The 69,646-nt window shown below is 58.1% G+C and overlaps 1 protein-coding gene across 2 annotated transcripts; it reads right to left on the bottom strand.

Annotated features, from left to right (window-relative positions):
* Positions 1-9,464: 9,464 nt before the first annotated feature.
* Positions 9,465-68,663, bottom strand: FOXP4 (forkhead box P4). 2 transcript variants are annotated; one of them, XM_040085779.2, is made up of 17 exons: positions 68,606-68,663; positions 48,591-48,807; positions 40,493-40,582; positions 33,278-33,400; positions 31,549-31,635; positions 26,156-26,303; positions 24,775-24,979; positions 24,408-24,512; positions 22,004-22,091; positions 20,243-20,332; positions 19,110-19,311; positions 18,941-19,017; positions 18,692-18,793; positions 14,169-14,290; positions 13,995-14,061; positions 13,488-13,654; positions 9,465-12,012 (listed from the first exon to the last, which is right to left on the bottom strand). In XM_040085779.2, exons 2-17 carry the CDS (start codon positions 48,789-48,791, stop codon positions 11,868-11,870), a joined length of 2,019 nt encoding a protein of 672 aa, XP_039941713.1. In that variant the 5' UTR covers positions 48,792-48,807; positions 68,606-68,663; the 3' UTR covers positions 9,465-11,867. The 2 variants fall into 2 exon arrangements, with proteins under 2 accessions (XP_039941713.1, XP_039941714.1); XM_040085780.2 differs by having other exon boundaries at positions 20,249-20,332.
* Between the last annotated feature and the right edge of the window lie 983 nt (positions 68,664-69,646).

Raw genomic sequence — 69,646 nt, 5'->3', positions numbered from 1 at the left:
CAGGGTGACAGTGGGACAGTGAGACACTGTGATACTGTGACAGTGTGACACTGTGACACTGCTACACCGTCGCACTGTCCCACTGTCACTGTCCTACTGTCTCACTGTCACTCTGTCACTCTGTCCCGCTGTCACAAGTCACACAGCCACACTGTCACAGTCACTCTGTCCCACTGTCCCACTGTCCCACTGCCCCACTGTCACAGTCCCACTGTCCCACTGTCCCACTGTCACAGTCCCACTGCCCCACAGTCCCACTGTCCCACTGTCCCACTGTCACTCTGTCCCACTGTCCCACTGTCCCACTGTCCCACTGTCCCACTGTCCCACTGTCCCACTGTCCCACTGTCGCGTTGTCCCCGTGCCCTCCCTGCCCGGGTCACCGCCAGCCCGCCCTGCCCTCGGCCACCGCCCCGCAGCCCCTGGGGGCCTGGGCAGCCGCTGGATTTGGCAATCCAGAGTTTCGGCTCCGTTGGAGAGAGCCCTGGTGGCTCCTCACGCCCCCGGCGGTGCCACAGCCCTGCTGCCACCGCTGTCACCGAGGCTGTGCTGTCACCAGCGGGGTGAGGGACCAGGGGCACGTGGGGAGGGGGAACGAGGTGTCCTGGGGCACGAAGCGCGACTGGAGCGATCCCAGTGCTCGGGATGTTTCTGGCAGCTCCATCCTGAAGGCAGAGTTGTCACTGAAGGTGACACTGAACCTCCTGTCCTTGGGAAATCCGCCCCGGTTGTCTCCACTCAGCCCGGCCACGGAGTTTTGGAGATTTTGGGAGCTGATCCCGGCCTGGATTTGGCCCCGTTTGTGTCTGGCCTGACCGACACAGCGCTGTGTCCCTGCAGCCTCCTGCTCTGGTGGATTTGAGTCTCTCCGTGGGGTTTTTAATGCGGTTTTTGCACCTGAAGCTTCACAGGGACAGCACCAGCGGGGCTCTGTGGGGCTCAGCTCTGCTCTATGGCACAAGCGAGGATTCCCCAAACTTTTCCATGCACTTCTCCACATCCTGATCCCTGTGAGGCACCCGGAGCAACGCCCAGCCCCTCCAGCAGGACTCTGGAGCTCTCCACGGCGTTTCTCAGGGCACGGAGCTGCGGTGGCAACCGGGGCTGCGGGTGAGGGTTTGGGGTTGGGGTTGGGTTTGGAGTTTGGGTTTGGGTTGGGGTTTGGGTTGGGGTTTGGGTTGGGGTCAGGGTTTGGGTTTGGGTTTGGGTTTGGGTTTGGGTTAGGGTTTGGGTTTGGGTTTGGGTTTGGGCTGGGGTTAGGGTTGGGGTCAGGGTGGTGCTGGCAGTGCTGAGGCAGCTCCTGACTCACCGGCCCTGCCAGCCCCGAGCGCTGCTGCCGCACATTCCTCCCCGCTTACCTGCCCGCACACCCGCGGGCCCGGCCCTGCCGGGGCAGGCACACCCTCGGCCGGCCCAGGGGATGCTCCCAAATGGATTCCAGGAGCGTTGGGATTGTCTGGAGCTGGTGGGAAATGGAGCACGGCTTCCCTGGGCTCTGCCCCTGGCAGAGCGGTGCCAGGCACGCCGGTGGGCGTGCTTGGGTCAGGCATGGGTGGAGATGAGCATCCCTCTTCCCCTGACCCGACAGCATGGCCTAATTACCTAAAAAATAATTAAAGAGTGATGGGGAAGCTTTATGACAATTTTGGGGGTCCTGGATCTGTTCAGGTTTTGGGGGGAACAGCTCCCAGCACGGTGGGAGCAAGGTGGGAGCTGTGCCATGGAAGTGTTTTACAGGGATTTTAGGGCCGGAGAGCAGCAGGGCTGTACTCCCAGCAGCTGTGGTGCCACCTGTGCCACGGGCATTGGGACAGCCTGGAAAAATCCGTGCTGCTGCTTGGCACCAGCAGTGATGGAGCATCAACCCCTGCCCGCCCTCGCTGGGAGCTGCTGGGCCCTGGGCAGGGGGGTCTGGGAGGAAATCCGGCCCCATCCTGGCACTGGAAAACTCCAGGGATGGAGGAGAGCAGGAAAACACTGGCTGTGTCCAGGGGGTCACAGCTTGCTCAGCACACTGAAAAGAGTGTGGCCTACGAAAACAAGGATTTTTTTTCCCCTCAAAATATCGTCTGCTGTGAAGGAAGGGCGAGAGAAAAGAGCAGCCTGAGCAGGGCTGGGGCGGGTGGGAGCCCGCAGTGAATCACGCCCAGCCTCAGCGAGGAAGGCTGTGGGATCTGGCCGGATTTGGGAAAACAAGGCCATTGCTGTAGGTGTGTGACTGCACTGACCCACATTCACAAACTCTGGCACCCAGCGCCGCTCCCGGCTCCGCCGCCGCCGCCAAAGTAAACCCAGCCCGGCTGTCACAGCTCCCGGCTGCTCCTCGGGGGGAGCAGGGGCTGCGCTCCACCTCCCCTGGATAGGCACCCTAAAACCATCGGATCTGCCCCCCAAAACCGCCAGATCTGCACCTTAAACCCCCTGGATCTACACCCGAAAACTCCCAGATCTACACTCCATAACTGCTGGATCTGCACCCCAAAACCATCGGATCTGCACCCCAAAACCTCCAGATCTGCACCTTAAACCCCCTGGATCTACACCACAAAACTCTCCAAATCTGCACCTGAAAACTCCCAGATCTGCACCCTAAACCCTGGATCTACACCCAAAAGCTCCCAGATCTGCACTCCATAACCACCAGATCTGCACACCAAAACCATCGGATCTACACCGCAAAGCCCCCAGATCTGCACCCCCAAATCCCCAGATCTTGGGCCCCAAACCTCTCAGATTTGAACTCCATAAGCCTCAGATCTGCACCTCAAAACTCTTAGATTTGAACCCCATAGCCCCTGGAACTGCACCCCAAAATTCCCAGATCTGCACCATAAACCCCCCGGATCTACACCCCAAACCCCCTGGGATCTTCACCCCAAAACCCCCAGATCTGCACCCCAAACCCTCCAGATCTGCACCCTAAACCCCTCGGATCTATGCCCCAAAAACCCCAGATCTGCACCCCAAAACTCCCAGATCTACACCCCAAACCCTGTGGGTTCCCCACATCTCCCCGTCCCTCTGACTGGAAGCGCTGGAGATTTAAACCTCCTTGACCTTCCCGTCTCCGGTGAGGATTTAGCACTAAAGCCTCGACTTTTCGGTTCAAAGAGGGTTTTGCAACATTCCCGGCATCTATCCCTTTGCCGAGGCTTTGAAAATAAAACGAATAAATAAGAGAAAACGCGTGTGATCCTGGAAAAGAAGGAATGAAACGGCCCAGGAGCCGCGGAGTGCGGTGGGACGGGGCTGGGCCCCGGGACAGAGCTGTTTTTTTGGGGTCTGAGCCATCACCCCCTGATCCGAGGAGCAGAATTCCCCCGTCCCTGCGCACACACCAAGTCTCTAAACGAAATAACCTCCTCAAACCCTTCTGGCGAGGGGAGGAGGCTCAGCCTGCCTGGCCGGGTCCGCAGTGAATGACCCCACTGTTTTACGTGTGCTGCTGAAGGGTTTCGATGAGTCACGAGCTATTTCTGTAAATAATTAAAGAAAAAAAAGAAAAAGGCAAAAAAAAAAAAAAAAAAGGCAAAAGAAGGAAATGGACATTTAATATTTAAAAAAATATATATAATAAAAATAGGGACCCTGTGAACATTCATCTTTGGAAGACGGAAAAATTAAAGACTTCACCAAAACTTCCTGGTTTCCTGCTCCCACCGTTCCTGAGCTTCTCCTTCCCACAATTATTCTTCTCCCATGTTTTTTGAGCCCCCAGAGCAGGGGGTTCACAGCAACCCCTCTGGTGGCCCAGGAATGAGTGCCCTGAGTGTTTTGGGGTCTCTCTTCAGCCCTGATCCCAGCCACAGAGAGCCCCCAGGAACCGGAGACTCAGGGGAGGCCCAGATCTCGGAGCAAGAACCCTTCGGCCACTTCCCTTCCTGACCCTGATATTCCACTCTCTTAATGCTCATTTAAGAAAAAAACAAACCCAAACAACCCAAAGATTTCCCTTCCTTTTTTTTTTTTTTTTTTTTTTTTTCTCTCTTTTCAGTTATTTGGAAGTTCTGCTGGCTCTGGGTTATCCAAGGAAGTGGCTTCCTCCAGTTGTGCTTCCGTGAGCAAAAATCCCACGGATTTGGAGAAAAGCATTGGGGTGAGCAAAAATCCCAATGGATTTGGGACAAAGCATCAGGGTGAGCAAAAATTCCATGGATTTGGGACGAAGCATCAGGGTGAGCAAAAATTCCATGGATTTGGGGCAAAGCATTGGCCCAGCTGAGGAGAAGGGAGGGATCCATGTGGACACAGCCCTGGAGGGAAGAGCAGGAGAGGGGTGGGTGCGTCCTGCCAGCGTTTTTGGGGTGCAGGGAGTTGTTGTGTCACCAGGCAGGGGTGACCCCAGTGTCCCCTGCGATCCACGGACTGGTTTTGCAATCAGACTGGGAGAGCTTCCACGGCCGTGCCAAGAAAAATAAAACAACGACGATGACAACAACAACAACAACAACAACAAAAAGGGATAAAAAACTTTCTGGTTTAAAAGCTAAAATCTCCAAGTGTTAAATCCATCAGAAACAGGGATGATCCCAGGCACGACCTCAGGGGGCTGCGGGACTGGGGAAGGATGGGGACACTGGGAGGGGACACTGGGAAGGGATGGGACACTCGGATGGGATGGGATGGGATGGGATGGGATGGGATGGGGTGGGATGGGATGGGATGGGATGGGATGGGATGGGATCCATGGGATGGGATGGGATCCATGGGATGGGATGGGATGGGATGGGGACACTGGGAGGGGACAGGGACACTGGGAGGTGATGGGGACAGTGGGGGAGGATGGGGGCAGTGGGAAGGGATGGGGACACTGGGAGGACAGGGGGACACTAAGGAATGGGGACACTGGGAGGGGAATGGGGACACTGGGAGGGGACAGGGATCCGCCTCCCCATGCCGGGGCACCCACAAGTGCGGGCTCATCCCCCCAGATGGGTGACAAGGACCTGCAGGGTGACACCCAGCGCACCCCAGGAAGCCGGCACGACGCAGAGCCCTGGAAAAGGCCGCTGGAATAAGGATGGAGTTTGGCCAGGGCGGAGCAGCAGAGGGAGAGGGCATGTGAGAGTCTGTTAATTAACTAATGATAATTAATGCTGCCCGGGGTTGCACAAGGGGAGGAGCAGCCCTTTTGGGGTCCTGGCATCTGGAATCTCCTCCCCGTTCCCTTTGCTGCTGCGGTTCCAGCCGGGGTTTGGAGTGAGGATATTCAGGAAAAGGACAAGGACACAGCCCAAAGCTCCCGATGGTGAAGCCTTGATAGCCTGGGAAGTTGATTCCCTGAGGGAAATGCCAAAACCTCCCTTTTTTGTTGTTTTTAAGGGACAGGTACTGAGGCTGCAAACCCAGTCCTGCCTTCGGAGCCCCAAGGAGCAGCAAATTCCAAATAATCCTTGGAATTCCAGCGTGGGGGGAACCTGCTGCTGCTGTTGGGTTAAGAGGCCCCTGAAGAACACGGATATGGACGCGTTAAACACATCAATAACAATCAAAAATGGTTGTTTTTCATTTTCACAGGCTGACATTCCTGCTGCAGGAGCTCCCACTACTCACCTTCGCTCCAGCCTTTAGGAGAACGATTTCCATCTCCAGAGGATCCAAGAGGGGCTGTGGTGAGGAAGAGGAGGGGAGCTCCCGGCTGAGCTGCTGCTGTGATTTTCCAGGGGCTGCTGGTGCCCCATCCCATCCCATGGATCCCATCCCATGGACCCCATCCCATCCCATGGATCCCATCCCATCCCATCCCATCCCATCCCATCCCATCCCATCCCATCCCATCCCATCCCATCCCATCCCATCCCATCCCATCCCATCCCATCCTATCCCATGGATCCCATCCCATCCCATGGATCCCATCCCATCCCATGGATCCTATCTCATCCCATCCCATGGACCCCATCCCATCCCATCCCATGGACCCCATCCCATCCCATCCCATGGACCCCATCCCATGGACCCCATCCCATCCCATCCCATGGACCCCATCCCATCCCATCCCATCCCATGGATCCCATCCCATCCCATGGACCCCATCCCATGGACCCCATCCCATCCCATCCCATGGATCCCATCCCATCCCATGGACCCCATCCCATCCCATCCCATCCCATCCCATCCCATCCCATCCCATCCCATGGACCCCATCCCATCCCATCCCATCCCATCCCATCCCATCCCATCCCATCCCATCCCATCCCATCCCAGCTGTGGGAGGCCACCAGAGAAATGGGAATTCCCACCAGTCCTCCCAGTAAACATTTGGGGGCTGGAAGGAGCGGGGGCGGGAAATGGGGACCCAAACCCCAGAGCTGCTGCAGCCCCCGGCTCATCCCAGCACCGACCGGGCAGATGGAGCCCCTTCTCCTTCCCGGGCTGGCCATTGCTCCTGGGGGGATTTTTCTGGGAGAATTTCCTCCCTGAAAAGAGGGTGAGGAATTGGGAAGGAGCTGCTCAGGGAGGTGGTGGAGTTCCCATCCCTGGAGGTTTTCAAGTTGGGCATCGCGGACAGATCTCGGAGCTCAATAATTCCGTGAATTCTGTAAAAACTCTGAGGTTCGTGGGGATTTTGGTGGGGGGTTTTGTTTGTTTGTTTGGGGTGGTTCTGTTTTGTTTTGTTGGGTTTTTTGTTTGTTTGATTGATTTTTGATTTTTTGGGGGGGTGGGGGGTTTTTTTGGGGTTTTTGTTTGTTGGTCTGGTGGGTTTTTTTTGTTTGGTTTTTTGGTTTGTTTGTTTGTGGGGTTTTTGTTTTTTGTTTTTGTGGTGTTTTTTTTGTTTTGTTTTGGGGTTTTTTGGGTTTTTTTTTCCTTTCCCCAATCACCTCAAGCAAACCAGGCCAGCAGCACGATAGGTAATTTCTTTTATTGCATTTTATAATGCCGTTGTCCATACAGATTACATGCAGCTAGACCTACTGTACAAGGGTTTACCGTCTGCCCACGCAGACACACGGAGCTCGGAGTACAAATACACAGCCAGGCAATTTCCTTGACACAGCACGGGCAGGGAGGGAGGGAGGGAGGGAAGGGGTCACTTTTTACACACCCGCCCTCCCCTCCGCCCCCTCGGACCTCACCCCACCTCCCCAGCATCTCCTTCCCACCCAGCGCCGCGGAGGATGGGAATAAAAGAGGAAAAAAACCCCACAAAATAAAAACAAACAAACAAACAAAAAAACCAGGGAAAGGTCGTGGCAGGGCTGGCGCTTCCCGGCGGGGGGGATGTCCCCAAATTGTCGCGGCTCCATCCCCACCCCTCCCAGCCCCTGGCTCTGGGCTGTCCCGACCTTCCCCAACGCTTCCAGGACAAAAACCGAGATCCAGGGAGATGCTGCGGGGCGTGAGGTCGGTCCGGGGTGTAAACAAAGCAAAGAAACCCTTTGGTTTAACGCAGGTTCAGCTGCTGCTCTCCCGTCCCCCTCCCTCCCAGCGCTGGGTTCTGACCCCCTTTCCCCAGGTTTGGGGGGGGAAAGAAATCATGGAGGAATTCAAAAAGAACAAAAACCAACCAAACGAACATGGGAAAAGTGAGTAATTCCTTCAGTGGGAGATACCAGAAAAATGCCTTTAGGTCCAGGGAGGTGCCCAGAGCTCCCTCGCACAGAAGCGCGCCAAGGGTGGGGAGAAAACAGGAAATAAACCACAAAAATACAGAATAACGCCCCCCCCCCAAAAAAAAAAAAAAAGAACAAATTGTGTCGGGAGGTCGAAAGCCAGAATATCTCTATCTCAATATATACAGACACACGATTCTGCCACGTGTTTGGTCCTTGATCTCCCCCCGCCCCGCCCGCAGCGTTTGAGGTAAAACTCGCAGAATTCCGGAAAATTCCAACCAAAAAAAACCCCCATGAAGGGGAGGGGTGGGAAGGGAGGAGGTGGCGAGGCAGGAGGGGACACGCAGTACCTGGGCTCGGCTGGGACCCTGCGGAGGTGGCCAGGCTGGGCGGGGGTAAGAGAAGGAATTAAATTTACCCCTGAGTATCAAAGCGGGCACGTTTCCCTTTTGGAAATCGTGGAATTCCCGGGGTGGGGAAAAGCATCACCTGGAGCTTGCCGGGCTTTTTTCAAACCTGTGCATTGTGTTTTAAGGGAAAAAAAAAAATTTTAAAAAAACCCCCCTCTCCTTTATATTTATATATTTATTTTTATATATATAATATATAGGGAGCGCTCCTGGGAGCCGGGATGGGGGCCGAGGACCGTCGGGAATTCTCGGAGCAGAGGGGAAGGAGCTGGGTTTTCCGGGTGATGGTGGTGTAGGGGGATTTTGGCTGAATCCGTGGGGATCTGGAGGCTTTGGGATGCATTTTGGGGGTGTTTGTACCTCTGGAAAAGCTTAAAAAGAAAAAATAAATCACACCCTGAGGTGAGAAAAACAAAGGGAGAGGAGGAAGGTGACGGAAAAGGGCCAGGAATGGGAAAAAAGGGGAGCAGCTACTGAAACCCCCAAAAATCAGTGAGGGGGCTGAACAGCAGGGGCTGGCAAAGAGGGACAGCAATTCCCAAAATCCCAAAAGCCTGGATGGAGGCAGAGATTCCCTGTGGAGGCCGAGCATCCCAAAATCCTGCTCCTTCCCGGGAATAAAGCAGCAATAGGTGATAAAACCTCCAGGGCAGCTGTAAACTTGTTCCAACAATGATTTAAATTAAAGAGTGGAGGAACAAAGGGGAAAAAGGGGGGGGGGGGGGGGGGAGGCAATTAAAAGGAAAAAAAAATTGGGGGAAAAAAAAGGAAAATGCGAGGAAAGAGGAAAGGAAAAAATGAAAAAGGCAAGGAAGAGGGGACAAAGTGGGAATGAAGAAAATGGAGGGGAAAAGGTGAAGACGGGGAAAAGGAAAACCTCGGGGGAAAAAAGAAAAAACAAAAAAAGATTAAAAAAGGAAAAAGAAAAAAGAGTAAGGAAAAAAGAAAAAAGGAAAAATGGGAAAAGGGGAATAAAGAAAGACGAGGGCATAAAGAAAAACAGGAAAATAAGGGGAAAAAAGAAAAAATAAAGGAAGAGAGGAAAAAGGGAAAAAAAGGAGAAGAAGAAAAGGGAAAAACGGGAAAAGAGAGAGAAAAAGAATAAAAAGGGAAAAAATGAAGAAAAAAGGAAAAAAAGGGGGAAAAAAGAAAGAAAAAGAAGAAAAAATGAAGCAGATGGGGAAAATGCACAGTGTCTCACAGCTCCTTGGGCAGGACCGGGGGGGCTCGGTCGGTGCCCCCCACGCTGGGCAGGGTCTTTGGTGCCCGGCAGAGCCCGGGAATGTGCCGGGAACGCTCCGGGAATGTGCCGGGAACGCTCCGGGAATGTGCCAGGAACGCTCCGGGAACGCTCCGGGAACACTCTGGGAATGCTCCGGGAACGCTCCGGGAATGCTCCGGGAATGCACCGGGAACGCTCCGGGAACGCTCCGGGAACGCTCCGGGAACGCTCCGGGAATGTGCCGGGAACGCTCCGGGAATGTGCCAGGAACGCTCCAGGAACGCTCCGTCCCGGCGCTCGGCACCGCCAGCCGCGGGCACGGGTGACACCTAGAGGGGTGTCGGGGGGAGCAGGGAAAATCCCGGGATTCGGGCACGGGAGAGCCCCGGGCACAGCCCCACCCGGCCGGGGCACCCCCGGGGGCACAGGGGAGCACAGGGGGGACACAGGGGACACAGGGGGGACACAGGGGGACACAGGGGGACACAGGGACCCCCGGTCCCTGCAGCCACCTGGGCAAGGAAAAGGAGGAGCAGAGTCCAGGCTCACCCTGGGGACACCCTGGGGACACGCCAGGAGCCCCTCGGGGGTCACAGAGGTGACACGTGGGGACAGTAACACCTCCTCCTGACACACTGCTCCGTGCCCGGCACGTCTGCAGCCCAAAACCACGGCTCCGGTGATGCCAGCAGTGACACAGCCCCCCGGGAATGTCACACCGGGATAACGGGGACAGAGAGGGACGGGGGACACCTCGGGGTCACTCTGGAGAGCCCAGAGCTGCCCCAAAAACCAGAGCAGCTCCAGGACCATGACAGCAAATCCCTCACGACCCCACTGGGTGCCAGGACAGCCAGAGCCAGCCCGGCTGTGCCAGGGAAAGGGGTGATTCCCAGGGAAGGGGGTGATTCCCAGGGAAAGGGGTGATTCCCAAGGAAGGGGGTGATTCCCAGGGAAAGGGGTGATTCCAGGGAAGGTGATGCTCCCCAAAGCCACCACGGGACACTGGGAATGCCACGCTGCCTCCCGGGAGGAGCCTGGCACAGGGTACCCACATCACTACCCCAGAAAGAAAGAGCAGGGAGAAGAGGGGTGTTTGGTTGTGTTGTTCTCGTTATTATTAATTTCTTTTTTTGTGTGGGTTTGCGTTGTTTTTTTTTTTTGGCATGAATACCATCTGTTCACCTGAACTACGGACCTTCTGTCTCTAGAAATCTTTTGGTATCTTCCCATCTGGATGCAAACAAAAGGATGAGGAAAAGAAAAGACGAAAAGCGGAATTCCCTACCCCCCCTCCACCAGCAGCAGGCTCGGGGGCCACGGCCAGATTTGGCCACCACGGGGATCCTCCAGCGCCAGCTTTGGTGACGCCCAGGTGCCCTGCAGGTGCTCAGCCGTGGGGATGTTGCCCCTTTGCTCCACCAAGGCCCTGCCCCAGCTTTGGGGGTGGCACAGGGAGGATTTCCCTGGAACGGGAGCAGCGGCCATCCCTGCTGGCTGGGAGGCGGCACCGCTGCGGCCGGCGTCCCGCACGGTGGAGGAAGCGGTGTCCTCCTGCCAGCACGGCTGGGGTGGTCAGTGCTGACGGCCAGAACTGATGGTCAGTGTTGATGGTCAGCGCTGATGGCCAGCATTAATGGTCAGCACTGACAGGTATGGTCAGCACTGATGGCCAGCATTAATGGTCAGCACTGACAGGTATGGTCAGCACTGATGGTCAGTGCTGATGGTCAGCATTAATGGTCAGCACTGACAGGTATGGTCAGCACTGATGGCCAGCATTAATGGTCAGCACTGACAGGTATGGTCAGCACTGATGGTCAGTGCTGATGGTCAGCATTAATGGTCAGCACTGACAGGTATGGTCAGCAATGATGGTCAGTGCTGATGGCCAGCATTAATGGCCAGCACTAACGGGGATGGTCAGCATTAATGGCCAGCACTGATGGCCAGCACTGATGGTCAGCACTGATGGTCAGCGCTGCCATCAGTGACCAGGGGATGGTCAGCACTGCTGGGGCTCAGGGAGGGCGGCCAAGCTGCGAGGTCACTCTGCTCGCCAGGCAGAGGTGACAAGGGGACCCCGTCCCAGCACGGCGCTGGCTCCCGTCCATCCCAGCTCCGTGACAAACCAGAGGATTCGGCCCCGTTCCCGCCGTTTCTTCCCCCAAAGCTGGGCGGGGGCAGCTCGTGGGCGGGGTCCACGACCCCTCCGTAGTGCAAAACCCACCGGGGGACGCAGAGGTGACAGCGGGGTCCTGCCACCGCTCCCCGGGGCTCGGGCACCGCGGGCGGAGAGGGGACAGAGGCGGCTTCCCCGCAGGAAGGAAGGAGGGACCATTTCGGACAGCGACAACCGACCTACCATCCTCGTCCACCAGTCACTAACCAAGGGAGGAGGGCAGGAAAAGTCCAGCTCTTGGGGTTTTGCCTCTCGTGTCGTGGCGGGGCCAGTCCGTGCCCGGGCAGTGGCGGCGCGAGGGACGCGCCAGCAGCAACAGGTTGGCGTCGTTGTCATTGTCATTGTCGTCGTCCCAAGGAAAACCTTTTGCTTTGTGGAAGTGCCTTGAAAGAACCAGGAGAACGCCGAGGTCACCTCGGGGAGGCGAGGGCGTCGCTTGGTCTCCGTGTCCGGGAGGGTGGGAAGGGTTTGCCCCTCGGTGGGGGAGGAGGAAGGAGTCCTTAGGACAAGTCTTCCACCGGCAGCTCCTCCTCCAGGTCCCTGTCGTCGGGGATCGTCACATTCTGGTTGGTGGTGGCCATCAGTGACACGGGTCTGCTGTCGTCCTCTGCCTCGGCTGGCTCCTCCTTCACGTGCACGGGGTGGCTGCGGGGAGGGGGAGCCTTCAGCCTCGTGGAGAGGGTCCCACCACCCAAAACCCCTCACCCTGGGGATGGGAGCCAAAACCCTCCTAGATCTGAGAATAGGAGCCAAACCCATCACCCCCGTGACAGGAGCCCACGAGCAGCTCCTGGTGGCCGTGGGGAGGGGGAGCCTTCAGCCCCAGGGAGTGGGTACCACCACCCAAAACTCCCTAAAATTCTAGAGTCAGAACCCCTCTCACCCTGGGGATGAGAGCTCCCAAGCAGCTCCTGGTGGCTGTGGGGAGGGAGACCCTTCAGGCTAGGGGAGCTGATCCCGTCACCCAAAACTCCCCAATTATTTGGTCCAGAGCCCCCTCGCCTTGGGGACAGGAGCCAAACCCCCCCCTTGCCCTGAGAGTGGGAGCCCACGAGCAGCTCTTGCTGGCCTTGGGGAAGGGGAGCCTTCAGCCTCAGGGAATGGCTCCTACCAGCCAAAACTCCCCAAATTTTTTGCTCCAGAACATCCCTCACCCTGGGAACAGGAGCCAAAACTCCCGTTGCTCTGAGAGCTGCCCACGAGCAGCTCCTGGTGGCCATGGGGAGAGGGAGCCTTCATCCTCAGGGAGTGGCTCCCACCACCCAAAACTCCCTAAAATTCTTGGTCCAGTACCCCCCCTCATCCAAGGAATGAGAGCTCACGAGCAGCTCCTGGTGGCCATGGGGAGAGGGAGCCTTCATTCTCAGGGAGTGGCTCCCACCACCCAAAACTCCCTGAAATTCTTGGTCCAGAACATCCCTCACCCTGGGGACAGGAGCCCAAACTCCCCTTACCCCGGTGACAGGAGCCCAAATCCCCTGACCTCGGTGACAGGAGCCCAAATCCCCCTGACCCCGGTGACAGGAGCCCAAATCCCCCTCACCCCAGTGACAGGAGCCCAAATCCCCTCACCCCTGTGACAGGAGCCCCAATCCCCCTCACCCCTGTGACAGGAGCCCCAATCCCCTCACCCCGGTGACAGGAGCCCAAATCCCCTGACCCCAGTGACAGGAGCCCAAATCCCCCTCACCCCTGTGACAGGAGCCCCAATCCCCCTCACCCCTGTGACAGGAGCCCCAATCCCCTCACCCCGGTGACAGGAGCCCAAATCCCCCTTACCCCTGTGACAGGAGCCCAAATCCCCTGACCCTGGTGACAGAAGCCCAAATCCCCTGACCCTGGTGACAGGAGCCCAAATCCCCTCACCCCGGTGACAGGAGCCCAAATCCCCCTGACCCCAGTGACAGGAGCCCAAACTCCCCTTACCCCAGTGACAGGAGCCCAAATCCCCTGACCCCGGTGACAGGAGCCCAAATCCCCTCACCCCGGTGACAGGAGCCCAAATCCCCTCACCCCGGTGACAGGAGCCCACCCAGCTGCCAGTGCCACTGTGCCAGCCTCCCCCAGCACGCTGGTGGCCCTGCCAGCGCTGTCCCTCGGCCTGCCCCGGCCAGGCTGACCTGTACTGCTGCGGGGACAGGCGGGGGCTGTTGCTGCCGTTGCTGTTGACCTGCTCCACGGTGCTGCTGACGTCGTCGTGGCCCACGTGCAGCATGGCACTGGCCGAGCTGGTGTTGATCATGGTGGGGCTGTTGAGCAGGGGGAAGCTGCTCTCGGCCAGCGCAGCCTGCGACAGGGAGCACCGAGGGGAACGGGATTTGGGTTGGAAGGTCCCTAAATCCCATCTCGTCCCACGCCCTCCCGTGAGCAGGGACACATCCCGCTATCCCAGGTCGTTCCAAGCCCTGTCCAGCCTGGCCTTGGACAGGGATGGAGCAGCCACAGCTTCTCTGGGAGTCTGTGCCACCCTCTCTTCCATACAGCAAACCTGAATTTCCCCTCTTTCAACTTGAACGCATCCCCCGTGTCCCTCATTTCCTGATGAGATGCAAGGCCCCGATGGAGAGCAGGACTGTGGCTGGTTTAGTGTCCCTGTGTCCCTGCCAGGGCCAGGGCTGGGTCCTTACCTGGTAACTTGCATTAAGTGCTCCGTAACCGAGTCCTGAAATCATATTTTTGACTAAGGTGGGACTCCTGCAGGAAGACAGAAAGCAGAGGGATGCAGGGCTGAGCGTTCCCGGCCTGGGGACCGGGGTGGTGGCAGCTCCAGGCTGTGCCACGCGGGGGGAAGGAGCACCCACCCTGTCATCTTTGGTGGCCTTCGCTTTTGGTACTCGTGCTCGTCCACGGTCCACACGGCGCCCTTGACGTTCTCCACGCGCACGAAGCACTTGTGCAGGCTCAGGTTGTGGCGGACGGCGTTCTGCGGGCACACGGCGCACGGGCTCGGGGCCATCCCCACCCTCCTCTTCCTCGCCACCCTCCTCCCTGCCCAGCCCCACAGCTCCAGGGGGTGTCCTGCCGCCCCAAACGCTCCCCAAAGCCCCCGGGGTGCTCCCTCACCCCATTGGCACTGAGTGCTCACGACCTCGCTTGGAGGAGCCCGTCCCGATGCTGAGGAAGGTGGGGACAGGGTGGGACAAGGGACACGGGCTCCACTGCAGCTCTGGTGACGCCCAGCAAAGCCAGCTCCTCTTTTCCCTTTCTTTTTCTTTCTCCCCACCCCTCCCCTCCGGTTTGGGTCCTTTCCCTCCCTTTCTTCTTTACATCGACCATCTTTACATTTCTAAATGTAAAATAAAGAGACACACACGTAGGCAGACAGCGCAGCCCCGAGAGATACCAGCTCCCTTTTCCCCTTCCAACTCCCTGCCATTTGCTACTGCCCCTATTTCATTACCAATTTTAATTTGCCTCTAATTAAATCCTGTGTATTTTTCCGACTCACTTGCTAATCCATGAGGGAGGCAGGAGGCTGGAGTGGAATCTCTCCGAGCTATAATTACAAAGGGCCTAATCACGCCGGGGCTCTGCCTTTGAATAAATTTCCTTGCATTAAGGTTCTCAGATTCTCTGCCTTGCAAATGAGAATGACCCCAATTTCAGGAAGTTGGCCTCGGAGGGTTTTTTTTTTTCTCTCCTTTTTTTTTTTTTATTTCTAGTCCTGATTCGTGATGAGAGACTAATTCGTTACGCTAAAACATTAACAGCAATTTAAAAGGTCGAACGGGGGCTGTATAAACAAAGGAGCCTGGCCAGCACAACAAGGCAAAAGGAGACACAAGGACTGAGCCCCTCCCGGCCACCAAGTGCCAGAGTGCCCAGAACTCGGCAAATGGCACCAGCAACCCCCTTCGGCTGGGAATTTGAGGAGAAAAACCAACAAAGCTGGGCTCTTCCCTTGTTATCTATCCATCCATCATCCATCCTTCCATCTGTTCTTCCATCCCTCCAACCATCCATCCATCCATCCATGGATCCATCCCTCCATGGATCCTCTATCCCTCCGTGGATCCATCCATCCATGGATCCATGGATCCATGGATCCATCCCTCCATGGATCCTCTATACATCCATGGATCCATCCATCCATGGATCCATCCCTCCATGGATCCTCTATCCATCCATGATCCATCCATCCATGGATCCATCTATCCATGGATCCTCTATCCCTCCATGGATCCATCCCTCCATGGATCCATCCCTCCATCCCTTCATCCATGGATCCATCCATCCGTCCATCCATCCCTCCATGGATCCATCCCTCCATGGATCTATCCATCCCTCCATCCACCCCTGCACGCCATGGTGCCATGGTGACACAGTGCCACGATGCCATGGTGACACAGTGCCAGGCAGCAGGGCCAGGCTCCTCTCACCCTTTGGCAGTCAGCTCCTCTGTAGGGAGCTCCCAGGGGAGGGAGATCCAGGCCCAGTCGGTGCTGCTGGATGGGATTTTGGGGAGAACCCCTGGGTCACAGCAGGACCCTGCCTCAGCTGACCCAGCCCCTCGGGGGACACTCGGTGTGGCTGAAGCCAGGCCCGGTGCCACCCTGGTGCCACTGTCACACAAAGGGACACGCTCCATTTGGGCCACGCCCTGGCACAGGGCCCCTGGCACGCCTCGGCCCCAAACTCCGCACTGGCATCACCCAGACAGGGGGTCGGGATGCAGAGACACGTCCCAGGGAATTCCAAGAGGGACCCAGGGAGCAGGACGAGGCCTTGTTCCCCCCTCTGTCCTGTGACCCCGACCCCCTGTCCCCTGTGAGCGCACACAGGGGTCCCTCCCTCGCCAGGTCACATCCTGCCCACACCCCCTCCTCCCTTTTGTCCAAACAAAGCTCTGGCTGCGGCCAGGAGCGTGGCAAAGCCAGAACCCTCCCTGCCCACAGTGTCCCCTCCTTGCCCTGGTGACACAAGGTCACAAGTAGGGATGGGCATGGAAAGGCTCAGGCGGGGATAAAATAAATCCTGGCAGCGAGCAGGATGGGATCCTGCATCCCTGGAGCCTGGGATGCCCCATCCCTGTGGGATGCCCCATCCCTGCGCTGTTCCCAGGTGACAGAGGAGGTCCCCCTGATTTGGGACCCCCCCCACGGCAGAGGGGACACGTCCCCTGCCTCAGCCCGAGGTGGCTTTTGTGTTCCCAGGCAGTGTTTGCTCAGAGCCAGGCCCAGCTGCTCTGTTTGCTTCTCATCTCTCTCCTCTAATGATGTTTGCTCTGCACCCTCCACACACTCCCTGGGCCCTGCCGGGGTCTCCCCGTGGCTTCCCCACCTTGGTCCCCAGCACTCCTGCCCCATCCCAGGAAAGGAGGGAAAATCCCCACAAAAGTGGTTTTCAAGGAGAGGAAACGTTATTTTTTTTTCCTGTGTATCCCCCTCCTTCAGAAGAAGCCTGGCCTTGGACACTGCAAGCTGTGAAGGGAATTATTCCCCCCGCATCTCCAGCTCTTTTTAATCCCCTGCCATCCCTTTTTGGTGGAAGAACAGGAGAAAAAATAAAGAACAAAAAAAGGGAAGCAGAAAACTGAGGGATGTCCTTCTCCAACTCTGCCCTTGCTAACACGAGACACGTGGAAACTGCAAAAAAAAAACCCCTCAAAATATTCATTCCTTTCAGCAATAAAAAGGCAGGGAAAAGGCATTTTCACCTGCCATTGTCTCATTGCAGAGGGAGAAACTGAGGCCCTGGGATGGCCACAGAGGGCTCTGCCCCATTGCTGCCACCCTGTCCCCATTCCAGGGCTTTGCCAAAACGCCTGATATCCACCCAAAAATCTCCCATGGCAGCAACGCCTGGATCTGCAGCAGCGACACACGGGGGCCCTGAGCTCCTGGAGAATGGATTCCTCCTCCTCAAGCCTCTCCGAAAGCTCCATCTCACTCGTACCTTGCTGATTTTAATTATTTTTTATTTAAACTAGCAGGTTTCCCTCTGCCACTTCACTCCTTGTTGCCCCGAGCAGGAGGGAGCTGAGCTGCCTCTCTGTAAATACGTGCAGCAGGAAACAAGAAATAAATAAATCTTCCCTGGCCGAGGCAAGAGGTGAATCACAGAATCACAGAAACACAGGATCACAGGATCAGAGAACTGCTCCTTCCACACCCCCCTGCTCCCCTGAGATGGCTTTTCCCAGCTCTGATTTCTGAAAAAACAAAGGGGGTGCAGCCCCAGCACTCCTGTGCTGCCCTAAAATTCACTCCACCAGCCCAGGCAGGTGACAAAACCTCCTCAGTGACAAAAACTTTTGCCTGTGAGAGGTGGGGGGGACCTGATGGGCACAGGCAGCTGCCTGGGGGGTGGCAGAGGGGTTCCCCTGCTGATTGTCCCCCTGCCACCCCCTCTCACCCCTCCCTGCGGATCAGGACCTGCATTCCCAGCCACCACCAGTGTCACCTGCCCCCAGGTTATCATTAACCTTAGCTGCTGTTCCCAGTCTCTCACTCCTGCCTCTGCCCTTCTTCTCCACAGAAAATCCCTGGATTTTACCACACGGCGCTTTGCTGTATCCCACTGCGGGGATGATGCGTCCCTGCGGCCCAAGCGAGGCGTTTTTGGGGGGCAAAAAAGTGGGATTTGGTCCTAAAATCACCGTTTTAGAACTGGGCTTTACCACAGGAGCATCTCCTGCAGCAGCCAGGCCTGGCTGGGATGGGGTGAGGCCAGGGGGGAATGGCGTGAGGCCAGGATGGGATGGGGTGAGTCTGGATGGGATGGGGTGAGCCAGGATGGGATGGGGTGAGCCTGGGGTGAGTCTGGATGGGATGGGATGAGTCTGGATGGGATGGGGTGAGCCAGGATGGGATGGGGTGAGTCTGGATGGGATGGGGTGAGCCAGGATGGGATGGGGTGAGCCAGGATGGGATGGGGTGAGTCTGGATGGGATGGGGTGAGTCTGGATGGGATGGGGTGAGTCTGGATGGGATGGGGTGAGCCTGGGGTGAGTCTGGATGGGATGGGGTGAGCCAGGATGGGATGGGGTGAGCCTGGATGGGATGGGGTGAGCCAGGATGGGATGGGGTGAGCCTGGGGTGAGTCTGGATGGGATGGGGTGAGCCAGGATGGGATGGGGTGAGCCAGGATGGGATGGGGTGAGTCTGGGGTGAGTCTGGATGGGATGGGGTGAGCCAGGATGGGATGGGGTGAACCAGGATGGGATGGGGTGAGCCAGGATGGGATGGGGTGACCTCAGGGTGGGCTGGAGTGAGCCCAAGGTGGGATGGGGTGAGCCTGGATGGGTTGAGGTGAGCCTGAAGGGAATAGGCTGAGCCCAAGTGCGCTGGGGTGAGCCCAGGGTGCCAGGCAGGGCTGCTCTCACCTTCCAGGTGGCCGTGTTCCTCCGGAAGTAGGCGAACATCCGCGTGAACCAGTTATAGATTTCATTCAACGTTAGCTGCCTGTCGGGGGTCTCCAGGATGGCCTGGGCAGCCAGAGAGGGGACAAGGCCGTCACTCGTGGGGTTTGACACCCGCCCCGAGGGGCAGGGATGGGGTTCAGCAGCTGGGGGGGTGCTCAGGGAGCGTTTTGGGGCGCAGAGCTGGACCCCGTGGCCCAGGGAGCCGCTCACCTGCCGGATGAGCGAGGCGTACGTGAAGGGCGGCCGGACGTCGGCGTTTTTGTAAAACTCGTGATTCTGTGCAAGCTCTGCGGGGGGACGAGAAATGGAGGGGGGAGTCTGGAGTGAAGGGACCCGCTCTGCCCCTCAGCAGGGCGCTGAGCCCCAGCCCGGAGCTCACCTGAAGAGATTGGGGTGCAGAACTTCTCCGAGTTCCTCCTGCGGATGGGCCCCACGTTGTGTAAAGTGGAAGAGCTGATGACGGAGGGGCCCTGCCGCAGGGGGGTGATGGGCGCCGTGGCCGAGGTGGGGGGATGAGGTAAACCGTCGGGAAACGTGTCGGAAGTGCTCTTGGAGAGGGTGGCACTGGAGACCAGGTTCAGCTGCACGGACAGGCAGGGAGGGATGGGGTTGGGAAGGCTGGGAGAGCCCCGGAATGCCGGAGGGGACGGGGTGGAACGGGGGCTCTTGCTGGGCTTGGAAAGGGTGGGATGCAGGCAGGGGGTGGGGAGGCCACCGTGGGATGGGGATGAACCCATGGAAAGGGGATGGAGCCAAGGGATGGGGATGAAGCCATGGGATGGAGCCAAGGGATGGGGATGAACCCATGGGATGGGGATGGAGCCATGGGATGAACCCAGGGGATGAACCCATGGGATGAACCCAAGGGATGGGGATGAACCCATGGGATGAACCCAGGGGATGGAACCAGGGGATGAACCCATGGGATGAACCCAGGGGATGGAGATGAACCTGTGGGATGGGGATGAAGCCATGGGATGAAGCCACGGGATGGGAATTAACCCATGGAATGAACCCACAGTACGAGGATGAACCCATGGGAAAGGAGTGCACCCATGGGATGGGGATGAACCCATGGGATGGGGATCAATCTGTGGGATGGGAATTAACCCATGGAATGAACCCAATGGATGAGGATGAACCCCTGGGATAGGAGTGCACCCATGGGAGGGGGATGAACCCATAGGATGGGGATCAATCTGTGGGATGGGAATTAACCCATGGAATGAACCCAATGGATGAGGATGAACCCCTGGGATAGGAGTGCACCTATGGGAGGGGGATGAACCCATGGGATGGGAATTATCCCGTGGGATGAGGCTGCACGCACTCCATGTCAGAGCGGGTGGAGCAGCGGCATTTCCCTGCTGCTCGTGGCACAAGGCACCAGGCAGTGCCAGAGGGTGGCCAGGGCACAGCCACCCCACGGAGCCCCCGCAGGTGACGGTGCACAGGGCAGGGAGGGGACAGCGGCCGCCGGCGTGGGGACGTAGAGGGCAGGAAGGGACTCACGCTTACAGGCTGGCTGAAAGGCTTTGGCTCTGAAGGTCTCATGTGAAGATGGGCCATCATTGCTTGGAGACGCTCGCTCTCCTTGGCCAGCTGGGGAGGCAGGAAGCACGAGGGGGACGGTCAGACGGTGCCAAAGTCACCACGGAGGTGCCCACGGCCTGGAGGAGCTGCCACCAGCCCCAAACCTGCTCTGGCCTGGCAGCAACCCCCAGGGTGTCCCCCCAGGTGCCACCTCCTGCCCGATGCTGGCTGCCAAGAGCCCCAGTGGGGCTGTGGCCTTGTGGGGGCCGCTGCACCCACCATGGGGGGCTCAGGGGCTGCTCCAGCAGGGGAAAAATCCACAGCGCCATTCCCAGAGCGCCCAGGCTGCCACCCACCAGCAGGGCCACCCACCACAGCCCTGGGTGCTCCTGTCCCCGCGGCCAGTGCCTGCTGCCACTGTCCCTGTCCCCTCTGCCCTCCCCAGCAGCTCCCTGTCCATCTGTCCATCCATCCCCCCGGCATTCCCACATCGCTGTAATTGCTCCCCGCAGCGAGCACCGGGGTGAAATATTCACTGTGGCACCAGGAGAGATTTTGAGCCCGGCGGAGCCGATGGGATCTGACACCCCGCTCCCTTCCCGTCACCTTCCCTTTCCACCGGGACCCCTCAAGCTCGGGGGGGGCTCCCCGTGCTCCAGCCAAGCCCCCTGGCAGGGAGAGGCGAGGAAGGGGTTAAAAGCAGGAGGCAGAGCGGAGTTTGCCGCAAGTTTGGAGCAGCTCTGCTGCTTTCGTGCTGCCGGTGCTCATTAGAGCTGACAGCTCGCCCCTCGTGATGCCGCCGGCACAGCGGGAGCTCCGCGCTCCAAACTTTCTAATTGGTGGCTGCGTGGCAGGTTCCTCTGTGCACACGCAGCTCTGCTCTCGCCCTTCAGATTCTCTTTTTTTTTTTTTTTTTAAATTATTATTTTTATTATTATTTTTTCCCTCCTCCCCTTTTCCTTTCCCTCCCCTCTTTAATTGCTTTCGACCTCTGGGCTTTGGCGGGCGGAATGGATGGAGGGGACGCAGCCTCCACACCCACCCAGGTCTGGCTGTGCCCCCCGTCCCACAGCCCCTCTAAGGCCCCCAGTTCTGGGTGGGGAGGGTCCCAAGGGTGCTGCACATCTCCTCCCGCCGTGCCCTGGGCCGGTGTCCCCTGTGGTGTCACACACAGCACCCTGAGCCCCTGCCGGCCCCAGGCACTGTCACACCCTGTCACACTCCCTGCCCCATCCCATTTTCCAACCCCCTCCCCATTTCCTCCCCCTCCTCCCTTCTCCATTAACCGAATTGTGCAGAGCCCGCCGGGGGCTTGGAGAGGCTGGGAAAAGCACTATTTAAAGAACTGCCTTGCCAAAAATAGAGCCCTGAAGTTGGGCTCCCAAGACCACGCTCAGCCACCAAAATAAGTGGCCTGGTTTCCAAGCAGCCCCGCGGCTCCCAGGGAAGTGGCACAGCCCACGTGGGGACAGACCCTCCCGGCAGCACCTGCCTTCCACATCTGTGGCACCTCCTTTGACCCACAGGGACACTTTGGGATGAGAGGGGAACTAGTCTGAGGGCTTGATTTCCACCTGGATGCAGGATTCCAGCTTGGGAAGGGCGTTTAAAACGAGTCCCTGGGTGGGTGGTTACAGTCCCCAACCCTGTCACCCTCCCCTGGGGGGAGCAGCCGAAGCACAGGGTGACAGAGGTGGCTTTTTGTCCCCGTGTCCACGGGGGCTGGGGTGAAACACCCACCTGTATCTCCAGCTGCTGTACCACTTGCATCTGGACTCGACACTGGGCCGTGCTTCGGTCATCAAGTGCATGTTCTGTGTTGAGGTGTCTGGGGAGGAGAACACGCAGGCTTGGTTAGGCCTGGGCACGCCCAAAACTCAGCCCCACCGCTGGGGCCGCACCTGGGATCAGCCCTGACCTGCAAATCGCTCAGGGATGCTCCGGCGCCGCTGCCCAAAGCGGGGTGAGCACGAGGGAAACCGAGGCATGGAGGTGACAGCAAACCAGGCTGTGCCAACTCCTCAAATCTGGGCTGGAGGGTGGCTGAGACACTCAGCCCCTCTGCTGGGATCACACCTGGGATCAGCCCTGACCTGTAAATTGCTCAGGGATGCTCTGGCACTGCTGCCCAAAGCGGGATGGGCACGAGGGAAACTGAGGCACAGAGGTGACCGAGCAAACCAAGCTGTGGCACCACCCCAAACCCAGGCTGGAGGACACCCAGCCCAACCCGAGGCAGCCCCGGGGTGTTTAGGAGCAGCCTCCGGCAGAGGGGAAGCCCACGGATTTTCCTGGAGGAGGCAGCTGGCAGGTGGTGCCAGGAGGACCTGAGGAGCAGGTTCCCAGGACAAAGGCAGCGTCATGGGAGGTTGCCTTACACGCTCCAAGGAAAGCCCTGAGGGCAGAAGGTGGCATTTCCAGGCTGCTCCCTATCCTGCCACCTTCCTGGAGAAGGGCTCCTGGCTGCAGAGCCAGAGACGTCCTGGCATCACCTCACCCCCGAAGCCAGCAAAGCACCAGCCTGGGGACACAGCCAGCCCCGAGGGCGTCACAAGGCCAGGCCGCCCTTGCTGGGGTGGGCACAAACCCGGGCAGCCTCACTGGAGGAGGTTTGGAGGGGGATTCTGGGCAGACCCCACCCTTGGAACACACCAAAAGGCGATGCTGGGGCGCCCCAGGGGCCGTGTGCCAGATGTTCCCCAGGACTAAGGCTGAGATATCCCAGGAGAAGGCGACTCAGGAGCTCTCTCCGGGCTGGCTTCGGATGCCGAGGACGGCAGGAGTCTCACCCGGCCGCCTGCGAGAGCCTTCCAGCCCCAGCGTGCACAGACACGTCAGGGAGCCAGGCGCTGCTGCCAAACCCAGCCGTGAGCAAAGCCCCCAGAGCCTCAGCCCCGCTCCTGTCCCTGCACGGCACAGCCAGGGCACGGCTGCTTCTCCGGGAACAGAGCAATTCCCACTGACCCTCACCCTCATCAAGCGCGGCTCCAAGGCCACGCTGCCCCCTCCCACAGCACAGAGCAGCTCCAAGCTGCTGCTCAGACTCAAGGCAGGTTCCAGGCTCCAGCTGGGCTGGGCCTTTGGGAGCTGCTGTCTGTCTGTCCCACGTGTGCTCCCATCAGCAGTGCTGTTGGGAGGCTGCCCTTGTGCCCAGGGGTGCGGGGAGGTGGCACACAGCGATCCTGGCTGCCTCTGCCAGCCCCGTGAGCCAGCCCTGGGCATTCCCTGCCAACCCCAGCTCCAGCTCCCATCTGCCCCGTGCCACTCCAACATGCCCTGCCAGGCAGGAGGAGATGCCTTATCTGGGTTCACCCCGCGACTCAGAGGCAGAGGAAGGACACAGGAGGCTGAATCATCCTCTCGCTCATCCCCGGGCTGCCTTCGCACCTCCTCATCCTCCCGGGCAAGGCCTCTGCTCAGCTCCTTCCTCGGGAAAGAGTGGCTTGGCCCAGTCTGAGGGATGTTCCCACCAGCCCTGAGAGCGTGGCAGAGGACAGAGGATGAGTTTGGAAAACCCCGAAACCCGCCCGCCGCCGAGCGCGGTGCTCGCCCGGCAGACAGCGGGGGAGGCGGGGGAGAAGGAGCCCGCCAGCCCGTCAGCTCCTTCTGATGTCTTTGCTAAAAATCCCGGCTACAAAGAGATCTAATTGCAAATGAACTAATTAAGTAAACCTCTGACGAAGCGTGAAAACAATTTGTTTGACCCTGACGCTAGCAGAGGGCTCTCCGACAGCAGAGTTAATCAGTCAGCGCCGGAGCCCACAAGCGGTGTCAGCGGTGCCATCTGCCATCTGCTGCCTCCCCCCGCGCCCCCCAGCAGGGCTGCCAGCCCCCCTCGCCTGCTGCCGCCGCCTGCCCGGGCTCTGGCCTCCTCCACATCCTTCACTCATCCCATGGCTTGGCTTGGAAGCGCTCACAAAGCTCGTCCCATTCCACCTTTGCACCATTCACCTTCCGCTCCAAGCCAGCCCGGCCTCAGGCACTCCAAGGATGGGACAACACCAGCAGCAATCCCTCCCTGCTGTGTTTTGTCCTCCTCCAGCTCTGGGTACACACTTTGGGATGTCTGACCCAACTCCCTTCACCAGCCCCACGCTGTCCCAGCCTGAGACGCGAAAACCTCCCCCAGAAAGGCGACACTTACTTGACAAACTGCCCCAAGTCCTCACAGAGGGTTTCGCAGCCAGGCCACTTGCACTCTCCGTGGCCGTAGAGCGGGTGGGAGCCGGGGGTCTCTTCGTGGGAAGAGCTGCACAAGAGGGAAAGGGGGCCCTCAGATGGGGCAGACGGGGTGCTTCAGCATTCCCAGGTATGGGAACAGCCCTGGGGCACCCATGGGAGACCCCACAGTGACAGCTGTCCTCCGTGGGTGCAGCAGAACAGTGCCAGGCCCCTTTTATGGGGAGGGCAGAAACTTCCCACCCCTCCCAGCTCTGGAGGTGATGGATCCCGGCCCCTTCCACCCCTCCAGGAATAAAAACTCCAAGTGCCAGGGCCCGACCCGGCTCTACCTGTCCCTTCTCGGCGTGTGCATGGTGCTCTGTCCATTGGGCAGAGGGTGATGGGAAATGGGAGGCGAGACCTTGGCGGCCGAAAACGAGGTAGAGTTGGAGGTGTTGGTGGTGAGGTCAAGACCTTCCTGCTTAATGCTGTCCTCGACGGGCTGGGCGGCCGTGACCTCCTTCCAGAGCTGCTGGAGGTCTGAGGGGCAAACAGCTGTGGCACAGGAGAGAGTGACCAATGTCAGCAGGGACACGAGGCAGCACCTCAGGGCTTCCTCCCTGCTCCCTGACCCCCCAAATCTCACCCAGCACTGCGAGAGCATCACCTGGAGCTGGGCACAGCAAGGGGAGGCTGCACAGCCCCACTGGGAAACACAGACCAAGGCACCTGCAGCTCCCACAGAGCTGCTCCCAGAAGAGAGGAGAGGGGGGCTTCCCAAATCCTGGTACCCACCCCCCCCGCCAGAGGAAGAGGTGCCCCAAATCCTGACACTGCCAGAGGAAGAGGTACCCCAAATCCTGACACACCTCTGCCAGAGGAAGAGGTACCCCAAATCCTGACACACCTCTGCCAGAGGAAGAGGTGCCCCAAATCCTGACACTGCCAGAGGAAGAGGTGCCCCAAATCCTGACACTGCCAGAGGAAGAGGTACCCCAAATCCTGACACACCTCTGCCAGAGGAAGAGGTACCCCAAATCCTGACACACCTCTGCCAGAGGAAGAGGTGCCCCAAATCCTGACACTGCCAGAGGAAGAGGTACCCCAAATCCTGACACACCTCTGCCAGAGGAAGAGGTGCCCTAAATCCTGACACTGCCAGAGGAAGAGGTGCCCCAAATCATGCACCCCCCTGCCAGAGAAAGAGGTGCCTCAAATCCTGACAGTGACAGAGGAAGAGGTGCCCCAAATCCTGCACCCCCCTGCCAGAGGAAGAGGTGCCTCAAATCCTGGCACACATCTGCCAGAGGAAGAGGTGCCCGAAAACCCAACACTGCCAGAGGAAGAGGTGCCCCAAATCCTGACACTGCCAGAGGAAGAGGTGCCCCAAATCCTGACACTGCCAGAGGAAGAGGTACCCCAAATCCTGACACTGCCAGAGGAAGAGGTACCCCAAATCCTGACACTGCCAGAGGAAGAGGTGCCCCAAATCCTGACACTGCCAGAGGAAGAGGTGCCCCAAATCCTGACACTGCCAGAGGAAGAGGTGCCCCAACCCTGCACCCTCTGCCACAGGTGCCACAGGAACCCGGAGCCCAACCCCACACGGCTCCATCACCCCCCAAACTTCGGAGGCATCACAAAACCCAACACCGCGGCCCTTCCGCAGCTCCCCTCACCCAGAGCTGGGCAAGCTCCAGCCCGGGAACCCCCGCGGGCCGTGGCCCTTACCTTGGGGCAGGGTCTGCAGGGGCACCGTGCCCTGTCCCGGCGGGAGGCTCACCAGGCCCTGGCGCTGCAGGTTTAACAGGTGCTGCTGCTGGAGCTGCTGCATCTGCAGGAGCTGCTGCTGGAAGGCCAGCTGCTTGTTCCCCAACGGCTGCCGAGACAAAAGGAGAGACAAATCCAGGCTTTATTCCCGGCCTGGCAGGGCAGGAGGAGGTCGGAGGCCGCGGCGAGGGGCGCTGGCAGCGAGGGGCGGCAGCGGTGGGGACGCGGAGCTCGGCCGTGCCTCCATCCTGCTGCGGGGCCTGCTCAGCTCCCGGCTCCGCCGGACGGAGGCTTTGATCTATCGGAAGAGGAGGGGAAGGAAAGGGAAAAGGGGAAGGGAAAAAATAAAGCGCTGGAAAGAAAGGGAGAGAGAGAGAGAGAGAGAGAGAGAGAGAGAGAGGAGCTGGGGGTTTTGTTCGGAGCTGCGCCGGGAGGAACCCGCAAAGCTCGGCTTGGGGGGGGTCCCACGGGGGGAGGCTCAGCTGTGGGGTTGGTGTAAAAAAAAGGGGGGGTTCCAGCAGGCGACGGGCACAGAACCAGCCTGTAAGGCAGAAAATGATCCCTTCATTGTGAGCTCCTTCTTAACGAGGGGCTGAAACTGGTGCAGGGCAGGGGGTGCCCAGTGTCCCCCCCCCAGGACCCCCAGGTAGGTGACTGTCCCCCCAACCCCCCAGAGCTGGCCAGGCTCTGACCGGCATGGCTGGCCCTAAACTAGTTAGGCAGGATGGGTCCCTGGGGAGGCGCCGAGAAATCCATGAGAATTAAATGAAGGGGAGAGAATTCAATTAGGGCTGGGGACAGGCAGCTGCTAATCCGAGCCGGCCGGGAGAGGGGAGCTGCCCCAGGGCTGCCCGGCCTCATTAGTGGGGCAGGCGGCTCCGTGACCCCGTGAACCCCCCCAAACCCCCCTGTTTGGGCAGACGGTGCCAGCAGGGAGCGAGGAGGAGCTGGGGCACATCCCCCCCTCGCTGCTCCCTGTGGCCCCCCAAAGGAGTATTTCCGTGTTCGTGCTCCCACTGAGGAGAACAAGAGCTCTGCAGTCAGGATGTCCTTGTTCCGTGAGCATCGTGGGGATTCCGGCCCCCCCTGGCACTGGGAATTCCTGGGAACTGGTGATGCCTGAGGCTGCATCAACAGGGGACAGCAGACAGACTCTCTGTGGCAATCCCAGTCCATAACTGAGTTTGGGGCCATCCCAGTCCATGACCCAGTTTGGTGTCAGCACCCAGGGTCTCACTGGATGCTGCTGGATCCCTGTGTGTGCTGCTGATGCTCAGCCTGGGTTTTGTGAATCAGAGGGTGAGGACGGGCTCCAAACCCCTCTCTGCAACATCAGGCACGACCACGAGTCCTGTCTAGGGTACAGATGGAGTTTAATTCCAGTTTCTCAGCTTCAGAGAGATGTGTGGACCCTCCCTGTCCTGTCCACCTCTTGGCCACAGTGGAATTGCCTCCCCAGAGTCAGCTCCGGATCCTCCCTGGCTCTGCCTCAGCCCTGCACCTCTGAGGCTTAAAGATCAAGGCACAAATCAAAGCAATTCCTGCTCAGTGAAGAGAAATCCCTGAGCCACGAGGGCTCCAGGCCATGGGATCAGCAGGATGGAGGGAAAAGGGCAGGGGCAGGCTGCAGCCCAAGGGCTTTAACAGGGCGAGGGGCAGCTCTGCCACCGTGTGGGACGGACACACTGTCCTGGCCTTGCTTAGAAACAGCAGCTGGGATGGGAAGGGACGGGGTGGGGCAGGATGGGATTCTCCTCCTCTTCCCGGCTCCACCACCGCCCTCCCCGAGGGCCCCGGGGCAAGCCCGAGCTCTGCTCCAACACAGCCACGTCACTTCCAGGCTGTGGTGCCGGGAGTGGATGAGGTCAGGAGGATCCCTGGGCACGGTGCCTGCATCCCACAGCCCAGCCAGGCTCTCGTGACCTGGCCTGGCTGGATTCAGACCCCCTGAGCCCCCCGGGCAGCCCGGACCCACACGTGGCTCTGGCAGGGACGCTGTTGAACCTGGTGATGTGAAGGCTGAACCTGCACCTTCACGTGCCTCAAATCCATGTCCCTCCAGCTTCCACAGGCCAGGAACAGGAGGAGCAGCCCCAGGAACACAAATCCAAGCCAAACCAAGGCCTGATCCTATGGGGAAGCCGATCTGCCACCCCTAGGGAACAACTGTGGCACCACAGACCTCTAGACCCTGAGTGATGGGTGAAGGGACGCAGAGCCATCCACCAGCTCCCACAGGCTCCAAGCCAGGCTTTCCCTGGAGAAACCAGGCTGGGGAGAGCCTGGATGACAGTCTCAGCTTTCCCAAAAAATCTCACACCCCGGCGATCCTCCCCTCCTGTTGGACAAGCCACTCCCAGAGGAGCTGGCTCTGTGTGTTATGGCCGAATCCTTGCTGGGCTCCCCCACCTCCTTCCCAGCTCCTTCCCAGCCCATTCCCGGCTGGGGCTGGGGGTCTGCAGCATCGCCGTGCATTAGACGCAGCTGAGTGGGTGCAGCTACCGGGGCAAGAGGCGCCGTCACTTTGATTTATGAGCACATCAGGAGGAGTTTGCGCCGTGACACGCGGGACTGACAGCAGCACTTCATTAAGCTGACACCGGGGTTAGGCGCCAGCAGCCCCCCCCTGGCCTGCCTCAGGAGAGGGACAACCCCTGCCCTCGGCAGCTCTGGGGACACACAGAGACCCTCCCGGGGGGTTTGGGGTCTCTGCACCCCGTTGCTGCTTGGAAGAGCCAAGCATCCTGGGAAGAGCAGGATGGGTGAGTGAGAGGCTGCACCACAGCTCCTCGTTTCCTCCACCCTCAGGATGCTGCTGGAGGCTGGGGCTGGCCCTCACACCCCAACACAGGAAAACGCTCCAGGATGGGTCGGGATGTGCCACAGCTCAGCCCCGTCCTGGCGGGATGAATGGATTCCCGGATCAGCTGCTCGGCTCTGCCCCTTCCTCATGCACCCAGTGTGGACACGGAGCATCCCCGCATCCTTAGGGACAGGATGGTGCTGACAGGCTCTTCCCACACATTTCCATCCTCTTGTCCGTCCTCCCCAGCTGTGCTACTCCTGGAGATTCTGCCCCTGCTCCCGGGGAGATCAGAGCTGCTCCTCCTGGAGATTCTGCCCCTGCTCCCAGGGAGATCAGAGCTGCTCCTCCCGGAGATTCTGCTCCCGAGGAGATCAGAGCTGCTCCTCCCGGAGATTCTGCCCCTGCTCCCGGGGAGATCAGAGCTGCTCCTCCCAGAGATTCTGCCCCTGCTCCCAGGGAGATCAGAGCTGCTCCTCACGGAGATTCTGCCCCTGCTCCCAGGGAGATCAGAGCTGCTCCTCCCAGAGATTCTGCCCCTGCTCCCGGGGAGATCAGAGCTGCTCCTCACGGAGATTCTGCCCCTGCTCCCAAGGGAGATCAGAGCTGCTCCTCTCGGAGATTCTGCTCCCGAGGAGATCAGAGCTGCTCCTCCCGGAGATTCTGCCCCTGCTCTGGCTCCTTCCCAGTGCTGTTCCCACCTGCGGATCCCGCTCTGAGCTGCTGACTCACATCAGCACCAAGAGGAGCCCTTGGAATCAGGCAGAGGGGAAGCAGAAGGCGCTGGGTTTACAAATCCTGCAGCCGAGCTGGAATTAAATCTGGCTGTGGGTTTCCATGAAAGATCCAAGGGCGGCTCTGTGGAGGCATCCCAGACACTCCAGCTCTTCCCTGAGTTTCAGGGAAGCCATAGCATCACAGCAGACAAACATGAACACAATAAGAACACCAGCTACCCAAATTTTGGGGGTGAACCAAAGCTTATCCAAGGATTTTGAGGAAGGGAAACTCTGACATCCCCTTGCTGGTCCCCCCTCAGTGCTTCTCCCAGCTGGAAAACTGGACACACACCCTTCCAGCAGCATCCAACACCCCCTCCCCCCCTGCTACACCCTCTCTTGCTGGATAAATTTCCCGTCTCCTCTGTACCATTTAATTAAAAGTTAACACGCGCTTTTTAAAGTGGAGCCCGCTAAGCAAGCGCTTTGTTAGAGCTTAATTATATCCCTGCTCGGTGCTGCAAGAGAACATCGCCAGGGCCAGCAGGAAAGTCCTTGAGGAAGCTCACATTTACGCCTCCCCCGTTTCCCGGAGCGCCAGCAGCTCCTGGAGATGGCTCCGATAACCCTGACGCTGTAAATTCACCAACATCCCACACTGAGAGCCTGGCTGAGGCTGGAGCAGGTGACCCTGAGCCTCTGCAGCCACCCTGGTCCCCTGATGCCAACGTGGCTTTGGCAGTGAGTCCCACCTGTGCCACCCCAACACAAAGTCTGGGCTTAAAATCTTCCCGCCCTGCCAGAACACTGAGTTTGGAGTGCTGGGTGTCCATCAGGGTGCTGGATTTTGGGAGGAGTGATGGCCACAAACAGCCCCAGCACCCCTGCTTGCACCAGGGATGTGAAGGCAGTGGCTCAGGAACCTGTCCCCTGTCACTGGGAGCCCATGGAAGGACACTCAGTGGAGGGGCAGCGATGCCAGACGTGAATTCTGCAAAAATGCACTGCAAAAAACCCCATGTGAAGCGTTTTGGGGAGACAGAGGGGCAAAAATACCCACAGAAAAGGAAGGAGTTGTGCTGTCAGCTGGCTGGGCTCTGTCCCCAGGCTCTGTGTCCCCAAAACACAGCCAGAACCCCTTGGGGGGCATCACTGTGCCCTTGGGGGCAAAACCTGCTGTGTACAGGGGGTTACACAAGATTGCTGCAATCACGGGGGCACAAACCGAGCCTGCACCAGGCACCCACCTGCCCAGAGCTGCCAACGTGGTCCCAGGGGGCTGAGAGCCCTGCCCACCTCAGAGCCTCCTGCTGGAAAAGCCCTTTGCTGGGATCACTGCTGTTTCCCACATTCCCTGGCCCTTGGAGAGCCGCCCTTCCTGGCAGGAAAAGCCCAGCTTTGGTTGCCACCTGACCAGCTCTGCCCACTCCCCAGGGCACTGCCGTGCCAGCTCAGCCAGGACTGGGCTGCCCAAGCTGAGCCTGGCTGGGCTGAGCCTGCTCTGATCCCACCACGGGGGGATTTGGGGAGCCCTCGCTCTGTGCTGGGGGGCTGGGACCTGTCCCTGTCACCAGGGAGGGTCCAGGCGCCCCTCCAGTGCTGGTGCCCCACACCCCACATCTTGTGGAGGCACCAGATCGCAGAGAGGGAGGAAGAACAACGATTCCCAGTGACTGGACTGGTCACCCTGGCACCTCCAGAGCAGGATGCCCCCATGTCCCACCCCTGTGGGCTCCCTGGGCTGCTGGGGTTGCCCCACACTTTGTTTCGTGCTGGTCCCCCTTGAATGCGCTGCCAGCTCAGGCGGCCCGGTGCCCACCAGGTGAGCTCACCTCTTTGGGTTGCTGCTTTCCGGCTTGCTGCTGGGTCAACAGCTGCAGGTGAAGCTGCTCCTGCTGCTTCTTGTAGTATTCCTGCAGCTGGGAAGGGGAGAGAGCAACGGGATCAGCAGCAGAACCCCCCCGTGCCCACCTCACCAGCCCGTGCCCAGCGCCGAGGCTTTGCCACAGCCACGCCAGCTCCTGGCACTGTCACCAGGGCCGGCTCCCTGTGCCACCTGGTGCAGGGTGCGAGGGAAAGGACCCGCCAGGGGAGTCAGGGCAGCAGAGGAACCCTGGGCACGCACTGCCAAGGGCTCTGGATCCCCCAAACACCACCAATGCCCACCCTGCTGTTTATTTTAATGCCAACCCGCTGCCCCTTGAGAGGAAAGCAGGCTGGGGTGCTCTGGCACATCACAGAGCACTTCATGGTAGGGAACCCCCAATTTTGGTATGGTAGGACTCCAAAACACTCCTGACAAGTGCTGTGAGAGACAGTGGGGTCAGACCAGGAGCAGCCACAACCCCCGGCCCGTGAGAGCTGGGGGTTCAGCCCTGCAGCCAAAACAGCCCCTCAAATCAAAGCAGAGGCGTGTGCTGGGCCATTAAAACAGGGACAAACCCCCCAGATCCACAGGGAGCCACCAGAGAGGGTCCCAGTGTCCACAGGGAGCACCGGGACCTGCCAGCGTCGCCACCAGCTCTCGCCCTGGCCCCTGAATAAACCGTGGGTGATGGATTTGCTGCGTGCAGAGAGGGGGAGAAAGGCACGGGGAGGTCAGCGAGACCCCCCAGCCCCCTCGCAGGGGCTCAGGAATGTCCCTGGGGATGCCGGGAAGCTTTTATCAGCCCGGGGCTGCCGGCAGCCAGCGGCTGTTTGTGTCGGAGAACAGGTTTGGAGGGGCTGGGTGTTTACCCCCGAGCCAGCCCGAGCCAGGGCGCTGCGGAGTGGCCGGGCTGGGAGCAGGAACATTGGGTCAGGGGTGAGAGGTGTGATGTTTGGTTTGCTGCCGGTGGAGAATGTGAGCTATTCCGGCCTGGGTTGTTTAATTTGCAGTCAAACGTGTTTCTTTATCCGGCTCCAAAGAGGCTTGTGGAAGGACCCACCCAGGGTAGTGTTTACCCTTTGTTCTTTCCCTGGGGCCAACCTTGAATCCTTATCAGCCTGTTTGGAGTAAACAGGTACTGGAGGCAGGAGGAAGGGTGTGGAGGATGCTTGTGGGGTTTCTCCCTCTCTCCCTCCTTCCCGCCGGCGGGAGCTGTTTACCCAAGCAGACCTATTTTGTTTCAGAGTGGAAATCTGCCTTTTTTTTTTTTTTTTCCTTCTCCTTTTTTCTTCCCTCCCCATCTGACTGAAATCTCTGGAAAAGCCGAGCAGGGCCATGAGAAACAAACCTCAGCTCTGGAGCTGCACACGGGCACCTGCCCAAAGCCCGGCAGTGGCCACAGTGGCCAAACCGAGAGCATCCACCCCAACCCCAGCTCTTCCCAGGAGCAGGGCAGCCCCAAATCAGCCCTTGAGCAGGAATTTTGTAGGTTTAGAGACCCTGGCTCAGGGTGGCAGCACCAGCACTGTCAGCCCCTGCAGCTCTTTTCACCCCTGGACGTGCTGGGAATCCCAAAGGAAATATGTGGAAAGCAGGAGGAGGAAAGGACCCATTTTTCTGCCTCCAGCGAATTCCAGCATTCCCAGACCCCGGTGGGAAGTGCCTGGCTGCATTCAGCCCCGGTGCAGCATTACCTGTTGCAGCATTATCGCCTGCTGCTGCTGCAGGAGGGCCTGGAGCTGGGGCGGGGACAGGATCTGCTGCATCTGCTGCGGCGTGATCATCTGCGGGGACATCATGGCCACGGACACGGGGACCTGCGACAGCGAGGACACGTCACCACTCCCAGCCCCGACCTGCAAAACCCGCCCCAAATCCAACAGTGACTCCCCCAGAGCTTCCCCCACACCTCTGTCATCTCTGGATGCAGACCCTGGCCACCGGTCTGTCCCCTGGGACGCGGCAATGGCAGGGAGATGTCCCGTGGCGCCAGGATGAAGCTTCCTGAACCATGAGCTCCCCTCCCCAAGCTGAGGGCTTGAAATTGAAATTGAAATGCAATTTAGCTGGGGGAACTGGGCATCAAACCACAGCTCCCTCCCCTGCTGGGAGCATGGGAAGGGCGGAGGGAAATGCCAGGGAAGTGGGAAGATAGCGATCGCCCAAATAACTCCGCAGAGCACCGAGGAAGAGGTTACGGGGTTCTCCAGGCACATCAAAGCTTTACCTCCAGCTGACACCAGTAACTCCTGTAATTACTGTGCCAAGAGGAGGGAGGGCCCAGGGAACCTGCCAGCCCCTGCCTTTGGTTATCAAAACACGGGTCCACACCCCCGGCAAAGCTCCTGGGAAGGTGTCGGTGATGGATCCCAGCCCTGCTGGGCCCTGCCCAGGTGGAGCAATGCCCGGATGGAGCCATCAGGAGCTGCCTCATCCCGGCCTTTCACTGATCCCACCGGCCCCAAGCCCTTCCCGAGGCTCTGGGCAGGGTTAGGGCCTTGCTGTAATTATGGACCCTCCTGGATGTCTCATATTCCTGGGACAGCCCGTAAGAATCGCTGGTCAGGAGCCACCAGCAGCCACAGGCTCTCCCAGGGGATCCCAGGAAGAGGCAGCATGTGGGATGGGGCAGAGCACAAGCCAGGTTCCAGTCAGGGACCCGCTTCTGATCCAAACTAAACCGCTCCTCAGCCCCTCAGCCCAGGATCTCAGCACCTCAAAGAGCAGAGAAACCCAGCAAAGCCCCACCGAGGGCCAGGTTCCTGCCAAGCCCCCTGCCCAGGACCCCCAGTGATGCCCACTGGAGCCGCTCCAGCGGGGATGGGAACACAGGGTGGCCCCGCGCAGTCCCTCCCATCTGTGATGGGCGTCCAGCTGACCTTCAAGGGAGATTGCAAAGCCTTATCTATTTACTCAGGCATTCTGCTGCAGGGAGGCGTCGGACACGGGGCGAGCTCTGTTTGTCACCGGCGTTTCCCCCTCCAGCCACCTCGGTGGCGGAGCTATTGATCAATTCCTCTGACTTCCCACCCAAGGGCTGGAGCTCAGCAAGGAGCCCCAGCACCCTGCGAAAGCTCTGGCACCCACCAGAGAGCCCCGAGCCCGCCGTGGCACCAGCACCCAGCGAAGAGCTGCTGTTTGGGCACCCAGGTGCTCCCAGCCAGCTGTGCCAAGCCCCGGGCGAACATCTGGGCAGGAGGGGAAGCTGGCGAGGAGAGCGAGGTGCGCGCCCAGGAGCACCGCTAATTTCCCTCTGCCAATTCATCAGCCGGCAACGTGCTCGGAATGAGAGCCCCTAATTAATTGCTCCTCCGCACCCCCCCCCCCAGCCCGGGCGGGCTCCCCGCCCCCTCCCGCGGCCCCTCGAACACGTTTGCTGGCATTTTCAAATCGGAGGCATCCTAATTACCGGAGAGTTATAACACCTTCCATTTCTCGCCCAGCGGACTGACACCCTGTCAAGAGCAAAGAGAATTGCCAGAGGTTTTGACAACACTAATTGCCCCTATAATCTAAAAACACAAAGGAGAGGCGATTAGTCGAGAGGGCCCCAGCTCTCGATCCGACACGAGGTTTTCACAATGTTACAAGAAAACAAAAGTGACGCTTTTTAGAGTTTGATGGCTGCTAACAAAAGCAGAATTATATTTTCATACAACCTTTGTCTGCATTAAATGGCTTTTTTTTTTTTTTTTCCCTCCCCCCCGTTCTCGGATGCGGAGCTGACACGGAGAAATGGTGGCGGATCCGTGTGGGGGTGAGGAGGGAGTGGGGTGAACTTAAGAGGGGCATCCAGGCTCTGCTGCTCCCTCGGTTCCCGTGATGAATTTCCCCACAGCGTGGAAAACGTTCCTCTCTCCCAGTTAAGGTTTCCAGGGAAAGCAGCAACTTTTAGTAAAAGAGGAAATTCCCACTTACAGGCGGTTGTCGGGAATGTTCCAGCACGGCCTTGACCCCAGTGTGGGCCAGCAAACCCCAGTGCTGGGGGCTCTCTGTCCCAAGCTCTGGTGACAGTGCCAGCTGCCTCTGCTGGGGACAGGGAGAGCTGCTGCTCCAGCAAAATGAGACTGGGATGGAAATGAGGTTGGAAATGAGGTTGGAAATGTCCCCCCACAACCTGGCCAAAAGCCCCACAGGGACACAGCCCAGGGTGGCTCTGGGACACCTGCAGCCATGGCCCTCAGTGACAAGTCACCCATGGCAGGGAGAGAGGCCAGCCTGGAACTCCTGGATAACAGCGGGATCTGGGCAGCAACTGCCTCAAAATCTGGGATGCAGGTGGTCAACGTGAGTGCTGAAGGGCGCCAGCTGTGAGGGGCGAGCGTCACCCAGCTGAGGGGCGAGTGTCACCCAGCTGCCACCACCCCCAGGCAGCCGGGAAATGTCCTCACAGCCGGCACATCCCTCGGGAAGCAGGTCCCGGCAGCAGCAGCGCCTGGGGACCAGCCCGACGCGTCACGAGCTGGCATCTGCCAGACACCGAGTCAGGAAGGGTTTGACTCACGCCTTGGCCGGCTGCCACCCCACAGAAACTGCTTACTAACAGCTCTGGCTGCTCCCAGAAACACCCGGCGCTGCTCCGGCCGGCCAGCAGCATCTCCAGGGGCTGCTTTTCCAGGCGGGCCCGGCTGTAATCCCCGTGCCAGAGGACGGGGCGGGAGCAGCAGGCGGTGGGTGGAAAAGCAGGCAGGTATTCCAGGGAATATTCCCTCCCTGAGCCAAAGCCAGCTGAGGGAAGCAGCACTTGGCCGTGTGGAAGGAGGCAGGATGGGGAGCGAGGCTCTTGAGAAATTTTTCCTGGATTTTTTTTTTGTTGTTGTTTTTTTTGGTTGGTTGTTTTTACGGGAAGCGGATTGAACTCCCAGGCAGAGCGGGGAAAGCTACGGCCCGGCCGCCTTGGCTCGCAGCGCCGCGGGGCTGTCATCAGAGGGACGGTGCCCTCCTGACCCCGGGGACAGCTGGCTTGGCACAGCCTGGGGACATCCTCTGTCAGCTTCCAAACATCCCTGCTCCTGCCCTCACCCGGGCCTGGAGGTCACCGCAGGAGCCACCGCGTCCCCAGGGGCCGCACGTCACCGCCACTACGGGAAGGGGCAGCTCCTGGTCCACGCCTCAACCACACAGCCCAGACCTCAGCCCAGGATCTCAGGACCTCAAAGAGCATGAACACTTTGTTCCCCCTCACCCCAGCTGGCTCTGGGATCATCGGGATGAGCACCCCTCTGTCTCTCCAGAGGGTGCTCCTGGTTTCCTGCAGAGCTCAGGGCTGCACATCCCTGCTCTGATCCAATCTTGGGGTTTAATTCCCAGATAGAAACAGCAGAAAACAGGTTTGTGGCGTTTTTCCTAATTTTAACCACTCTATTCAAATCCAAACCCAACAGAAACAAACCGAGGAGGTTGGGAACAGAAAGGGGGAAACAACCACCAAGAGCAGCTTCGAGTCGCGCTGTTTTAGGGGCAGGGGGAGAGCAAATCCCACCCCAGAGCACTTCTCACAGGAGAAGAACAACCCCAGCCTCCCTGGCACATGGTGGCCTCCCTTCCTGCTCTTAGCATCCCTGGGTGAGCTCCAAGATCCAGCTGGCTCAGACAGTCTGGGAGCGCTCCCAGCGCCAGGCAGTGATGCCACTGACACCGAGGTGACCCCAGCCACGGCTTACAAACCCCGAGGGGTGGCACAGGGCCACCCAAACGCTGCTGCGCCACCTCTGGACCTCACCAGGCTGGGATGAGACAAGGCACTAAAATCTGCCCAGGGGAGAAAGGAAGCTCGGCCCCACGTGCCAGGCTGGGTTTTGAGGCTGTGCGTGGTTTCAGGAACAATTTTAGGAACACTCTGAACAGCCCCAGCACCAAAGGCTGGAGTGCCCTGGGTGGGGTGGCAGCAGGGTGAGGAGGTGAGGGGACACCAGCGTGGAGGACACCAGGCCCTGATGTTCATCTCCGTGTGAAGAAAAGGAAGAATCAATCCCCGGCGTGTTCAGCCCAACGTGTATCCTCGTTAGAGCATCCTCATTAACACATCCTCGTTAGCGCAGCCTTCCCGCTGGGGAGGCCCCAGTCACAGCTGGCTGGGCTCCAGTGGCTGCTTGGGGACAGTGGCAGCAGAGGTGACAGCTCTGAGCCCCCTCCTCAGCGAGTCCCCCGGCAGGGTCCCTGCGTGGGCACGGGGCCTGGCACAGCTCTCACACCCGTGACTCTGCAGGGACTAACGTGACTTTGCTCCTCTCTGAACCCAAACCACCGATCCCAGAGTGGGATGGCGACAGTGGCAGCAGGCTGGCAGAGCTGGGGGCTTTGGGATGGAGCAGGGACAGACGGGGATGCTCCAAGTTCAAACGGAGAAACCTCGTCGCGAGCCCAGGCGGATGGGCTGCTGGATTTTTTTTATTATTATATTTTTTTTTTCCCGGAGAGGGAACGCAGAAGGGCTGGTATTGATCTGTCTTCATTACCCATTTCACTCAAGTTTCAAATCAACAAAATACACTTTTCTGCTCCGCTGCCCTCCCCGCTGCAGCAGACAAAAGAAAAGCAATTTCCCGCAGTTTGCTCCAAACTCCTCTCCTCCCTTCCCCGGGCGCCCTCCAGCCCCTCTCCCCTTCCAGACACTCGATCCTGGCACAGACTGGGAGACCCCCAGCTCTGAGGGCACCCCAAAAGGACACCCCATCATTCCCTGGTGTCTCCAAAGCAGCACTGACAACTCGGGGTGTTGCTTTTCCAGCGCCTCCTTCCATGGGCTTTGCTGGATCCCAGCAGGATCCCAGGGGGATCTGCTGCTCCCAGGACGACAGCGCCCTGCAACACCAAAAGCCCCCAAAAGCAACATTCTGTCAGCGCCCACCAAGTTTCCAGGAGTTTTAAAGTTGTAAAGGAATAAACCGATTTTGAAATGTTTTAGAACACACAAAGATGGGCTTTTGGGTTTTTTTTCCCTTTCCTGCAGCTGTAATTGGAGCGACAACGGGAGACTCTCCACACACACCTCCAAGCATGTGTAGGAAGAGGGTCCCTACTCCAAGAAGATGCTGCTGAGCCCAGCAGCTCCCTGGTTGTTTTTAAGCACAGGCTGTCGGGAATGTCATTAATATTCCCGCTGGCTTGGTGCCCCACAAACACCCCAGCCCCATCAGCGGGATGACAAGGAGAGTGCACGGCGTGGGCAAACACGGGGGGTCTCCTGCTCTCCCTGCCAACACCGGGACCCTCCTGCTCATTCCCCCTGGATTGGGGGCCAGGAGCCGGCTGGCACGGAGCCGAGGGGAGACAAAATTCCCCATGGATGTGGAAATCCACTCCCAGGCTCAGGGGGCCACACATCCACAGGCAGGGAGCCAGGCTGGCACCCCAAGGACACCCCAATCCCCAAACATTCCCATCCTGCCGCGCTTCCCGCTGCCTCCAAGCCAAGGAGGGCTGTGCTGGGACCCGGCCTTCCTCCTCCTCCTCCTCTTGCAGCCGTCCTGGCCAGTCTCATCCACACCACCGTGCCTTAGATAAACTTCCTTTCAAAGGAGTCTGCTTAATCCCCTATCTCCCCTCGGTCAGATCCCGCTCCAGCTGCCGGCGGGGCCGCGGGGGGAGGGATTGCCGGGCGCTGCTGAGTTATGAGCTATTTCTGACTCACGTCTACAACTTTCACAAGTCCTTTTTGCAACACGGAGAGAGAAAAAAAAGGGAGGAGGGGAAGGAGGGAGGGAGAGAGAGAGAGAGAGGAAGGAGATCCAGTTCACTCCGGCAAAAGCCGCTGGCCAGATGGGCAGGCAGGCAGGGAGGGGAGGCTGGGGAGCAGCAGGGAAGGGGAGGACGGGATGTTCGGCTGCATCCAGCCGGGAATACCAGGCAGAGCAAGGAGGGGTAAGCAGCAGCAGGAGGAGGAGGAGGAGTGCAGGGACACACACCCACGGAGGGGAGCGAGGCGCCGGTTACCGGAATCTGACTTCACCCTCGCCGCCTTTGTCCTCTGCAGACATTTTCCATGCAGTGACTGCATTTCCTTCCTGCCGGCACCGCTGGAAAAAGCCGCCTGTTTGTGCCGTAGGAGCCCTGACTAATTCCCACTGCTCCCACCCAGCTGCTGCCTCCCAGCCCGGGGGGTTCTGGGCTCTCCTGACCCCCGGCAGCCCTTGGGATTTGCTGCTGGATGGCTCAGCCGTGCCCTGGCACTCCAAGCCAGGAGAGGATCCCAGGATTGCCCATCCCAGCCCGGCTCCCGCTGCCACCCGGCTCAGCCTGGCACAGGCAGGACCTCCAGCTCCGAGAGCGCTTGTGCTAATTACTTTCCTTTGTTAATTAAACCCACGTGGCTCTAATAAGGTAACCTGCTGTTCTCCGATAAATTTAATTAGCCTGAAGGGAGAGCCCCTCCGCACAGCTATTTAAATTGTCACTTCCCATCGCTTGGGCTTTGCTTCTCCCTGCCTCCCCGTCTCTCCAGATTTCACCCCTCTCCTGCCCATTTTCTGTCCTTCTCCTTCGGCAGAGAAGGGGAGGTTCCCCATCCATACAGGAGCAGGAAGTGCCCACCCAAAGCCCATTTTCCTGCCAAGTGCCAAAGTCCCCATCCCAGCTGGGCCTCTGTCCCATCCTGGAGGACCTGCCCTCGCTCCAGCCCAAAGGATTGTTCCCTTTTCCAGCCCTGGGCCACCCTCACAGCACCCAGCATCCATCCTGGGATGCTCCAACCCCGGGAAACTCTACGTCCTAAACACCGTCCCAAAAAGCGATGACACACGGCGCCCTCCCTTCCCATTCCCACACATACACACCCACCAAAAAAAAACCTCCCCAAGAAACTTCTGGAGGTCTCCAGAGGATTTAACTCTGGCCATGGAGGTGACAGGGGTTTGTGCCCTTCCCGGGAGGGGGGTGGCAGGGGACACTCGCACGTCCTCGGGGCTCACCTGCACCGCCGGCTGCTTGCCCTCGTTGCTGCTGGGGGAGCTGAGCCCCGTGGCCTGCTGCAGCAGGAACTGCCGAGCCACCTGCAGAGCCTGCAAGAGAGACACAGGGGTGGGCACGAGGAAGGCTCCCTCCTCCTCCTCCTCCTCCTCCTCCAGCTCCGGCTGCTTCTCCCCGGATTTCATTCACGGGATGGGTTTGATGCACGAGAAGGGCAGTGCTCCCCGACGCTCCCTCCTGCCACACCAGTTTGACCAGTGCATCCCACTGGAGACCACCGCTCTCCCAGCACCCGTGGGGGACAATCCTGTCCTCTTCCAAAAATCCCCACCAGGTCCAGCATTCCCACGTCACAAGGGTCATTCCCAAACCCCAGCCCTGCCACAGCCACCCAGATTTATTCCAGATTGGTTGATTTATTCCAGAGCCACCACCACCTTCCTGCTGCCGTCCCTTGTACCCAAAGCCACTGTGTGTATTAATTTAAATTTATTGATTGGATGGTGGCACTGGAGCAGCACAAAGTTCCAGTCACCGGGCAGGTTTGGATGAAGCCAAGTGCAGGATCCCAGCCTGAATCAATCCAGGATCGTGTCCCAGGGGATTTGGTGGTGATCCAGAAGGTGCTCAGCAACCCACACAAGTGACCACCGTGAAACCTGATTGTTTTTAGGGGGGTTTGCCTAGAGAAAGTGATGAGTTTCGTCAAGTTTTTTACAGGGATGAAGGTGTTTCACTGGGAATCCCACAGAAATAGGGAAAAACCAACAGAAACGGATAAAATGCACTTGTGAAAAACACAGGTACAGCACAGCCATGCCCAGCACTGTGGGCAGCTGGAGAAAACAGGGGAAATGAAGGAAAATCCTGTGAAGAGATGAGGAGGAGAGAGGAGTGAGTGTGAGCTGAGAAAAAGAGCTGGGGAGCCAGGAAAAGGAGTAAAGCTCTGAGGAAAACAACCCAGTGCTCCCAGACATGTTTGCTCCTTTTTTCTGCTTTACAAGGATTCTTTTCCTTCCTTCCTTCCTTCTAGGGCTTTTTGGGCACATTTCTGAAAAGTCTCCACCTTCCTTCCCCACCCTCCCAGATCCACTCCCAGGTGGAAAATCCACCTGATCTGCTCTGTGCAGCTGGACAGGCGCTGCAAGGGCACGTAGAAAATGAGAAGGAATTTCCAGTTGGAGGCTGAATTACTTTATAAAGAAATTGTAATTTCATAGCAGGGGGCCCAAACCAAACACTCCAGACACAGCACTGGGCACCCACGGCTGTATTTGTCACCATCACACGAACCAGACAGTTCCAAGAAGATCAAAACCTGTGGAATTTCATAAATAAATGGATCTTGATTTCCTATTCCAGAGCTGCATCCCAGGATGGTGCACCCATGGCCACTGAGCACCCCCAAAAATGCCCAAGCAATAACTCCCAAACTTCCTTTATCCAAACAATTAAAAACTCAGACCCTTGAGGACAAACACAGCAATTCACCGCTGGGAATCACTGATGGAAAAATCCCGTGGTCCAGATCCCGGAGCTGCCTCAGCCCCAATGTTTCTCCACGGGCATTTTATTTTCCCTGTTATTACCAGGGATAGATGTGCATCGGTAATGCGAACAACAAAAACCCCGTGACAGTTATGACAGCTCAGGATCTGATATTTTAATTACTTTTGGAAATGAAAACAGTAATTCCAGTTAAAAGCCAAGGTGCAGGAATCCACTCGGCAGCAGCTCGGCGCCAGGCCCAGGATGGTGCTGGAGCACTGGGCTGCATCCCACATCCCCACGGCAAATCCCTGAGCTTCAGCTGCTTTTCCAAGTGTCTTTTAGCAGAGTTTTGCATGGATTTGGCCTCTCCATGTGCAATTCCTGCCGCGTTTGCAAGCACCATCTCACAGACGAGACCCGGCCAGGACAGTCCCTGGTCCCGGGCTGGCAAAAATCAGCGCAGCAGCAGGGATGGAAAACCCAGAGGGAAAAGCTTCAGGAGCAGAATTCCAGCTGGAAAAGCGCTGGACGAGACTTCTCCCGGAATTTCTGTTCCCAAAGCCGAGGCCTGGCTGGCCCGGGGTGCCCGCCCGGCCCGGCCCCACCGCGCCGCCTCTCAGGGGGGAATTTAATTCACTCCCCGCTGGCTCCCTCACTTTGGTGTGCTCTGAAGCACGAAATTACAAAGATTTACAGGGGGGAAAAAAAAAAAACCCTCGACATGGCCTCACAATTGCACATGGGGGCCTCTCTGGAGCTGCCCCCTCCCTCCCTCTGTCCCCAGCCCAGCCCGAGCCTGCAGACAGCGATGGAAACCTGTTGCAGGGCATGTGGAGCAGCCAGGATGGAATTTCGGGATGCAGAGCCACCTGCCAGCTGCATTTGTTGCCTACACAGGGCAGGAGGAGCAGCCCAGTGCTGGGGGGATGAAGTTTTTCCATAGGGAAGTGTCACTGAGAGGGCTGAGGAGGTCGGAAGCAGAAGGAAGAGTTTTGAGGTGGGAAGCAGAAGGAAGAGTTTTGAGGTGGGAAGCAGAAGGAAGAGATTCCCTGTGGGATTTTTACCTCTGTGAACCAGAGGGAAAATTATTTATAGATAAAAATCAGCCCATATCCCACAGCCCGGCGTTAGGCAGGAGTCATCGGCACATCACCCCGAACCGGGAATGAATTCCTGGTGTCGGACTCCCTCTGATCACCAAATGATCCCAGAAAACGCTTGCAGTGTCTCACACACAGCCAGGGTTTGGCTCTGCCCTCCCCAAGAGCAGCACATTCCAGGATGAGGGAGAGGATGGGGACTGGACACTGCTGGGGGAGGCTCAGAACTCCCTTGGGATGTGGAACACACCTGGGATTGCAGGGACAGGTGGGAGATGCTGGAAGCTGTGTGCTGGGAAGGGCTCAATGAACAGCCCAACCATGCTGGGATTGATCCCACCCTGCCAGGACCTGCTCCCACAGCACCAGAGGCGTTCCTGCTCCCAGGAATTCCCCCCAGGGATGCTCATTCCTCCCCTCAGACCCCAAATCCCTCCAGTTCTCTGCACCACCCCCAATTCCAGACATCCTCCAGCAGAGGAGCAGCCCCTTTTTCCAACTTCCACCCAGCCTGCTTGAGGATTAGCCTGATTTTCCCCGCTCCTAATCATGATTTCCCTGATTTTTCCACATCCAGGACTCCACACATCCACCCCTGGATGTTCTGGATGCTTCTCCAGACCCCAGGAAAGGCAGATTTTGGCCACGGTAAACACCACAAACTGCCCTTTGTGCCACGAGGAAACACCTGGCGGCAGCCCTGGAAGAGCCCAGGGAGAAGAGGGAGCAGCTCCCAGCCCATCCAGGGCGGCTGCCTCACACCACACCTTGGATTAATGCGGGATTAATCCTCATCCCTGCCTGTTCCTCCTCAAAACCTGTCCCGGCAGAGCCTCCCTGAGGCCTCCTGATTGGGAAGAAATGAGTCAAGAGCTCCAAAAAGAAGTTTGGAGAGCGTGGAGACATCCACGGGTCATCCTAAAAGGAAGAGTCAGAGCCTTTCCCCCCCCCAAAAAAATCAACCCAAAAAAATCCCAGGACAAAGGAAAATCTTGCCTGGGGGATTTGAAAGTGCCTAATTCACCAGATATTTCACTCTATGAGGATGGAGTTTTTAATTCCAGCCTGGATGCTCCAGCTGGGAAAGAGCTGCCCAAAATCAGCTGAGGGGTTTTCCACCTGGATCAGAGCTTCATATGGTGTTTTACCTTCCAAAAATAGAAAAAAACACCTGAAAAATTCCATTAAAGCAAGAACTTTGCATGGAAAGAGGGAGGAAGGGAATTTTTTATCTTCCCTTTTCCCTCCGATCCTTTTGGAGGGTGGGAAGAGGTTGGGAAGGGCTGAGAAAAAAAACGGGGGGAATAAATAAAAAAAAAAAAAAAAAAAAAAAAAAAGGAAGATTTTTTACACTAACCTCATAAAAATGACATCGTCACATTCCAGAATTAGAGCCATTAAAACAACACACGGGGATATTTTTAGCTGGATATTAACAGTAAATGATGCCATATTGAGGAGCACTTCCACCAGCCCAGCCCTGGCCTCGCTTAACCAGAACCAAATGGCTCCAAGAGATCCAAATGAACCAAAAAACTAAACAAAAAAAAAAAAGAGACAATTCCTCACAGGAAAATTTAAAAAAAAAAACAAAGTCCTTTTTACACCCAGCTCTGTGTCTGTGGCCCAGCCCCAGCTGTTCTGCCCCTGCTCCAGTGCTCCTGGACTTTATTCCTGGGCTCCTGACTCCTCAGTCCTCACAGGAGAGGGGTTAAACCCAACCCCACTAATTCAGAGCACAAGGAACACACTCCTGACTATCCCACCCCATGGAAAAAAGGGGGGAAAAGGGGAAAAAAAGAGGGAAAAAATAGGGGGAAAGGGGAGGAAAAAGGGGGATGGGGGGGAAAGGAAAAAAAGGGGGAAAAGAGGAAAAAAAGAGGGGGGAAAAGGGAAAAACAAAACCAAGAAAAAAGGGGGGAAAAAAGAGGGAAAAAAGGGGGGAAAACAAGGGGAATAAAAGGGGAAAAAGAAAAGGAAAAACAGCTCCTGCATTTGTCCTCAGTGAAATATTAAATATGAATCAGGGAAGTGAAGAGAGAGATGAGTTTCATTTAAGTGCTCCGGCCTCGTTTTTATCTTAAATACCCTAATAATAGAGGATTACACAATATATTTGAGATGTGATCACATGTTTTATGGAATGGTATCTCTCCCAGGGCAGCAAAGTGCCTCTCCTCCCCCTCCACACCCTTCCCCAACTCCCAAAAAAGTCCCTTTCGCTCCTTCTCCAAAACATGATTTTTGTTTTTTCCTCCCCGGTTCTTTGCCGTCCGCCTGCAGCACACCGCGATTTTTTAGGTATTTTTTTGCACCATGAAACAACCCCAAACAACGCCAGAGCAGCTGGATTTTCCAGCTGGCTCCTTTTCCACGGATTGAGAGCTGGATGGAGCTCCTGTAGGGTGCCAGACTCGGGGATTGTCCCCTTGCTTCTCCCAGGACATCCCTGCTCCACGAGGTTTGCACGGATTTGGGTTCTCCGTATTCAACTCCTGCCGTGCCTCCAAGGATCCCCTTTCCATTCTTTCCCTCCATCCCCTGCACCCCAAACCCTGCAGCGACCCCAGCTCTCTGCACCTCATGGATTTAAACACCAGCTGCTGGCTAAAAGCTGGGATTTTTTTGCAGGAACTCAGCAATAAAACAAAAAAAAATCCCCGGAAAACCCCAAATCGTGGCCGAGCGGCGCTCGCTATTCCCACTCCCCTAAAAACCCCCAGGGGTGTGCCACCCCCATCACCCCAGTGCCCTCATTTCCTTCCTCCGCCGGGAATTCCGGGGGGATCCAGCCTGGCGGGGTGGGGGGCTGGCGGATCCCTTCGGAGCCCGGCAGCGCCGGAGGTCCCTCCACGTTCCCACAGCAACGGTGGGGAGGGGTCCCGGGCCGGGGGCTGCCCCCGGTGCCCCCCATGACCTCTCCCCTCCGCCGGCCCCGGCACAAAGCGGGCGCGCGCTATTGAGGCTTTTCAGCCCCATCCCGAGCATTGAAATCCAGGGATTTAACCCCAGCGCCAGCCCCCCGGGGCTGCGGGAGAGGGAGGGAGGGAGGAGGGAGGAAGGGGAGGGGGATGCCCTTTCCCCACCCCAGCGCCTCTCCCCTTCCAGGCTCTCCGGGATGCTCGGAAGTGGCGTGGATTGGGATGGATGGATGGATGGATGAGGATGGTGAAGGGAATGCTGCGCTCCACAGTGGAGCAGAGCTGGGTGAGTCTGTGTCAGCTGCCACACATCCACCTCCCCTTGCTGTGGGGACACCCCAAAACGAAGTGCCTGAGCGCCCCACAACACCCCCATCGCCTCAGTATCCCACCCACCTCGAGACAGCGCCCTTGGAGAGGAGCTTTATCCCAAAAATCTTCTGCAAGGACCTGTTTGGCTTCACCCTTGTAAAAGCAGCGAGGTCACAGGCACTGGAAAAGGTCAAATCCAGCCAAAAATGGGAGCACGAGCTCCCAGCTCCCACAGCCACGGAGCTTTAGGCCCACCAGGACGAGACGTGGGCTCCCAGCCCCGCAGGCTTCCCGATGTTTCTTGGGGGAATTTCATGAAGTTCAAGAATGAGGATTGAGCGCTGACGCTCCGGGATGAGGGAGTGAGCACACGGGAAGAGCCCAGCCGTCCGAGAACCCGGCGAGAATGCTGGATGCTCCCGGGGATGGAGCAGAGCCTCCATCAAGCACCTAATTGTCCAAAACTCCCGCTGTGGGGACATTTATTCCTGACCCCAGCTGGTGCTCAGCCTGCTCCCCGAAGCAGGAAGATGGATAATCCCCGGGGATAGGTCCTCTCCCTTCCCCAAGTGCTGTCGCTGGAGGTGTCACTTGGTTTTTTTGGAAGTCCACCAAACCCCCAGCTTTAACAATCCCGTGTGCCAGCCAGCTTCCCGCCAGGAGGAACACCAGGGGGGTGAAATCCAACATCGGCGCTCACCGGGAGCATCCGCGAGGACGGAAAACCCGATTTTCTGGAGGAGATCCCCGTTTCACAGCCGCGATTTGCATCTTTTGGGCTGGGGGGGAGCACGGATCTCCCGTTATCCGCTGGAATTCCGGGAGGGAGAGCGGGCAGCCCCTCGGAGGGGCACTGGCGGCGGCATTACACGCATGATTACCCTTTGGATGCGGGGAGCAGGGGCTTAGCGGCGTGCGGAACGCCTGTTATCCAGGTAATGGATTTACAGCACTCCCCACTAAAGTATCAGACACAGCAATTTTTTACAGCTTTCACGCCGGAATTTATGGCTCAGGGAGGCGATCTCCGTACGAGGAGAGGGATCATTGCCTTATTTAGTAGCTGAGCAGGGAAATTGATGGGGTTTTTTGCCAAAGTTTGTTTGGAAAGGTAAGCTGCAGGCACGTCCCCAGGGCTGAGACGGGACACACAGAGCCGCTGCACACACGTGTCACTGTCACACGTGTCCTGGGCCATGTGGGTGAGGTTCAACCTCCAGCAGCCCCTGGGAATGGGGAAGCAGCTCCTGGACGACCAAAATCCTCTCCGGGAGCCCCTGCCGCTGGTGTTACAGCCAAGGGTTTTGGTGTCTCAGCCCCTCAGACTGATGGGGGCAGAGCAGGCAGGACCTTCCCCCAAAACCAGCGAACTCCAGCCCACGAGCCGCAGGGATGGACGGGCTCTGCTTCCCAAGGGACGTGGGGTTTTGGGGCAGCACCTGCACCCCAGCTCGACCAGGAACGGCCAAAACCTGCTGGAACGCAACCCCGAGGACAAAGTGGGGAAAACCCGGTGCTGTCCCCAGACCACATCCTCGAAGGACCCCGCTGCCTCGTATCAGACAGGCTGGAAGGAAGAGGCTGGAACAGGTTGGAAGGAACAGGTTGGAAGGAACAGGTTGGAAGGAAGAGGTTGGAAGGAACAGGTTGGAAGGAAGAGGCTGGAAGGAAGAGGTTGGAAGGAAGAGGCTGGAAGGAACAGGTTGGAAGGAGCAGGTTGGAACGAACAGATTGGAGCGAACAGCCTGGAAGGAGCAGGTTGGAAGGAGCAGGTTGGAAGGAAGAGGCTGAAAGGAACAGGTTGGAAGGAAGAGGCTGGAAGGAAGAGGTTGGAAGGAAGTGGCTGGAAGGAAGAGGCTGGAAGGAGCAGGTTGGAACGAACAGCCTGGAAGGAGCAGGTTGGAAGGAGCAGGTTGGAAGGAGCAGGCTGGAACAAACAGCCTGGAAGGAGCAGGTTGGAAGGAGCAGGTTGGAAGGAACAGGTTGGAAGGAACAGGTTGGAAGGAGCGGGCTGGAAGGAACAGGTTGGAAGGAACAGGTTGGAAGGAGCGGGCTGGAAGGAACAGGTTGGAAGGAGCGGGCTGGAAGGAGCAGGTTGGAAGGAGCAGGTTGGAAGGAGCAGGTTGGAACGAACAGCCTGGAAGGAGCAGGTTGGAAGGAGCAGGTTGGAAGGAACAGGTTGGAAGGAGCGGGCTGGAAGGAGCAGGTTGGAAGGAGCAGGTTGGAAGGAGCAGGTTGGAAGGAGCAGGTTGGAAGGAGCAGGTTGCCCGTCCTACCTGCTGCTGCTGGAAGTGCAGGAGCTCCACGGGGCTCATCTCTCCGTTGGCCTCAGCTCCGGCGGCTCCGTCGCGGCTGCCGCCCCCGGGGCCGCCCCCGCTGCCGCCGCCGCCACCATCGGGCTGGTTGCTGAGGCTGCTCACCCCGTTCTGCGCCGAGGGCGTGGAGCGGATCGTCTCCGAGGCAGATTCAACCATCATGACTCGCTAGCAGGACCTAAAGAAGGGGGGAGAAGAGCCTGAGAACGGGGGCTGAGATCCCTGATCCCAGTGGGACGGGATGTCGGACCCTCTTGGGTTTTAGCTGTGCTCGATTCACCCCCCAAAAAATAAATGTGAAGCTGCTACAAACATGCTGCACGTCCCCATGCGAAGCAAGTGCAACCAATTCCTTAGGAAAACCCACAATTCCAGCTTTCCCTGAGCCTGGTGTGAGGCACAGAACTCCAGGAATCCGTCGGTTTTCCCCAAATCCTGAAGTATTTCACGGTGAGAGCACAGCCAAAGCTCCACACCGAGCAAAGGGGAACCTGCACCTCGGATTCCACCCTGAAAATCCTAACAAAGTCAAAACGTTCTCTCCAAGTGCTTCATCTCCCAGCAAACCACCACTTCCCAGCAGGAAAAACCACCTGGCAGAAGGTGCCAGGCTGAGGAAACCCAAAGGAACCCAGGCAGGCCTGGGATGTGGAAACGAGAGCACGGCGGCACACGGATTGGAAAATCCTTTTTTTCTCCCAGTCTTTGCCCAGTGACACTTGGATGAACGGCAGGTTGGTGGTTGTGAAGCTGAGGGTGCCTTTTTCTGGGAGAAACTCCTGGATTTGGGCTGGCACTGGAGGAAACAGGACCAGCACACCCAGCACTGGTCTCTGCCACGTCCAGCTGGTGCCACATCCAGCCCTGACGCAGAAAAGCGGCAGCGCGGAATCCACCCGGCAGCGAGGGTCTCTCCCTCCCTCCCTCCCTCCCAACACGTTTTCCTCCATGGAAAAGCAGTTTTAGTTCCACACCCCTCCATCCCACCAGCACGGGCTCAGCACTCACCCGGCACCGCTCGCCGAGTTTGTAACAAGACGGGAACAAAACCAGAGGGATGGGATGAAAAAAACACCACCTCCCTTTCTCCTTCCCCTCTCTCTTTTCTTTTTTTTTTTCCCTATTTCCCCCCTCCACACCCCAAAAGGCAGCGAGACAAACCAGGAACAACATAATTGCTGAAATGTGGCGTGTAATAATCGCTATTCAGGGGCTGATCATTCATATTAAACAGGGAGCAGCGAGCTGCTCATTTGCATGTTGGAGATTATCTGCATTTCAAAAGTCATTTCCGCAGGGGATATGAGTGACATCCATTCCCAAGGGGAGCTCCAGGCTCCCTCCCACTGTCCCAGGCTCTGGGGGTGACACACCGGTGGCTGTGGGACAGCTCAAGGTTAAGGGGATTATTGGGATTTGGGATCGGCTGGAGCACGGCGTGGTTGGAGCAGCTTCCCAAGGATGGGATGCTCACAGGATGCTGCGCTAGGAGCAAAAATCTGGAATAAACCCCTCACCTTTTGCCTTAAAACGATGTTTTTTCCTTCCCCACCTTGAATTGCAATGACTTCAAGTTCACAAATCTGAAGTTATTGCTGCTCCCATTCCCATTTTCCCTCTGAAATCCACGAGGCCCCGTGGGGAACGCTTCGTGTCTGACACTCAAACGGCATCACCAGGGCCAGAAACCCGTCAGGATTCAAGCAGGGATTTGACTTTTACACGGAGAACAGGAATATCCACAGTTATAACAGGAAGTATAAAAAAGGCAAAAAAAAAGGGGAAAAAAAGAAAAAAAGTAAAAAAAAGGGAAAAAACCAGTTTTGGAAAGGATATAAAACTTTCCTGGCTTCAGGCATAAACCGGAGTTTAACTGTTGGGAATTAGGAGGAAATCTCTGCTGGTGGAGGAGCCGTGGGCTCGCTCTGGTGGTTCCAGCCCCTGCCAGAGGCGGGATGCTGGAGCAGATTCCTGCAGCCTGGGTGATTCCCGGAGCTGGGGACACCGGGCCAGCTGAGCTCCCTCTCCAAGTCCTGTAAAACTCCACTTCCCGTTCCCAAACCCCTCTGGGATGCTGGAGTGTCTGGGATCCCGACAACACCGCGAGGGAAGTCATAAAAGAAAGTCATCATCATAATAATGGAAATATTTCCATTCCTATAAAAAGTTTTACAAAACCTTAAAGAAAAAAAAAAAAATAAAGGCGGTGGAGGGGGGGAGGGAAATAAAAACGGAGCCGGTGTCTGCGAGGTTATGAAGTGGATTTAAATTAGGAACAAGCGCTTTTCCAGGCAGGACGGATCCGGAATCACTGGGAAGAGCCGAACGATGCCGGAGCACACGTGCAGCCCTGCACAGAGCCGGGAGGGATCCGCAGCATCCCAGCTCCTGCTGCTCACCCCCCGCCGTTCAGACACAAGCAGTATTCCAGGGATTCTCCGCACGCGGCATCCGGAGGGGCTCAGCAGGATCAGACCTTCCCCCAGGCAGAGAGGCAGGGACGGTGTCCAGACAGCCAGCGGGAAGATCCAACAACACCCACATCCAGTGGGAAAGGGTGGGTTTGGTTAAAAGGGGAAGGAGGAGCCGCCTCCAACGGCAACAGCAACAGAGGCTGCACAAATGGATCGTTAATTACCATTAATTACCATTTCAGACTCCCCAGCTCCGCTGCTGAACCACCGCTCTGCCTTTTTTGTTCCCCCCTTTTATCCGACCACGCACCTTCCACAGGACAAAGGGAAGGAAACGGAGAATCACAAACGGAGCAACGAATCCCCCTGCCTTCGGCAGGACCATATGGCAACGAGGGTGTATTAATTACCGTGGCTTTTAATTAACAATTGCTTCATCTGAGCAGTAACATTTCCTTGACATCCCCCGACTCGCCGCAACCCCGCGCGGAGCACGCGCCATCCCAGTCATCAATCCCGGTTTATTGACATCCATCCCTCCCGCAAACAGGCGCGATCCCAGAGTTTTCCAATTAACACCTCCGCACTCTCTAATTAGCGCAATTAACAGGCTGATGGATGCCCGGAGCTTGGCTGGGAGGGAGGGGCTGGAGCAGGCGCCGGGGACGCAGCTCCCACCGCGTGTGCCGCGATTCCCGTGGGAACGCCACGTGCGTGCCCTGCCGGGGAGCCTGGCACCGCCGCGGAGCCTTCCGGAAGGGCAGGATGAACACGGAGGTGACCAAAACCACGGAGTCAAAGCAATGGATGTGTGATTTTAGGAGCAGCACGAGAAGATGAAGCAGTGATATCCCCCCCGCAAAAAGCTCCCAAGGAATTTTGGGCCATCCAGACCCGTCCGAAGCGACGCCACCGCTCCACCTGATTCCGTGGACGTGGAAATTCAATGGCATTTCCCAGCCCTCAGGACCTGCTGGAACAGCCACAGCCACACCACGAGCTCCTCAGAAACCACTGCGCCAACACCAATTTCTGCAGCTTTCCCTATTTTTCATTATCCTCGGCACCGCAACCCGCGGAAGCTCCGTAATTTTGGGCTGCCCTTGGTGGGCCCCGCACAGACCCAGTGTCTGCTGTCCCTGTCCTCGAGTCCCCACCCCCGACCACGGTGAGTGATCCTGCCCTGGGTTTCCCCAGCCACAAACTCCAAGAGCTCCTAATCCATCACCCAGGAGGGAAGGATGAGGAAAAACAGCGGGAAACACCGCTGGAAAACTCTCCCAACACATCTCCACAAGCTGGAACAGCACAGGTGACACAACACAAACCGACACTGAGACCTTCCAGAGGCTCTTTCCACCCTTCCCACCACATCCCAGTCCCAAAGCAGTATTCCAGAGCCTTCCTCCCAGCTCCAGCCTCGCCAGGACGTGGATGGGAGCAGGCGGCCTCTCCCCCAGGTACCGGCGGATCCTGAAGGAGCACGGACCCAGAAAATCCCCCCCAAATCCTCAGAAATCCGCAGGATGCTCCCCTGCACAGCTGGAAGGAGAAGAGGGCTCGGGAAAGCTGAATCCCAGGCACTGGATCTGCTCCCGGCTACGGAAAGTTGAGCAACCTGCCCGTCCTGCTCCGGCACCGCGAGGCTTTAGGAAGCGGCTGCTAATCCTGAAAGGCTTCGGCTGGAAGAGAAGCAGCAGCCCGGGATTGCTCCGAGAGTGCCTTTTTACCCTTTAATTAACACATAAACACATGGAAATGTGGAAAGGGGATTAAAATAAAAGTCTGGGGGAGCTGAAGGGAATCCGGAGCATTACTGTAAATTAGAAGATATTTAAGGAACCAGGGACCGGCTAAGCCCAGGCACCGCTTTAATGGGATCTCACCTCTGCGCACTTTCATCTCCCACTTTCATCTCGCTCCCAGCAACTTCTTTGGGAAGAGCCAACCTCCGGCTCTTCACCTTCACCCGCTGGCTCTCCTCACCTGCCTCGGTGCCAGCCCAGCCCAGCCACGCACCTGGGACTGGCAGCAGCGAGGAGCCTTTGCTGCTCTATGGAAACCAAGCAGGGATGGCCACAGCCCCCAAAAATCGGGGATCCTTGGATTAGCTCACTCAGAGAGCTGGAGAGCACCTGGGAGTGTGAGGACACCGACATGGGAAGCCCTGGGATCGCTCCTGGCAAGCACCAGTCCCTCCAAAACCTGTCACCCTGCGAGCATCCCTTGCTCTCCAGAGCCGTCACAAGCACAGCCACAGGAGATCCTGTGCCCACCCCACACCCGGCATTCCCAGGGACACCAATGCCCGCCTGGCACCTCTCCCATTCCCTGCCGAGCTTCCAGGAGTACAAAACCCCTCCCAGAGCGGGTGTGGGACTGGCTGGAGGAGGCCAGGGCGGTGTTGGGACAGCGAGGCTGCTGCTCCATCCCGGAGCGCGTGCCGGGCACCGGGGCTGCTGCTCCAACCTGCTCCATCCTACTCCGTCCTGCTCCATCCTACTCTGTCCTGCTCCATCCTGCTCCATTCTGCTCCATTCTGCTCCATCCTACTCCGTCCTGCTCCATCCTGCTCCATCCTGCTCCATCCTACTCTGTCCTACTCCGTCCTGCTCCATCCTGCGCCATCCTGCTCCATCCTGCTCCGTCCTGCTCCATTCTGCTCCATCCTACTCCATCCTACTCCGTCCTACTCCATCCTGCTCCATCCTGCTCCGTCCTGCTCCGTCCTGCTCCATTCTGCTCCATCCTACTCCATCCTACTCCGTCCTACTCCATCCTGCTCCATCCTGCTCCATCCTACTCCGTCCTGCTCCATCCTACTCCATCCTACTCCGTCCTACTCCATCCTACTCCGTCCTGCTCCATCCTACTCCATCCTACTCCGTCCTGCTCCATCCTACTCCGTCCTGCTCCATCCTACTCCATCCTACTCCGTCCTACTCCGTCCTACTCCGTCCTACTCCATCCTGCTCCATCCTACTCCATCCTGCTCCATCCTGCCTTCCCTCGCTGTGCTCTTGAAAAGATGAAAAAAAAAAAAAAGGAACCCCACTCCATCTCATTAAGAAAGTAAACACAAGAGCCGTCTAAGTGTCTAATTAAGCTTCTAATTAGTCCCTGCTTGTTACTAATGCAAATTAGATTACGCCGCTTAACTACAGCATGTCCACAACACCCTTGTTAATTGCGGCCTTTTGAAATTAAATTACTCCCTAATTAGCATATCAAAGCCATTGATTCGGAGCCAGGAAAGATGAGGGCAGGAGGAAGCCGAACGCCAAGTTTTGTTAATCAGGGGCATCTAATTAAATAGTGACGTGGAGCACGGGGGCTCCCACCTCGCTGCTCCGGAGCCTCCACACGTGGGGACGCGGGGCACCCTGGGCGGGGCGGCCCCTCGGTGGGTGCTGCTGGTGTCTGCACCCACCACGGGTCACGGCCGGGGCGAGGGAGCGTCCTGGTGGGCCGGGATGTGGGTCTGGTACCCACGTGCCACTGCCCCGGGACGAAGGTTTGGCACCCATGTCCCATTGGACTGGGATGCAGGGCTGGCATCCACGTCCCAGCAAGCTGGGATGCAGATCCAGTACCTGTGTCCCACCAGGTTGGGATGCAGATCCAGTACCTGTGTCCCACCAGGCTGGGATGCAGATCCAATATCTGCATCCCATCAAGTCAAGACGCAGATCCAGTACCTGGTGTCCCACCACGTTGGGATGCAGGTCTGGTATCAGTGTCCCATCAAGTGGGGTTGCAGGCCCAATACCTGCATCCCATCATGTCAGGATGCAGGTCCAGCACCTGTATCCCACCAGGTTGGGATGCAGGACCAGTTCCTGGTGTCCCATTAGGTCAGGATGCAGGTCTGGTACCCATGTCCCAGTGGGTCAGGATGAAGATTTGGTACCCAAGCCCCACCAGGTTGGGATGTAGGTCCAAGACCTGTGTCCCACCAGGCTGGGATGCACATTTGGTACCTGTGCCCCATGAGGTGGGGTTGAAGGTCCAATTCCTGTGTCCCACCAGGCTGGGATGCAGGATGAGTCCCTGGTGTCGTGGTGTCCCACAAGGCTGCAATGCAGGACCAGCACCTGTGTCCCAGCAGATCAGGACGCAGGTCTGGTACCAGTTTGGTACCAGTGCCCCACCAGGTTGGGGTGCAGGTCCAGCTCCTGTGTCCCAGTGGGTCGGGATGCAGGTCTGGCACCCGTGTCCCATGAGGTTGGGATGCAAGACCAGTACCTGGTGTCCCATCATGTCAGGATGCAGGCCCAGGACCCAAATCCTGCAGGATGCCCACTGGGAGCAAGGCTGGGGGCACACCCCAAAATCCAGGAAGCCCCCATGGAGCTACATCAGCCACCGCACTGCCAGGTCCAGCCCTGCATCCCCTAATTTCTCATCCCCCTAAAAACCTGCACTTCCCTTCTGCCCAGCACGACCCGAACGGGAATTTAAACATCCCAAAACACCCGCTCTGCACGTGGATCAGGGTCACCCTGTCCCCAGCCCTCAAAATCCTTGGTGACCGCACAGAGGAGCAGGAGAAGCCCCTCAGCAGGGACAGGTGGGGCTGGAAGAGCCTCTCACCTGTCGGATCCCAAATCCAGCTGGGCACAAGAAGTGAGGGGACAGTGGGAAGGTGACACCAGGGTGCTGACACCAAATCACCCCTTAGGGCACCCTCACCACCCCCACCAAATCCCCATCCCAGATCCTTCCCCTCAAAGAAAACCAAAACCACCCCTCTGCTTTCACCTAGGTTATCCCCCAGTGCCTCCAGCCCCAAATTCCCAACTGGACATCAATAACGGAGCCACCAGGGAAGAGACTGCATCCAAAGGCAGAACCACTCCAAGGAGAGTGAAAGCGAAGCCTAATTTTGAAGTTATTCCAATAACTTCCTGAATGACCCAGTTCTTCCCATTTTATAACTTTTTCCTCTCTGTTTTCTTTTTGTTTTCTTTTTTTTTTTTTGTTTAAAGAGGTGGGAAGGGAAAAAAAAAATAAAGGGACGAAGATTGGAAAAGTTTAATAGAGGGAGAAAAAGTCTATTAAAAAAAAAAAAAATAAAAAAATAAGGCAGGCAGCCCGTCTCAGGGGAAGAGCTGAAATATTAAAGAAAGGAAAATCGCTTCTCCGGCTGCCGAGCCAGAGCAGGAGAACGAAGCGGCTGGAAGAGAAGGAACGGGGCACTTTTAATTGAAAAAAGGGAGATTCAAATGAAATATCCAATATCCCCCGCTCAAGAAAGGAAGAAAGACGGACCTTGGCCGCCGAGAAATCGCTAAAAAAGCCCCAACTTTTCTTTCTCTCCCCCTTTCTGGGAAGTTATAGGAAAGAGGGATGAGAGAAAGGGAAGGGAAAAAAGGGTCTTTCATCCGAGAGGAACTCGGGGGGAATGGAGGAGGAGGGCGGGGAGAGAGAGAGAGCGCAAGTTTTATTCATTTATTTTATTTTATGAGACGAGTAAAAAAATAATATATTTTAAATAAAATTTAAAAAAAAAAATAAAAAGAAAGAAAAGGCCGAGTTTTATAATGTCCCAGTGTTTGGAAGCAGCGGAAGGGAGCGGAGAGGGGGGAAAGCAACTAAGAACAGAAGGGCCGGCTCCAACCACCCGCCGCACGAGCCTCTCTCCCAACGAGATTCAATTAATTGATAACAAGAGGCATCAAATTAATTTTTCAAGGATGTTAGATTTTGATGAAGGAAAAAATCTCTCTGATTTTAATCGGGGCGGCGTTTAAAAGGCATAAATGAATATCCCTTTCTAATCATCTGAGGCGCCGAGGAAGCACCAAGCGGTTAACGTGGAAATTCAAATCGTTTAATTAGGGGGGGGGGGGAGAAAAGAGGGGAGGTGGCCGTGGTGGGGGAAGGGGGCCCGGGGTTTTCTTTTTAAAGAGCTTTATGAAGAAATTATTTTTTTAAAAAAATATTATATTTCTTTCAAGCATCTCCGCTCTCCCCCCTCCCCTGTCCTTCTCCCGGCGCCCGGAACGCAGCCGCACTTTGGAAAAACGAATCTCGGAGCTTTTTTTGCTTTTGAATAGAGACAGCTCCCCGGCACAATCTAATTAACAAAAATGATAATGAAGAGGGCGGGGAAAAAAAATTCAGAGGGAACAAAATAAAAAAGAAAAAAAAAAAACACACTCCAAACTCCCAGGGGAAAAAAAATAAAAAAAAGAAAACAAGCCCACGGGACAAGGTGAAATCCCCACCACGCACAACTCCCGTCCATCGCTCTGCGCTCCCACACGGGATGAGGGGTTTAGGGTTTGGGATGAGGTTTTCAGCACAATCCCCCCCAAAATCCCATTAAAATAATTACCAGCAGTTCCCATCACCCACAGCAGTTTTCCAAAGGTTTTTCCAGCATCTCCCCGTTAAATCCAGGCTCGCTTCAAGCCTCTCCCCCATGCCCAGTGCCCGGCTCACACTCGAGGACTGGGGACAAATCCCCCGGGTGCAAATCCCACCTGGAATTCCTGCTGCAGCATCCCAGAGCCCTCGTCCCAGCCGGAGCAGACGGAACGCTCCAGCCGGAATCTCCCCGGCGCCTCCCGTTCACAGCCAGGGTGGTCCCACACCCGCCTGGGATGCCTGAGGAAGAGGAGGGGTCCTCCTCTCGGATGGAGGCATGAAGGACACTGCCCTGTGGGAGTGAGGAAGAGCAGGGACACGGGGAAAACGTCCCGACTCAATCCCCAGGAAGGTGAAAGCTCCTGGAAAAGGGGAGCGATGGGGGAAGCTCTGAAATCAAAATAAACCCCAAACTCCAGGAGCTTCCCCTGCCCCATCCCCTCAGGAGAGGCTGCAAAGGGCAAGGATGGAGCCAGGGAGGAGGAAATGTCCCGGAGCAGGTGAGGGACACTCCGGGATGGGACGAGGAGCGATGCCAGGGCTGGGACTCGGCCTCCCGCGTCCCACCCCGAGCAAAATTCTCCAGCTGAGTTCGCGGGAAGTCGGACTGGAAGTTGCTAAAAGTCTCTCCTGGCCTTCAAATAATCCAGAGGGGAGGAAAAAACAGGCATGGTACCTATGGAGCAGGAGGGAGGAACTCGGATGCCACAAGTTTTCCCAGACTCCGTCACGTCTGTGCAAAAATTCATCCGGAAAAGGCTCTGGTTAATGCGCTCCCCGATGCTCTCCACGGCAAATCCCATTCCTATGCAGGAAGAGGCCTGGTTTCCATCCAGAAATGATGCTGCTCACGAGGAGGGAGAAGAAAAAAAGGCAGCAGGGGGGAAGAACTATCCTTGGGCATTTTCAAACTCTTGGTCTGAAGTCCATTTTCCTTCGCATCCCGACCGGAGGCAGCGTGATCCGAGCCCAGCTCCACGCTTCCAAACAGCTTCCCTGATTTTGTTCCCGCACAGCTCGGCATCTCCACGGCCGGCCTCGGCATCTCCTGGTTTCTCTGGGCACCTGCCACCCCCAGGGAGCAGACCCAGCCCCGCACAGGAACACAGCTCCCGACAGCTTGCCTGGGAACGAGCCCGGAGGTTTCTCCAGCGCTTTGCTGAGATCTGGGCAGCAGCGTGTTCGGCAGGGCTGCGCTGGGATCCCGCCCTGGGAATGCCGCTGGCTGCCCGCGGAGGGGAGCGGGGGGCTGCTTTAATATCTGAGGTGTCGGAGGCAGGAGCGTCCCGTGGCTCGCTTCCCACCAGGACCCCGTGCCGAAGTCAAGAGGTCACCGGGGTCCCTTCTCGGTGTCACCTGGATGAGCCACGTCCAGACACCAGCACATCCTCTTCCCAGGAACGTCCCCGTCTGCAGCTCTTCCACGGGGGATCGGGAGGCAGCGGACGGATCCCGCAGGGATAGCAGCAAACCTCTCCCACAGCTCCAGCGTCCCTCTGGATGCCAGCCCGGCACGCAGGGAAGGGATCTGACCCCACAGCATCGCTCCAGGGTCACGCTCGGCATTCCCAGGTCGTGCTGATCCGTCCAGGCTCCGCGGCATCCCCACAGCTCAGCCACGGCGGGACACGGCGCCTTCCCAAATCCGGCACATCCCGGTCGGGGATTGGGACAGAGCTGCGGAAGGGGGAGGTGAATCCATGTCCTGAATCCCTGCTCGTCCCAGGCAGCGCTTCCTCCTGGGAACGGTGAGATCCTGAAGCCCAACTTCAGGGTGTCCTGGCCCCCAGGTGGCCGCTGCTGCTCCAGCTCGGTGGCCAAGGAAGCCCCGGGCAGGTTCCCACTGCCGTGGGACACACAGCGCCCTGCAAATCCCAGGGGTTATCCCCAGGAACTGGGCTCCCTCCACCCCTCCTAAAAATAACCCACATCCTTAAAAATTATTCATCAATGATTCTCCAAACTGCTGTCACCCTCCTGCGGTCCCGTGAGGGCTCGAGGTCCCTGGTGCCCGCCTGGCTCCCCACGTGTCCCCTGCCCGAGCAGGACTCACCCGGAAAACTGGGAGCTGCTTTTTTAGGGGAGACCCCAAAAACCCCCAGCCGAGGGCTCTGGCACGGGGTCACAGGTGAGGTGCCCACCTCGGGCTGGGTGCCACCCTCTGGGTGCCACCTTTGTCCCAGGGCAGCCACAGCACAGCCCCCGAGCCCCCCGGCACCGCTCCTCCACAACCCGGTCACATCCTCCTCCCGCACCTCCCGTGAGACAGGGACACACAGAACTGTCCCCAAACTGTCCCTGGGCGGGCAGAGATCCCCCTCTGCAGGACACGGGGTCACAGGGGCTGTCACAGGCAGGGCACCGAGCCAGGGGACGTCCCCCCGTTGTCCCCAGATTAAAAATCCTCCCATCGAGGTGGGGGAAGGCAGCACCACCGGGATACAGAACCAGACAAGAGGTGAAGAGGACACAGCTGGGGACAGCAAATCCCTCAGGGACAGGAGCCACATCCCTGGCCTCGTGTCCTCTCCAGCCCCAGCACAGTCCTGCCCGCTGCCAGGAGTTTTCAACCCCCAATAATTATTCTAAACCTCCAGATAAACCCAGCAATTTGCGCTCACTCCCAGAACGACTCCCAGAGCGTTCGTGCTCGCAGCAGCGCTTGGAGAAGACCCAGGCTGCAGCGGAGGGAGCTGTGTGTCCCCTCTGGGGGGACAGGGGGCTGCGCCTCCATCCTTTTCCCAGAGGGATGGGCACAGCCCTGCCTCCTCCCGCAGCTCCATCCCAAATTTACAGCTGGAAATTCAGCAGCAGCGGCGCTCCCGACGCACGCCCTGCCCCGGCACGGTGGGGACACGAGGGACCAGCCAGCACCGAGCCCACGCAGAGCCAGCAGCAACCCCCAAAGCCCCTCCCAGTGCATTCCCAAACGGAGCAGACTCTTCCTCAGGGAGCGTTTTAAACCCCCAGCCCCACAGGGCAGGGGGATCACCCCGGCATTCCTCCTTCCCAGCCCGCGGTGCCTGCAGGAAACCCGTGGATGCAGGGATGAGGAGGGGTTGGATCCATGGATGGGGCTGCTCCCGCAGCTCCAAAGTCTGACCCAGATTTTGGACCCTCCACACCCCAGGGAAAACAGGAATTTGTTCAGTGGGAGCGCACCAGAACCAAGGGAAAGATTTCAAGGGATTTGGGAACAGGCTCTGCCATGTGTCCTTTTAGAAATAAAACCTGGGTTCAAAGGAGAAGTGGGGAGAACCCGAACTGTGCTGAGCACCCCTCAGGAGGCAGAGCCCAGCCCCGAGATCCATCCCGTGGGAAAGAGCCGAGCTGGAGCCCGCAGCTCCCAGCACCGCTGGGTTTGACTTTGGGAAAGTCAAATCCCAATCCCAGCCCAAATTTGGGATTGTCACTCTGGAAAAAGGGGATGAAGTGGAGGTTGTGCCGTGCCACGGGAGCGGAGCTCAGCCTGAATTCCCTTCCCAGGGTTTCTCCGGCACGCTCGCGCTCCCACCTCTCACAGGAGGGATTTTTGGACATTTCTCTTCACCTGTTTCTCTTGATTGAGTGAATCTACCTTCCCCATCATGCACAAAATGCCAAAATTACGGAGATCTGCCCCAGTTCTCCCTCTCCTTCACCTCCACGGGGAACAAGGGCCCCGCTGCTGCACCCAGACCCCCTACAAACCCCGAGTGCTTTGGGGCCAGAGGGACAGGGACGGATCCTGCTGGAGAGGCAGAACTGAGGATGAGAACCCCAGACTGTGAGGTCCAGATCCCAAACTGGGAGCGATGGGATGAGCAGGAGCATCACCCTCCTCCTCCTCACCCCCAGCTTTACCCACCCAGCAGGTGACTGTTGTTTTCCAGATGAGGAATTCCTGTCGGTTTTGAGGGTTCAATTTATTAATGGGGAACATCTGGCTCCCCAAACACCGCTCGGGCAGCAGGGGACAAACCCACAAACCCAACTCCATCCCAGCAGGACCCTGCTGCAGAAATGCGGGATAAAAATCCACCCAGGAAGCTGCAGGGAAAGCAGGCTGGGGTGTAAAGGAGAAATGTAAATTCTCAGGGAAATAATCCCAGAGAAAGGCAAAGCTGGAGACTTTACAATCCCACCTGAATCCACCTCGGTAAAAATCCAGGGGTTTGCAGCTCTGCCCGGCCCAGCACATCTCCAAAATTAACATTTCCTGCCTCAAAACTTCTCCCCATGCCTTTATTTGCTCTTCTTCTGTTTTTAACAGGCCGGGTGACGCCGTGTTTCTCTTCCCCATCCAAGCTTCCCCACGCTCCAGGGAATTTCCCTCCCACTGCCAGGTCTGGCAGCATCCCGGGGGAAGGACCGAGCTGCTGGGTGCCAGGAACCCTCAGCACCTGCTGGGACAAGGGACACAGCCTGCCAAGTGGCACCCAGAGCAGACACAGGAGAGCTCTTCTCCCTGCCCAGCACGAGCTCTCTGCCCAACATTCCTGCCCGGATCCCGGCCCAGTTCAGCCCAAAATTCCGGATCCTCAACAAGGAACTTCAGCTCTGCCGGGTATTTCCTGCCACAAATTGTCCCCTCCATCCTGGGTGGCTCCTCCAACCCCATCGTGGCCACGCTGAGCCCCAAAAGCTTTTCCTGAGGCTGCAGTGGGGCACCTTCCCCCCATCCCGGGATGTCCCCTGACATTCCCTGCCGTCCCTGCCGGGCATTCCCTTCTCCCGGGAGGTGAAGAATCCCGGAGCTGAGGAATCCCCAGGTCCCTGCAGGCTGTGGGGACGCTCCTGCTCCAGGAGCATCCTCCCAGCAGCTCCAGGACGGTGTGGGCAAAGCGGGATCCCCCGTGCTGGAACTCCCATCCCGACGGATGTGCCGAGATCCCGGCACGGGATGGGAGGCACCGGCGGAGCCGGAGCCCGGTGCCAGCTCCAGGAGCTGTCCCTGCGCCCTGGAGCACCGGCACTGGGGACACATCCCCACTCCTGGGCACGGCAGACACCCGGGAGAGGCAGGAATCTGAATCCAAGGGGCCTCCAGACAGAGGGAGCTGCTGGGACCCCGGGATCCCGGCTCATCCCTCGCTCCGCAGCGCAATCCTGGCCTTGTGGTCTGCTTTAAGCCTCCAACCCCGAGCCCTCCTCCGCTGTTCCCTCTTTTCCAAGGCATCTTTTCCCAATCCATGACAGCTTCTCCCATCCACATCCTGCTGCAGCCGGGCCCCGGCCCCTGGACTCACAATAAGCAGCAAAAAAGAAAAATCACTCACCTAAAATCTACAGGTTGTGGAATAAAGCAGGACTTGGCGAAAGCAAGGGAAGGTCGGAGGGTTTGGGATCAGAGCTGACAGATCCCGAGGGAAGCTGGCAGTGGGACGCTCAGCCAGGAACCCGGAATGGCACCGTTTGTGTGCCTGTGCCAGCCCTGGAGCAGGGAGATCCCTGTGGATAAGCCCAGCTCTGGCCCAGGGCTGCTCCAAGGAGCCGCTCCATGAGCACCTGGCCCGGGCGAGCGGCTCATCCCGGCCACGGAGCCACGGCTGAGGGAACGGGAGCAGCATCTCCCCGAGCTGCCAAACACAACCTGCACAAACCCATCCCACTGGGGCTTCCTCCTCTTCCTCCTCCTCCTCCTCCTCCTGCCGGGGCCATCCCGGAGCTCCCCAGCCCCATCTGCCCATTCCAGCTCCGGTCACATCGGAAGAGTTTTCCCAACGAGGAAGAAAAAAACGCTTCCAAATCACCTCCAAATCATCCCGGCACTGGGATTTTTTTCCTTCTCTACCACCTTAAAATTTTTGTGCACTCTTCCTCACTTTTGAAAGGAATCTTCCATCAAATCATTTTCCCACCCTGACTTCTGCCTCTGCCAAACGGAGCCCTGAGAGGAGCAAGGTGAGATTTCCTCCACATCCACCCTCTGCTCCTTATTCTCCCAGGGAAAAATCCCTGGATTTGGTGCCAAGCTGGCTCTACGATCCAAGAGGAGGGACGGCTTCCGCCGGAACACGCTGCCAACGCCTGCTGCCAACTTGCCAGGGCACGGGAGCCGCTGGGAAGTGTCACCCGGGGCTGGGAACGCCGGCTCCGGATCGCTCCACCCCAGCCAGACCAACAGCTGCAAGCACAGCCTGGCTTTTCCTTTAAAAAAAAATATATAAAAAAAATAAACCCCGGGAAAAAGGATCCCGACTCACGCCGGGCTCCTTTCCCTGCGCATCCCGGTGCCAGCCCCGCGCCCGTGGCACAGGAATCTCTTCATGACTTCCCTCCAGCTCATCCCTGCTCCAGCAGGATCCCTATGAGATAAATTGTGGCTTTGGATCTCTCCTCTCTCCCTTTTCCCTGATGCCATTCCAATTCCAGACGCGTTTTTGTCACGGGCAGCCGGAGCACCACAACGCGTTTGGCGCCTGAGCCACGCCAAGAGCCGTTTAAATTAGGAAAAGTTCGCAAAAAACAAAAACAAACCCTCAAGCAGAGTCTTGGCTGGATTTTATCTCCCAAACACTTGGAGAGGGAGGAGGGAAAAAAAAAAAAAAAAAAAAAAAGGTTAGGAAGTTTTTCAAGCCGTGCCCGGCCCCATCTTGATCTACAAGTTCTGTTTGACTTGAAAAGGTGCAGCACAGGGAGGTTTTGTAAGAGATAAAATGGGGGCAAGTCCTTGCCCTAAGCTGGCCCAGGAGCCAGCGCTGCTGGTCACAGCCCCACGGCCACGCAGGGGCCACCAGCTCCGTGCAGGGCCGTGTCCCAGCCCCTGGGGCTCTTTCCGAGCCAGCTGCTCCCCTGAGTTTCAATCAGGTGCATCCAGGAGTGGCTCACGGAGGATTTTTACACCTTCCCAGGCAGTCACATGGAAATTCCGAGCTCTGAGTGGTTTTGTTTTCTCCCTTTTCCCTTCCGTCTCCCGGAGCTCATCCCTCTGCAGGGAGCAGGATCGAGCTCCCCACCCTGCAGAATCCCCCCTGTCCGTGCTGGAGGAGCTGCAAACCGAAGAGGAAGGGACAGGAAATTCCAAGTTCCCACTTCCAGAAGGGGCAGGTGACGCCGAGGCGGCAGCGGGGTCATTTCGGGAGCGGAGGAAAAACTCAGGGTAGAGGAGGAGATGGGAACCCCTCCCCTGCACCCAGAAACGGGGAACAACCCCTGGAGACCCCCAACCCACCTGCCAGCCCCATCCCTGCTCTCTGCTGGCCTTCCAACCCACGGGGATGAAGGGGAAAAAAAAACATTCCAGCTCTCCCTTGCTGAAATAAGAGAATTTCCCCAAATCCTTCAGGCTCCCAAACCCCACAGCAGCGAGGGGAAAGGCAAGGAGCCATAAACATGTACGAGTTATAAACCCAGGGACCTCCGGGCTTCTCCTCCCGCCTTTCCCGGGTGGGAAGAATGAGCCTGCTCCCTTTGCCCCCCACCTTGCTGCCACAAAGGCAATCCCAGCCCCACAACTCTCCCCCTCCGGCCCCGCTCCCCGCCGGACCGACAAGAAAAGAGGAAAAAAAAAAAAGGATGAAGATGGAGGGGGGTGTGAAAAGGAAAAAAAAAAATAAAATCAAAGGAGAGAAAACCCTGAAAGCCGGAGCCCCCCGGCCCCTCCCCAGCCCCACGGCGAGACACAAACATCAGCAGACTCAAAGCATCCCCCGAGCCAGCGGCGGAAAAGAAAAGCTCCCGGGCTCTCCGGGCAGCAACTTCACAACTGAGTGCACTCGCATTCCTGCCGGGTTATTAGGAGAGAAAGGCCGAGGGCCCGAGGAGATATTTTAGTGTCACTTGATTTTGTACATTGCACTGATTTTTTTTTTTTTTTTTTTTTTTTTTTTTTTTGGTGGGGTTTGTTGTTGTTTTCCGAACGCTCCCTGCTCTCCCCTTTCCAAAGGGGATGGAAAACCTACGGCTGCCTGGTTTCCAGGCAGGACAGCGAGGCTGGACACGGCTTTTACAGATATTTTGGATATTGTCTGCTCTCCAGCCCCTTCCCCACCTCCCCCAGCAGCGACTTTAATCCGTTTTATTCCACCTCGCTCCGTTTGCTCAGCCTTTCCCCCATCCCCTCCTCCTTCCCTGACCCCGCTGGGCGACGCATCCCGGGCTGCAGGCTTTGGGGAGGGGGATTTTCCACACCGATCCCGTCCTCCTGCACTTCCCCCCCCCCACCAAAATCAAATCCAACTTTGTGCTGCTCGGCAGTGCCACTTTGGATTTTATATTTTACCTCCAGAGCCATGCTCGATCCGGCCGGGAACGGACGCGCCCCAGTCCCCGCACCGAGGATCCCCCAAAAATGGGCTTTGGGATGGGGGAGACCCGCAAAAAGAACAACCCAGCCCCCCTGCCCAGCAAATAATAAATGAAAATTACACATCAAAATAAACGAGGAGCGGCTCAAAGCAGCATTTCCCAGCATTATTTGGGAGCAGAGGGCTCCGGGATCTTCTCCACAGTCCCCAATCCCACACCACAAAGGGCAGGAGAAGCCGGAGCCTCCCAAAGCTCCACGGCCCTGACAAAGCTCCCTTCTTTGGCACAGGGAATTCTGCCCCTTCTCCTCCACGTTTTCCCCTTTCCCAGTTTGATTTAAGCGACCTGAAGGAGAAAAAAAATTAAAGAAAAAGGGGGAGAGCGGAGTAATTTTTCCAAACCTGATTATTTCCTCCACCCACCCGCTCCCGGAGCTCGTTAGGTTTATTTCTGATGGACGTTAAGGTGGGGTGGCAGTTAAAAAAAAAAGAAAAATAATAATAATAATAAAAAATCCTTAATTTAGAGTTAAGATGTTGGAAAAGCCCGAGACTTTGCTGTGTTTTCCTGGAGGATATGGGGAGGCAGGAAAGGGAACACATCCCTGCCGACACCCGGGACCGGGTCACGCCGCCTGCCTGAGACACATGTTGGGTTGATTTAACATCAAATCCCTGCTCTCCGCAGAACGTACTCCCCGCGTTAAATTTTTAACACACCAGCAGAAATTTGTAAAAGTAAATCCTCCTTCTGGTTTGGGTTAAAAACAACCCAACCTTTTAATACAGAAACTAATAACGATTTTATTGTCTGCCCCACAGCTTTACGACGCTCGCGGAGAAGTGAGGTCTTAATCCGATGGAAGTTGGGGTGGAGGGTGGGAAAAGGAAAATCTCGGGGTATCAACTGACGGGGAGGGAAGAGCTGCCTGAAGCTGAGGAGCGAACCCAGGCAGGAATTCGGACACGAATTCCTCCAGGACTATATTAAGAGCAGCAGGAAAAAAAAAAAAAAAAAAAAAAAAAAAGAAGAAAATAATAATCTCAGCGCAAGTTTTCCGAGCGGGCACTTCCCAACCACGACTCCCGGGAAAGCGGGGTCTGCGAATTATTCCCGCTTTCTCCTCGGCACATTTTTCATTTGTATTAAAAAGCGCACGGGAGGGAGAGAGGGGGAGACGCACGGCCCTTGGCTTGTTTGCGCTTTAAACGGGGAAAGAGAAACCAGCACCGCTCCCAAATGGAAAAAGAAAACCCAATTACGCTCCACTTGTCCTCTCCCATCCACACCTCCGAACGCGCCTGCCAACTCAAACCAGATTTCCTACACCCGGAGAAACATCCAGAGCCCATCCGCGGCACTTCCCCAAGTGCCCTTTCCTCCCGGAGAGGGGGAGAGCAGACAGAGGCGCGTTTGTTTATCCCACGGAGCGGGGAGAGGGAGCCGCGAAGAATAGAAATCCCTGAACTTTGCCAGCGCCGGGAGAGCATCGCAAGCACGGCGGACACCGCGGGGGGAAAAGGGGATGTTGCTGCAGGCTGATCCGGGGCTCCGGGTGAGCCAGCACGCGCTATGTGCCCGGGAATTTCGGAACTCCCACAAGACGACGCTCCGTAATAAAAAACTCCTCCCGAACACGTTATCGCTTGCCGGCACCATCAGCAGCCGCTGCCGGCAGCGTCCCCGCCGAGAGCTCCGGCGGCACCGGGCATCGCGTCCGGGTTAGAGAGACCCCCTCCATCCCAAATCCTTGGAAAAGCCCCCCCCCCCCCCCCCCGAACCTCTCTCCCCCTCCAAACAAAGGCGCACGGAGCCCCCGCAAACTTTACAACCCAGGCACGGGCGAGCCGCGGGGCAGCCGGCTGCCGTCAGCCCCCCCGGAATCCAAACCTGCGGGGGTTTCTCGGGAATATTCTCCAGCTCCATCCGAAGCCGTGCCTCGTCCTCCTCTCCCTCACCTTGCAGTCTGGGTTAGGGTTTTGGACGCGGCGCTGGATTTTCCCAGGGCGCTGCGGCAGCGACGGCCGGGCTGGCTGCAGGTTGTCGGGGACGGCGGCGGCTGCTGCTTCTCCCAGGAATTGCAAAACTTAGGGCAGACTTACGGATTTCTCTCCAAGGAGGGAATCACACCCCACCCCGGGCCCAAGCAGCGGCGGGTCGAGGCTGAGTTAAAATGTGATGGAAAAGGGGAAAAAAAGGTGGGGAGGAAAAAAAAAAAAACACCAAAAAAAAAAAAGCTACCCAAAGCCCTCCAGCAGCCGGAATTAAACCAAAACTGCCGGAGAGAAAGGAAAAGATGGGAAGGAAATGGGAAGCACCAACAAAGGGAGCGCTGGGGCGGCTGCAGGGCAGGGGCCGCCGGGCCCCCCACCCCCTCACCCCGCTGCGCTGCCCCCTCGGGGGGTGCGGGACCCCCGAAGCGCCGGAGCGGAGGCGGGTCCGGATCCGGCACCGGCAGCGCGGCTGTGCCGGCGGCAGCGCAACTTTCCCGGGGCCCGACCCCCCCCTCCCTCGCCGAGGGGGCTGCGACCCCTCCTTCCCCGCTCCCGGCCGCCCAAACGCTTCGGGGGGCGGCGGCGACCCCCGCGCCCGCCCGGAGCCGCACGCACCGCGACCCCCGCGCCGCGACCCCCGCGCCGCTCGGGGCGCACCGAGCTGCGGACCCCCCGCGCCCCCCTCCCCGCGATCCCCGAGCCCTCCTCGGTGTCCCCCGCCGAGCCCCGGCCCGCCCGCACCCCCGGCTCCCCCCAGCGCCGGCCCCGCTCCCTTTGTCCGGGCGCCGTAACAAAACTTCCGAGCGCGGCGCGGCCGAGCGCGGGGCACGGCCCGGCCGGGGGCAGCGCCGGGGACACGGGGGACGCCACCCGCGCCCCCCGCACCTGCCCGGGGGGTCCCGCCCCGCTCCCCCCCCCCACCTCCCTAAGGGACATCCGCGGACCCTCCCGCGCCGCTCTCACCCACCTGGCTCGCTCCGAGCGCCGCGCTCCGGGGCGGGCATGAGCCGCGCCGCTCCTTCCCCCGCCACCCCTGCGGAGCCCTCCCCGCACCGGCACCTTCCCCAAACTTCGACGGGGCGGGCGCGGCGGGGCCGGAGCTCAGAGGCGGCGCGGCATGGCCGTGGCGGGGGCCGGGGCCGGGGCCGGGGGGGGGTGTGCTCCGTGCGGCGGAGGGGCCGCGGAGCGGAGCGGGGCCGGGCGCGGAGCGGAGCGGGGCTGGGGGCGCGGGCAGCCGGGGCCGGCCGGGCCGTGGCCGCGCTCAGGTCCGGCTCGGCGCGGCGGCGGCGCGGGCGCGGCGGCGCGGGGCGGGCGCCGGCCGCCCTACCATAGTTCCTCTAAAGCAGGTGCAGCCGCTTTCCCCGCCCGAGCGTCACCCCCCCCCCGCTCCCCGCGCTGGATCGGGGGTGTTGGGGTTTGGTTTGGTTTTTTTTTTTTTTTTTTTTTTTTGGGGGGGGGGCGTCCCACCGCTGGTTGGAGCAGCCTCGCTGGATGGAGCCTCCTCTTCCTCCCCGCTCCCCAAACCCCGCCGTTCTCTGGGCTTTCCCCCCCCCCCCCGCGTTTTGCTTCATTAATGTCTGCGCTAATTGGTTTCTGCCGCGTTCGGTCCCCGGCGCGCGGCGAAGCCGTGGGGTTGGGGAAGGGGGGAGCGGAGGGGAAACTGAGGCGCGGGTGGGGGGGGATCGGGGACACGGCTCCGGGCGCTGCGTGGGGTCACGGGATCGGCCGGGTGGGGAAAGAGCGCTCGGAACATCGAGTTCGAGGCAGAGCCGGGACAGGAGCGCTGAGCCCGATTTACAGATGGGAACAGCAAGAGGCTGAGCTGGTGACCCCAACACCCCCAACTCCGCTCTGTGATCCCCCTGTGACACCCCCAGTGACACCCCCTGTGACACCTCTGTGACACCCCTGTGACCCCCCAGTGACACCCCAGTGACCCCCCAGTGACATCCCTGTGACACCCCAGTGACACCCCAGTGACACCCCCCCTGTGACATCCCAGTGACCC

This window comes from Hirundo rustica, chromosome 24 (assembly GCF_015227805.2).
Source record: "Hirundo rustica isolate bHirRus1 chromosome 24, bHirRus1.pri.v3, whole genome shotgun sequence".
Lineage (NCBI taxonomy): Eukaryota > Metazoa > Chordata > Aves > Passeriformes > Hirundinidae > Hirundo > Hirundo rustica.
The sequence above is the reverse complement of the archived record's forward strand: the minus strand, read 5'-3'. Positions and strand labels throughout refer to the sequence as shown.

Coding starts and splice junctions, on each gene's coding strand:
- FOXP4 (XM_040085779.2), bottom strand. CDS start 48,791: ATGATGGTTGAATCTGCCTCGGAGACGATCCGCTCCACGCCCTCGGCG. Junction 40,583..48,590: donor TGCACTTCCAGCAGCAGCAG/GTAGGACGGGCA, acceptor TCTCTCTTGCAG/GCTCTGCAGGTGGCTCGGCA. Junction 19,312..20,242: donor CTTTCAGCCAGCCTGTAAGC/GTGAGTCCCTTC, acceptor CTGTCCGTGCAG/CTGAACCTGGTCTCCAGTGC.